Genomic DNA, 71735 nt, shown 5'->3' on the forward strand with positions numbered 1-71735 from the left:
AATCTAGGAAATAAAAGAAGATAAATATGCAAAAAGGCCTCGCCAAGAATCAGGTCTGTGCGGTTTTTCATATGCGAGATATTCGGGAAAACGTTTTACCCAAATTTATAAAGCTTTGTATGGAGACGCCATGTTTGTGTCCCTTTGAGGGGCACAAATATGGCCGCCGGAAACCAACAGAAACATCTGTCTTTGAGTTTTCCTACTAATGAGTGAAATCATCGCTTGAAAAACTCATAAAGGATTAAAGTGATATTTATTCTGAGACAAGGAATGTTTAGATAGCAAAGTCTCCCAAAATTGGTGATGTTTTTAACCCACATAAGAGCCTTCCGGACCGCTAGCCAAATGCCGCGTCACGCAAAAGCCTACAAATTCAAACGTCCCCTATCGCAAAACGAAGAACCCTTTGGAACCAAAACTTTGTTTAAATAAAGGTGTTTATGTGCTGTAATACCTCATGAAACTCAGAAACTCAGAAGAATCGATAGTTTCTTAGTTTGAATTTTGGTGACGTCATGTGAAAACCGAGAATTGACTCCAGTTTAAAGCTGGTGACCACAATATGCGCTGCGTGCAAAGTCTGACCATCAAAGGGGTAATTGAAACAATTATTATCACCTAATTCCTTATCATCGTAATAACCATTTCAACAACATCAACAACGTCATAATCATCATCATCATCATCATCATCGGCATCATCATCATCATCATCAACATCACCACTATAACCAGAACTTAGATTATAAACACAGCTTCGATGTTTTACAGTATTATTCATCCACCTCGATAGGAGACAATCTGGGGATTACCAGCCAAGCAGTACAGCATGAATTTTGCACGGCGAAAGAACATGCTTAGAGTGGTTCTAAAAAATGATGAATAAAACCCTCTGAAGATAACCATTTTAAACTATCTACGTTTTTTCGTGAAAATACTGGTAAAAGAATTGATTTGACTGCTAACCTTAACGACTCCTCCAAGGGGTCGAATTTCAGCCTCCCTCTTTCGACGCTCCGAATCGTCTGGTTGTGTTGCTGTTGAATTAAACTGGACTGGTTTCAGTTTCTTCGGTTCTCTTTTTGGCTCTTGTCTTTTATCCTGTTCACCCTCCCCGCTGTCTTTAATAGATCCTTGCTCGAATGCTTGCACTTTAGAAATTATGCTGGGTTTATAGTCTGGTTCGTTGTCACTGCTGTTTGGTTTACCTTCATAAGGGCTTGCGTCTTTCTGGTGTTCATAAAGGCGCTCCTAAAATGGGACATGAGGAAATGAGAAACATGGACTCGAATTGTTCTCAAGATGTTGTTTACCGCTTAATTGATATACCGTATAGGTTCAATTAAGTGCCCAATCTCGAATAAGCGCTCACCAAGACTGATAACCGCCTACCCTATAGGTAGGAAACGTTAATAAGCGCCCAGCCTCCAAGGGGATAAATTGACGAAATAAACTTACTACTAGCAGAAAATGGTTAGAATTTAATAAGCGCCCACCCCGAATAAACGCCCGCTCTCAAATTCCAGTAAATACGGTAGTTTTGACAAATGGCCAAACCAGAAGCAAGCAGAGTTATGGCAAACGAGCCATTTATTTATCACCTATTAGCAGCCGCTGGCTTTGCCATCATCAAAAACACATTATGGATTATCGAAGTTAAGTGTTGAGATCTGGAATTTCTCAGGGAGACAAAACCAAAGTTTATATGATAAAGGGCGATCACGAGAGACGTTTGTAATTCATTTGTTGAAATGTTCATTAATCAGTGTTAAACTTAGCCTCCCACGCAGACGTTCTTTGGGGTTCGTCACGTGGGCAGGAACGGGTGACGAACTCCAAAGATCGTCTGCGTGGGAGGCTATGTTAAACTACGTTTTATCATCATCTTCTTCATCATCATAATCATCAGCATTATCACTATGATAGTCACATTTGTTATGTTGTGATTAGCCGTTACAAAGCATTAAAAGAATTCAAGCTAAAGGGAAGCCACTGAAGAATAGTGAGTGTTTTAGAACTTTTAAGCTAACTTATGGAACTAATTTACGATCTGATAATTGGGACAATAACAACGATAATCAGATTATAGCCGAAAATCCATGACAGCTTGTTTTCCTTTCTCTTCTGTTGGGCTTTCAGAAAAATACCCTATCTGATTATATACCGTTTGCTTTGGTTCTTGGGTCATCAATGATACGTCCTCCCGCCCTTCAGGGCTCGAGGAGCGATGAGGTTCAGCGAAAGAGACGCTGGTTCTTTGTCTTTTTTTAGGAGTGAGTTTATCGTCGACTGAATCAGATGATTTGCATCTTTCCTATAAAATGACGGAGAAAAACACCGCACTTAGAGGCAAGAAGTTACAAGGGCATTGTATCCTCTGTCTCAGACTGAAGTACAATATTATGCAAATGTACGTTATTTGCAAGTGAGAGATCTTTAACAAAGAGAGGGGCTCCTTTCAGGAAGGAGTACTTCGTGTGCGTTCACACTTGGTTCCCGGGCACTGGTGCCCAAGCACAATACTTGCTGGGCACTAATGTGAACACACCTTTTTTGAAGTTCCCGCGCTAGCATTCGGGCACGGTTCCGGTGCCCGAGTACAAGGTCTCGACCTTGTACTCAGGCACTAAAGTGGGCACCAGGTCCCTGTGTGTACGTGTTTTCCGTTGGTTGCGAGGAATTTTACCCACAGTCAACTTCTTCGCTCCTTTTGCAAAAGTGGCGTCTGCTGATGGAGTAAAATGGACGAAAGACAACTTGGGTACCCAGAGGGTGGACAAAGCACCATTTTGTACCCTGCCGGGGAACTAGTGCCCTAGCACTAAATGTGAACGCACCCTTAGACAACCCACTTAATAGGGATAGTAAATCTGTCACTCTAAGTAAACGTTGGAATATAGAGACACCCGACAGAAGGAGATAAACAGGAATATTAATGTATTTCAATATTGATGTAAGTTCTTCAGGGAGAATGTACCCTTTCAGACGATTTTTTTTTATTGGAACAATACTACTTCGAAATTTCCGTTGCTATCACTTTGAATTGCATAAAAGGCGTGGCGAAGTTAGACTGAAACAGGCAGTCACTAAGTACCCGCAGTCACTAAGTATCTGCATGCAATCAGATAATCAAATGTATTTAAAAATAAATGTAGCGGAAGCGGAAATTAAATTTCAGGCTACAGTTCAAGACAACAGTTTCAAAATTATGCTGTTTCTCAAATGAGTCATCAAAGCTGAATTAGAACAAATTGCATAGATAGACGGCCTATAACTTTTCCATTACAATAACAAAACCTTGGTAAAAACGACCTTAATAGCCCCTGAAGCTCTTTGACAAAAGCACTGAAGTACGTGCATGGAATGGAAATGCTCATATAGATGACAAATGGGGCAAATGACTGTTAATAGTCCTACCAACCTCTGGTGAAATGGCTGAAGGTCCTGAGAGAATTTTGTTTCTTGATTTCTTACTTTTTGCGGATGATTCTTTCGTTTTGTTGTCTTGTTTCGCAGGTTCAAGGGACTGCAAAGACCCCGAGCGAAGGTTCGTTTTACGATAGTCTCTTTTTGTTCCATTTTCGGAATCTTGACTTAACAGCTGAAACTAAATACTTCAGACATTAATGATAGTATATGATTGTACTCTGTATAACCATTATCAAACATTATGTACAAATTTGATGGATTGTAAAAAATTGCTGCATTTTGCCAAATTGCACCAATTTTGCAATGCGATTTTTAAATAAAGATGAGGTTGGCATGCACTTCATGCTTTTTTCCTTTCTCGTGAAGGTTATAGTAATGCCCTCTACCGTCTGTTCTAAGCACGAAAACTTCGAGACCTTTTGGCAGGGTAAGCTTAGCTGGTAGAGCGCTGATCTGCAGAGTGGAAAGCGGGCTTGGCCCTTATCGAGGGAGAAGGCACTACTTTTGCCGTGCAAAAGGCTAAACTTTCGAGCTCTTGGTGTGGCTAATGACCACTTACAAAAGGCGGTCCTTACTCCTGTCTCTTGTATTGGCTTCAGTAGCCCATTACAGGCGTTAAATTGTCGCCAATTATTACTTTGCGGTAAATATATATTGGCTTTGACGAAGCTTCATAAGGCAAGGAAAAAGTATCTCAACGAATGATAATCCTAAGATTAGCTTCTCACTCACATTAACGTACCTTCTGCCACCACTAGGGATTCTTAAATTGAAAAATTACGACTGCCAGTTATTGTTCGGCCCAAGTAACAAGCTTTGTGCTGTTAAAACTGTCGAAGGGTAATTAAAAGATGGAACAAAGATAGTCCAAGATAAAGCTTTCGGTTGATCATTATGTAACCACGCCAGCTGGTGTGGTTCAGAAAGCAGGGAACTTTAGAGCACAGGGATTCCACACTTGACATGTTAAAATTTCCCCAAATGGAATCATTCATGTCTATCTTTTTATTTTCAAAGTACGTGGGTCTCATTTTTTTCTGTTAATTAGTCATTAACGACGGACTGTACTTCAACTGTCTTGACTGTCTTTAACCTGGAGAACAAACTCTCCATTTCGAATCACAAGCGATGCAAGGCGCGATTGAGCGTGAGGTTAAGCGGCAAATCTTTCCCCGTGCCGCTCGCCCATGACTTCCACGATATTCCCCAAATGGAAAGTTTACTCGTTGGCTAGGCTTTCTTATATAAGAACTCACCTGAGTCTTAGCACTCTGACGATGCTGTTGCAAAGCCGCGAGTTGGGGCCCTCTTAACATATCGAAAAGTTTCGGTGAGGTGCCGGCCGAATATGTGTAACTGTGGAACCTATCTCCCTTTCTGTCTTTTCCATCGGTTCGCTTCAAAAATTGCTCGATCTGGCAAAAGAAAAGAGAACGTAGTTCATTTATCATTGTCAAGAAACAGGATTATTTTTGTTTACAAGTATCGATGGGAATCATGTTATATAAAAACCTTGCGCAATGTCCCCACTTTATAAAACGACAAAGAATCTGGGCCAAGTTAGCTTTCGCGAGGAATCTGGAATAGTTTCTGGGAACGTGTTATTTAGCTATTGGCCATTTTTTCCCAGTATTCCCAGTAACAGGCCCAGAAGTCTTTGCGACAGTTAGCTAGCCCCAGTTTCCTTGTCGTTTTCAAGAGGCGACATGATTTTTACCTGCCCTTTCCTCTCATTTTGAAGAATCGTTGCCAGTTCTTCCGCTGATGATGCAGCTATGATGGAAAAAGCGGCTCTTGACGGCACCTGTTGCTGAAGATGCTCCTGCTGTTCTCGTGCATTTCGCTTTTCACGAGTCAGTTCTTTTTTCAACTTTCTGTTTCTGACCTGCAAAAGAATCGCAAGATATCTGGTTTTGTTGGACGTTAGCTTTAGAGTAGAACAATACAATGTGGCAATGCCTAAAAGGAAAAGGAAAATAGAGATAAAATAAAATAAATAAAAAATAAATAAAGATTTAGAGGTGGCAGATCCAGATAGTGATTCTTCTTCTACCATTCTTGGTCGAATTGGAGTTTTTAAATGTTGTTTTCTTTTTAGTAGAGGGAAAAACCGTACGGAGAAAAACTTCTTGGAGGAAACGAAAGAACGAAAACAAACTAAAGCCACATATGGCTTTGAACCAGGGCCACCGTGTGCTCTCACCACTGCGCCACAATTGCTCCCCAAATAGCCCTCATGGATGATTGCACTCTTTGTGTCAGACGATCGAGCAAATTTTACCGCCAAGCCTCGTTTACGAACAACATTCTTCAAATTTACACTCTGTGCATGGGTATTCTATCTAACTCTACTAGCCTACGAATTCAGTTATGTAAAACTTTGAAAATTTACAATTTCAAAAAGAGGCTTGATGGTGAAATTCGCTCTTGTGACGTTAAAATGCGTATGGGGTTATTAGAAAATATCCAATTTCACTGTTACTGCTTTTGTCTTCGAACTAAAATGGCCTTCAACTGGGCTGCAGGATAGCCTGCGAACAGCAGACGCATTTCCGTTCGTCGCTTCTCTCCCTCCGAAAATAGGGAGGGAGGGAGAGAAGCGACGACCAGAAATGCGTCTGCTGTTCGAAGGCTAGCTGCAGGAACCCTAAGCTAACATAAGGGCGTTCGCTCGAAAAGAAGACTTTATACAAAAAATAAAACTAGGGGCTTCTGACTTACACAAAGAGCAAGAATGACAATTAAAAGAATAACAACAAACACCAAGCCAGCGAGAGAAACTAACTGCCACAAGTCCCACTTCAGGAAGAACACCCCTGTCTCTTCTGTTGCATCTTCACTGGTCGTTGTGACTGATTGGTTAGAGTCAGTAAGCTGTGTTGGAGAAGGAGATGAGGAGGATGGCTGAGCGGTTACTGTTGGAGACGGAACAATACTGCTTTGATTTTGATTTGCTTGTAACAGGAGTGGAAAGACTGGAATAATAACATGGAGATGAAGTCAATAAACGTTCAGGGTTGATTCGTCGACATGAAAATTAAAGAACCATGACGACAACAACAATAAAATAAGAGGCACGGATTCCTTGAGCTGATCATGAGTTCCGGATTCCAAAGACAAGGATTCCGGATCCCACAAGCAAAAGTTTCCCGGATTCCAGATTCCTTCCAAAGTTTTCAGCGATCCCCCCTTTTGGGTTCTCAGTTACGACTGATCCCTCCTTTTGTTCTCCTAAAAATCAAGTGATCCCCCCTAAAATTCTCCCCCCAGGCGATAAATAATAACCAGTCCCTTACAATAGAATATATCCATGTCTAGCCTGAACCAAGCTCTCTATTTCGAGTAGACAGTGAAGATAACCATGAGAGTGCTCACACATGACTTTGCGCGATTGCCCCAAAACTAGCAAAAATTACTAAGGGCAAGTATCTCAGTATTCTGGGTGCCAGAGGCTTTTCATGCGCGGTTTCCGGTTTTTTTTCTCGGTGCTTCGCCGTTCGTGCCTTCGGCCAAAGGCCCAAGACGTGTCGGCCTGCGGCCGACAAAGCTCCTCGTCGCTCGAGAAAAAAACTTCTGGTACCCAGGTTAGTATCTCAGATCAAAAGTATCGAAAAGTCAGTCAAAGAGGTCACGTACGTGTGTCCCTAAGGGCACATGCAGGGCACATGCTGTCAGTATTTCTATAATTGTAAGCTTCACTGGTAAGGAGATTACAATGGCGATAGAAATCCTTTGGGTTGGGTTCCCCTTTTTGTGGCTAAAACTGAGTTAACACTTGGATAGAAAACAACTCTTATTTTAGAGAGAGAGCTAATCGAGCGTGTAACTGTTATTTTGCGGACAAAACCCCTTTGTTCCACAACAGGGAAGCCTAGTTTTAAAATTATTTTGGTTAGGGTCAACACGTTCCTTGGAAACATAGTTAGTGTACAAGGTGCAAGGAAAACCATAAGAGATCATCCTTTGAAGTTTGCCGGCTTTGGTAACCAGTCACCTCTATCATGTTGAAAACGAAAACTCATCTTAAAGATGTTAACTGAAAGTGATAACGTTTTGACCTAGGTTTCAAGGAAACAAGATAATCACGAGGGTTTCTCAAAACTGAAAAAACCTTAGTATAGAACATAATACATGGCATTCTTGTGTATATTCTATGGTTTAAATTTTAAAATCACACTTAGCTTGTTTCTTCATGAAACATTACTGACTTCTCCACGGGAAACCATCATGAGTCAAAATACTCAATTACCTCGACCTGTGCTTGTTTTCATAATTAGGCCTAGAATTCTAGCTTCGAAATTTGTCTCTACACGGTTTCGCACAAAAGTGGAAAGATGCTTGATGTCTCAGTGGACATTTTGTAACACTGAACGATTGTGAAGAAGTGAACATGTCAGCGATAACAGTGAGAACAGCTCGAGAGAACGGGTTCAAAAAAGCGCTAGTTTATTATTTTTGTGCATCTGTTTGCCTTTCAGTCGGATAACATTTTTTTTCGAATTTGAACTTGAAAGCAGTCCCTATAGATTTAGCTCTTGAGACAATAACTTAGTCAGATGTGAAAAATTCAGTATACTGAAGAAACTACTAACAAACGTTAAATCCTTAGTTCGCTGTCGGAACTATTTTCTTTGCCCCTTTTGTTTACTCAAACGTAATGTTTAACCGCCACCCAAGAATCCCCCAAGTTTCGACCTAGGCGAACAGTGATGACTTACAAAACCTTAAAAGATATTTGCATTAATTAAACAGATTTCCTCTTCAGAGAACGTACCATAAAAGCATTTGTAAACACTAAATCGATGATCATAAATCGCATGAAAACATACAGGAAAGGCAAACTTATTTCTTTGCCATTCTCTTCATTAGGCCGATTATAAAAGACTTCCGCGCAAAAGAAAAGCTCTGTTTGAAGATCTTCCATCCGTCCCAGTGTTACTGACTAAAAATTATGCCTTAACACAGTTTTAACTAATTAGACTAATTTCAAGGGTACCTTGTTGAAAGAGTTGATGGAATATTTCCTGAATGGGAATAATTAAAATTTGTTTTCTCAAAACTTGATCAAGAGTCTTTAATTAAGTCGCCTTAAAAACTTAAAACTGAAACTAAGTTTGAAAATGTTAAGGGTGAGCCATTCTTTTATCACAAAAGTTGATGCTTTCTATCGACGGAGGGTTACAAATTTTCCGCCGTTGACCACAAAGCAAATAGGTACAATTCTAGAATCGTGGAAACACTTGAAATTAAGGGCAAAGAGCAAAGGCGGATAGAGCTTAGTGACAAGGGAATTACGCAGAAGTTTGTCATTATAGCGTTTTACTGAAACCTCCCTTCTAAACACTACTTTTTTACAGCTTCTAGTAATAAGAATACACTGTAAGTGATGATTTCCTGTGTGTAATTGCAATGCCAAAGTACTATTAGCGCGCTTCAAGGAATATTCTGAATTTGCTATGAAGACAGTCGTGCTTGCAAAACATTTAAATTTTTACGCACCTCCAAATAGAAGAAATAAGCGCCAGTGTAAATGATGTTTTCGAAGCAGCCTTGCCATAAGGAATTTGTCTCATGTATGAAGCGTATAACTCTTCAGTCATAATAGTACGAGGAGCTATTGTACTACAAGCCTTTAAAATACACCGAATGAATGTTACCAACGAGTCTCCTAGGGGGTGTAGACTACGAATCAATGAATTGAAATTTAGAGAACGTGAGTATAAATAATGCAAGCAGTCAAATTGGGCAGGTGACGTAGGAACAACTAAACATGATTTTTTGTAAAGAGTCGGCGAAGTTTCAAAGTGGCTGTTTCAAAGAAAACATAAAATCGCTTTCATTTGCTCATGCATGGTCGATCATCGTAAAGTACTGATAAATAAGCCATATTCATATTCTCGATAGCGGACAAATATTAGCTTGAAAGTAGATACAAGTGCGGAAGAATATCTTTAAAACTAGTAATAATTGTAAATTAGGGGAGTGCGTTCGATGGGGGGGGGGGGGGGGGTGAGGTGAGGTGGTGGGTAGTGAGTGGTAGTGGGAAGGGATTGCAAAACCTGATGGCCTTGTAATATTTGGTAAATAGGCCATATTAGTATTCTCGATAGCGGGCAAGAATTAGTAGAGTAAAGTAGAGACAAGTGCGGAAGAATATATTTAAAAACAGTTGCATGAGAAACGATTACCCCGGATCAGCCTCGAATACAAGCTAGTTTGAGTCAGATTCTTTACCAGGGCTCTCCCCAACTCAGTCCCCGCGAGAGCTTAGTAGGAGGGGACCCTGGAAATGATCTATAATGGCGATGCAGCGAAAGTACAAACTTGTATTAAGCACACTCCCACGGGACCCGCGCTAAAAAAAGAAAAAAAAAAGAAATGGCGCGAACAATTTAGGATGTACTCATACATACTGCGCTTGTATTTGTGCTTCCTTGATACAGGGTAGTTAATTTAAGAGTTTTGATTGGCGTGGTGGCTATAGTATGAGCCAGTGTACCAAGCCCTCTCCCAAAAATGCTGCTGTGAAATAGGTCACTCCAGACTTGCCCCAATCCTCTGCTTTAAAACGAGGCTGAGTGCGAAGCCTTTGGTGCCAAAATGAATTTTTTTTTCCTCATTCAAATCAAACTCATTTTCACAAAGGAGGATTACTCTTAGTGTCGCTTAAAAGGCGAGGGTTTTTTGAAAGTCCTGAATAGACTATTGTCCTCTCATCGTTGAAAACTAATAAAAAAAATATCGACATTTGATTCTTGTTTGTAACATAATTTTACTAGTTCCTGGATGTATTGGATGGCTCGGACATACGGTATCATCTATTTTCCTGTCAGCTGGCCAACAGAGGGAACATAATCAAATATCAACTTGTTTTTGTTTGTTGTTTTTTTGTTGGCACCGCCCCTATTAAGACCTAGGTTTAACGCACCTACAGAAGCGGGAAGTACTTTAAAAGAAGAGAAGACTAACACTTTGGCTTATAGTCGGTTTTGAATAAAAAAAATCGCGATTGATCAAATGAGACTAAACAAACAACTCACTTTAGTTACCATTGTACGTAAAAAAAATTCCGATCCAAATTAATTTTGTAACTTTTTGAGAAACAAGAGAATGTAAAAACATAAACTTTTATATAATTCTCTAGTTTCGAATCCCCCATAATACACTCTGTTCGCTCCCCGAATTTTGCATCAACAATATTAATTGTTTTCAAATGCTTCTGGAAGGACTGCATCATTGGCATCATCATCGGGAGTTTTTGTAAACAATAACTTTTCCAAAACTTGGGGGCAAACAGAATGGTAAAGCTGAGTCAATTTCATTCTCTTAGGTTTATCACCGCCACCCGGCGCCCGGTTAGCTCAAACCCCGGCCGGACCAACACTCATGATCTTAAAATAACTGAGGAGAAAATGCAGTCTTTGTTAAGACATCTGCAAACGGTTAGACTTTCTTGTCTTTTCGAACAAGGACGATAAGCCGTAGCCCTTGCACATATAATGAGTTCTGTAGGACATTAAAGAACCCACACACCACCTGACACTGTTCATTAAGAGTAGGGGATGAGTTCCCCGTGTGGTGGTCTATCACTCAAGGGGGAGGGGGGGGGGGGAGGAGGGGACTGTTACGGGCCCGAAGTAATTGGCGTATGCCGTGATGGTTACCCTGTCAAGAATAGCCCAGGTTCGATATATTATAATTCTAACTTGACTCCGAGGTTTTCTGGTCATATTTCTATATTTGTTTTGGTTTTCTTTGTGCTGAAGTCTCATCTGGGAATTGCTAAACAGTGAAGTCGCGAAAAATTTGCAATTTAGACCCTAAAGCCTCGAAGTCATGTTAGAATTTTAATGGAAAGAAGGTGGGCTTTTCGGGCGAATCTTATTAAATAAAATCATGATATAAATGCTGGAAATTTATTAGAAATATATCACACTACTCCAGCAATTTGAATCTACCAAGAAACATCCACAGATCTAAGAGAGAAGAGTCATTACTGACAGTAACATAATTTTGCTCCACCAAAGAACTGTTATTTTCTTCAACTACTGGCTTTTTAAAATAGCTACATCGAAACTGTTTTTGTTGTGTTGTAGCTGTTTGTATTTGCGTTCAGAAAATTCTGGAGCAGTAGATATTTGACGTTCGCCCACTGTATGCACTTCTTAAACTTGAGGTGACGGCTGTAAAACAAAACAACATGAAGCACCCATTCGTATGCAAATGTTTTTTTAAGAATTAGCTTTCTGGTCGATAATAATAACAGTTTACTAAAGTAAAAGCAGGAAGAATTAGGAAGCGAAATGTTTGAAAAGTTCGAACAGGCAGAAGAATAAGTTTGCCCGCGATTTTAGACGCCGAATTAAGATTTAATTAAGCTCATTTTCTTAGTCTTGGTTGGTAAACTTTTTTTTATAAAACATCTGTTATTAACTTCAGTTCTACGAATTTAATTTTCCTTCTTAGAAGAGAATGCTCAAGGAACTGTCACTTCAAGTTTTCGAAGCACCCGAGGAATTGAAGTTGTGGACACATAACTCACTTATAACTTCTTACATGTTCGCAGATGTTGCTAAAAACATAAGTGCAAGTTGAATTTTACCCCTCTTAACTTTACGAAAGCTATCAATTCTTAAACACTAGGAGTTCAGTTAACAACATCACAGAGGAAAAATTTAGCCTAATTAGGTTTTGCTTTCAAAAGATGAACAAGACTTGACAGTCATTGAGGAGCAAAGGTGTCAAACACCCTTAGGCAACAAAACAAAAAATCTCAGTCGAGCTTTCACCTTTCTTAGATTAACATTTCACGTCTTTTCAGCTGACACAGGCCGTAACTGTTTTCTCAGTTAGCCTAAAGTGGTCATTTCGGCAGTAACAATTCTTTACTAGGGTCGAGAAATTTCCATTCACCAAACAAAAACAAACAGGGAAGTTTTAGCTCGCAATATTGGTATTGCAATTGATTGCACACGAACAAGGCTTAAAATGATACACCCTCTCGCGCGAGGTAGCCAATAAGGTGGGACGAGACATTCTTATTGCGACTTAGTCCTGGTCAAGTTAATTTCTATGCATTCCGTCTTTTTGGGACGTCCGCTGACTTCGCGAAAATATGGCCAGACTTCACTGGGTTGTACTCTTATACTTTGTGATATTAGAAGGTAAGAAATCTGAAATGTTATTTGTTCTCGGTTGAGTAAAATTAAACACAAATTTTTAGCTATAAACAGGAAAAGAATACATTCAATGGCCAGTTTCGAAAAGGGAATATGACTGTGCAATTAAGATAGATTATCATTTTCTGAGCTAGGACCATATTGCTCGATTAAGCATAACATCGAAAACGATTTCTCAGTTCGAAGAATATTAGGATTATATTTCTTCTTGAGTTTTGTACTTAACGATTTAAGGGTACAAGTCAAAAAAACTTCAAGGTTAACTTTTTTCAGCTCCCCTAACATATTAAGTGAAAATGTTGAAAAGTGTCATCAGCAAAGGTTCTCTCATTTAGACTAGAATTCATTGAATCATTGTCTTTCACAGCTTTTATACTGAAGCTTTTTATCAAGTTACATTATTTTTCAGCAAAAAATGAACAACCAAACACGTAAAAACAAAACAACTTCGGCCATCGTTAGTTTTCGGCAGTAACGCAGCGTTGATAATTTCAATGTGTTTTAGTCCCAGACAGCCATCAGCTTATGTTAAGGGATCAGTCACCGTCAAACAACCAGGGCGCGAGTATTGAAGTCTGCTTCAAAGCATTTTCTAATTCGACAGTGGAAACCTTTAAGAGTACGTTGAGGAACGCTAGCTCCGAGGGAAGAGTAAATCTTACTCTTTATAACATTTACGTCGTACAAACTCATGAGGGGGCAGAGCAGTTGCCACGTAAACGGAAAAAACTATCAAGTCATCGACTGGAAACATGGCAAGTCATTGCCATTGTTGCATTTGTGATATTGCTGATCATGGCTATCATTATTTACCGATTGCACGTGAGTAAAATAGTGTTTAATTTGTTATGCCTTCGCACTTGCTCGACACGTATCTAGTCCATGCACACACCTTTTTATTTCGCGCGGCCTATTGGTTGAGGGTCACGTGGTCTCGCTTTGATCTCGGATACCGAAATGCACGGCAGTGGAGGTCTGGGAAAAACGCTGTTAGGGACGGGACTAGTCAACCCCATCTCCACAGGCATTGAATATGTGATTTAAAGCTACCGTATTGTTACCTCTCATGTGGTGTCTACAAAACAGTCTAATTATGATAGAGGAGGCGTACATTTGCTATTTCTCATAATATGAGCGACTGATACATACTGCAATTTCCTTGTTTCTGAAAGACACAGAATTCCAAGTTGAAGTGCCAAGCTATTCTGATGGAAGCCATTCCCAGTAATGATCCCAATGTAAAGTCAAAGTCATTTTCCAAGGTGCAGGATACAAACCAGAGTTTTATTTGAGCAAGGTAAGAAAACATTGATCCTTTTCCAGAGTAGATGTTGAATCCTCAGAGTAACGAGGCTCTCCGGGGCGCTCTGGCGGCGGGGTGGGAAAAGGAAGGAGAGCTTGCAACTACGTCTCTGGAATTTAAATATCTACATTGAAAAACTCGATGCGAAATGCCGATTGGCAGAGATGACATTAGTAATGCTGTCATTACCCTTGGCACGTGCTTTTCAATGTTTGTTTCTATTTGCGCTCGTTTCCGCTTCGCCCTGATTGGCGGAAATCTGACAGCTCAGTCGACAGGGAGCCCAGGAGAATTGGAGGTGGAATTCAAATACCAGAGACGTAGTTGCCAGCTCTTTCCTTTTCCAGCCCCCCGCTAGAGCGCCCCGGAGAGCTTGTTCGCAGGCTAAGTAACGAATTGTAGCCTGCTCCTAGTCTCCCCTCGTTTTTTATTTCCACCGTCAATTTTTCGCCTGCGCTCTACTATCTGAACGGCTGGAGAAGGCTAAGCGTATTGCTACCTGAGGCTGTCAGATCGTGGGGACGGCGCAAAGAGTTGTGAGCAGGAAAATCAGCGCGGGGCTCGCACTCCACTATCTGAACGCCTGAAACGCCTGGAACAGGTAGCCTGCGCCGCAGACGAAGATTAACTTCTGGTTAAGTCCGTCTGCGAAACAGCGCCGACATGGTTCTGGGCTCCCACCTTAACAGGCTTAAAGCGAATCAGGCAGCTCCACGCGCGATTAGGAAGAAGACAAAAGGTGGCTCTGCTCGCAGGCGGAGCGGGCGCAAAGAAAATTGAGAAAGAATAATCTGAACAGGCCAACACCTATAACGGCCTGTTTACATGAAGGTGGGGGACTCCAGATAGGTGAGGTAACATATGGCGGGTCACCCCACCTATCATGTAAACGCAGGAGCCTATAATCAGGAGCGAGCAACTCTATACTAGGCCTATGTCACGGCGTTTTTACGGACCAGTTTATTTTTAGACACATTTTAGGGCACTTTTTCCCGCAAAAATATAATCTCCACCATGTCTATGGGCGCATTCGAAGTATAAGATATCAAAAACGAAAACTAAAGGTTATTAAAAGGCAAACTGTATCATTTATAGGTCTTTATAACATAGCTAGAATTTTCACGTAATCAAATTTAATAGCGCGAGCGTGCTTCATATTCTTGTTGAGCACGCTAGCAAACTAACACCTCGAGAAAATTTTTTTAACACGATAATGATAATGTTATAAAACAAGTAGTTCATGCTGCAGCTGTACGTATGTCGAGATATTGAGCACTTGGAAAGTTTAGAGAGCACTCAAGAGGCTAGAGTTGCACTCGGCTGCGGCAACTCTTACGCCTCTTTCGTGCTCTCCAAACTCTCCGCGTGCTCAATATCTCGACATACGCACGCTGACGCATGAACTAATTCTTAAGTAGGTTATGCTGACTGGTTTGTGGCATTTAAAAGATATTCGCAATTCGCGCCAAAACCGTTCTAAAAATAAACTGGTCCGTGGAAACGCCGTGACACTAGCGCATGGAAGTTGCTCTCTCCACGTTATGGGCTCCTGGTAAACCCGATCATACTAAAATAAGAGATTATATGGACAGGGGGGTTACCCCACCAAAGCGGGTTACCAAACCTACCTGGGGTCCCCCACCTCCATGTAAACAGGCCCTAAGAAAGACGTTGAAACTCACCTAGAAATGTTTCGCTCAACAGAAAGATGTTTTCTCTGAGGCCATGACTTTTCATTTTATACAAATATATCTTGCTCACTAATGCACGTTTACTCTGATGGCATGTTTGACAACTTATTTTCTTTCCTTTACAGCGAATTTCCATATCTGTCACTCTGCTTATCCTATCAATCTCCTCCGTCATCAGTGTCATTACAAGCAAAGTAAATTTTCCGCGGATATTTCCCAGCTGTTAAATATTAGAAGTCTAGTGTCAAACTTAGCGGCATCGTTCAAGATGATGTAGACATCAGGCGCCAGTTGTTCAAAAAGTGGACTACCGTAAATGATCTAATCATGCCCGGGGCGTTTACTTAATTTTAGAGGTCCAAGATAGGGCGTTTCAAAGAGAGACAGGCGATTATTTTCATTTCTGTAACAAATCTCTAAAAAACTAACATGCTTTCTGCGAAAATATCAAGAGAGTTTATAAATGGTGGAATATCCAGTCAATCAATTGATTCATCTAGGCCGTCTAGAGATCCATGTCGATCATTAAATTGTCAACTTCGATGTCAGAATCCTCGTTCAGGTTCATTATATTAGGTAGTCATCGTTAGTTTATCCTTATTTAAGGTGGCCCCAACATATTTACATGCGCGTTGGTTATGTTTTTGAATCGCGTTTTTCGGCAGGAAAGATTTAACTGATTTCTATGATTTTTGGCACCTTAACAAAGAATGGTCGATCTTTAAGAAAATGTTATTTATTTTCTTATAGGTATAAAAGCGTTTGAGATATTGGCATATGTTTAAAACTGCATTTTTACAAAAAATGTCAATAATTTCAAAACCCTAACTATAAGACAGATTTTTCTCTAATTTCGGCAAATAAGCCTCAGAGCTCTCTAGTTTTATATCTGCAAGTTTGAAGTCAATCGTGACCGTAGAACTCGCTGCACAAATAGCTGGTCAAATTTAACCTTAAAATGCAATGCTAACACATTATTTTGTGAAAGTTGACACACAAATAGAGGACAACTGCGGACGGACTATCTCCTATCTGCAAGGGTATTCTTACCCAAAGCTTCAGTTGCAAGAAACTGAGTAATCAGAAACATACGGCGAATACAGTTCACAATAAAAGAAGAACAACTTCATGCTGAATGCGGGGCAAGATTAAATAACTTATATTTATCAAAGCTACACGATATAACATCTACGGAAATCTCCTACCAGTTTTTAGCACTGAAGGTTCCCGTCTTGAGGAGAAATAAAGCCACCAACTCCAGTACTTCAACCCATCCATTTTCAACTGCAACGAAAACCCTTGTATTAGGTAATTTATTCAGGTTTGAAAGATTTGCCATCACATTCGCACGGGCATTTTGTCATTGGGGATAATGAAAAAATAAGACGATTGTCATATTTTCTTCGTCTTTGTCCCCAAGTGGCAAACTTCCCGTGCGAATGTGATGTGACTGATGTCAAGTCTAAAAACCTTGAATAAATTACCAAGTACAAGGGCTTTCAATGCAGCTGAAAAATGGATGGTTAGAAGTACTGGAGTTGATGGCTTTATTTCCCCTCAAAACGGAAACCACGACGCGAAAAACTCTTGAGAGTTTTTCGTAGATAATATAATTTGAATTGTTAAGATAGGTTTCGAAAAGAGAGGGACAAATAGGAAGTAAGTTTGATAAATAGAAATTCTTATATCTTGCCCCGCATTCAGCACAAAGTTATTCTTCTTGTATTGCGAACTGTATTCGCCGTATGTTTCTGATTACTCAGTTTCTTGCACTGAAGCTCTAGGCAATATAGGAGATAGTCCACCGGCAGTGTTCCTCTATCCGTGCGTCAACTTTCACAAATGTGTTAGCATTGCATTTTAAGGTTAAATTTGACCAGCTATTTGTGCAGCGAGTTCTACGGTCACGATTGACTTCAAACTTACAGATATAAAACTAGAGAGCTCTGAGGGTTATTTGCCGAAGTTAGAGAAAAATCTGTCTTACGGTTTCCGTGAATTATTGACATTTTTTGTAAAAATGCGGTTTTAAACGTGTGCCAATATCTCAATCGTTTTAATACCTACAAGAAAATAAACAGCATTTTCTTAAGGTTCGACCATTCTTTATTACGGATGCCAAAAATCATAGAAATCGGTTAAATCATTCCTACCGAAAAACGCGATTTAAAAACATAACCAACGCGCATATAAATAGGTTCGGGCCACCTTAACTTGACATTAAGGAGGCTCGACCCAGTATTTTTATAGGCACACCCTCCATCTTTGAATCTCTTATACTTAAGCAAATCGATCTGTATTGTAAAACGATTATGACACATGGATTACACTTAGACTTAACTTTATTATGGTATTATTTTTTGGGCGATGGGAAGTAATGTCACGTGGCAATCACATCACAATGGTTTCAGCTCTAAATCGAATTTCAGCCCTGTTCGGCATTTTCTTCTGAAATGCCTTGCGCTACAAATTCATGGATAAATGTCTTCTTCTGTGCGAAGTTTCACAAAAATCTATAAGACGGGCACCTTCTTCGATGGTAGGGTCACCCTTTTGCCAAGCCAAAATTTCTACACATAAACACTGTGGATCACATATGTGGGTCAACTCATGCAGTCAAGGGGAGACAGCCAGAGCATGCGCAAGCGCTGTTGGCTTGGGCAAAGGAAAGGGCGAAGGGGTCAACTTTATTCTCATCTTAACGCTCGCTGAATAGAAGTTGACTCAGCTAGGAGGGAAACCGTCTTTCTCAGAACAACTTTTCTCCACATAATGTTGCTTAATAGACTGGTACACTCACGTCACCCAGAAAAGATTGTGATGCGGTAACATAGAGAGCCATCTCGTTCAACTTGTCAAATGTTGGCGAAATTTTCTAGAATTGAATCCTATAGGACTGTATCTAAATTTAGAAAAATAAAAATAAAATTGCTGTCTTAATAAAACGAGAGAGGAAGTTTCATGTCGTAGTCGGGCAACTAGAGCAAAGAAATGAACAAAAAAAGCGTGACGCACGTGTAAAGTTGTTGCTAATCTCAGTCTATTGCTTTCTTGCCCGTTCTCGTTGTCGTCCCCGTCTTCGTTTTATAGTAACTCCCTAATTATGAGACCAAAATGTACTAATTAATCATTAAATACTTAAATTAGTTTAGAATGATGTGGAAAAGGTTGACAGAAAATAGGAACTAATTCACATTCGCATAGAGGCCACCCAATGCGTTATGTCTTTCACCTTATGGGTGAAAATTAAAAGATTTTGAATGAGGCATAGGGTGAGCACATGGAGACATTGCCAGTGCCCCTGAAGGGGTGGAGGGTGGGGAAACTTGTGTGCATCGTTGTTAAGTAGACTTGTAACCTGCAAAAGGCCTAGAGAATTTCCCTGAGGATTTTTATGGCTAACGAGTGTCTTAAAAGGGAGCAGGCGATCATCTAAATGATTTAGTCGTCGCGCGGTGGCTTTTACGCGAATGAGAACAGTTTTGAACTGCCTCTTCCCTAAGCTGTCTGATTGAGCGGAGGAGGCTTGGAACCGAGCGCAAATTTTCCCAACAAGCTTGACGGGTGACTCTTTCCAACTCGTTACAAGATTTTACTGGAAAGGGGGTTTCGGAGTAAAAGTGTCACTCACTTCAAATAAATAAAAGACATACGAAAATGTTTCCTCAAGTTGCAGGAGCCTTCCCCACTTTTTTTTTTTTTTTTTTTTGCGTGGAGCTGATTGAAAGTTAAAAATTTTAAAACGAGTAACTACAACTGTAAATAATTGTTAGATGACAAATAACTTAATAGAAGAAACAAATCTGATTTTACTTAAATTTACGACATATTTTAACTTAGAGATCTTAAAGGTCTCTGTATGGGGTTGTAAGTTGATTTGATTGTTGATCTGATTTTCTAAATCCCAAAATGTTTAAGCTGATTCTTAACTTAATTCACTTGATTATTAATTTAGAACAACCCCACTATTTCGTTTTCTTCCCGAGAATTAACTTTCAGGCGCAGAGCAGTCTAAAATCAAAAGTGTAAGATACTTGCATTTAAAAAAATTCTTAATTTATTATCACCCTTTTCTAATTTCTTTCTGTAGGATATAAACGCCGTGTCTTCTTGTCACATATGAAACTCGAAAATACCAGATTCGTTTCATAAAATTAAAGAAGAACAGGCATTATAAAAAGAATTGAAATAGAGATAAATGTGGTCTTTTATCCACGGGCATAGGGGATACCATAAGCCAAAAAAGAAGACTATTGGTTTGGAATGACATGAAACGAGCCACGGTTCGCTTAAACTCCTAAACTCCTAGCTACGTTTTCCCCTGTTCTTTCCGCATCGAGTTATGCTTAAGGTTGTGATAAGACCAGAATTTTGATAGCGACTGATTATTCGGAATTATGTACATACTGACATCTTGGCTCCTTTAGCCACCTCGAGGGACCCATGCACTCGGCGCCTAAAGGATTAGAATAACATAAACAATTATAGCAAGACATAGGATATTTCAAAAGAAAACTGAAAGCTACATGTTTTGTTCTTTCTCATCTGCAGAGGCTCTCGCTGGGTATTCCAACGAAAACAGCAATAATAATAAAAAAAAGCAAGCGCGCGTTGGACGGTGGGAAGAGTAAAAAGGCGGGAGCCTCACTTCCTCTCTTGCCCTTCCCGTTGTCCCCCACGCGCTTTCTTTCTACCCTCGCCCGAGCCTCCCTCCGTCACAAAGACGCCGCTGGGGGGGAGAGAGTGTTTTGTTCTAACAGGGTTAAGATCTTCTCTTGGCAGGGTCTCATTCACTATATAATCGGCCGCCAAGCGAATTTCGCTTTTGCACGAGTTAATTATGCTCACTCAAGTGACGTTTAAAGGCTTCTTTGGTCTTCACATCACCATTTTCCTCTAAAGCCTTCATCAGCATCTGAACAGTAGCTTCGTGTCCCGGCTTTAAGTGAAGCCAGCTTCTCAGGACTTGATAGGCCCGCTCGTCCTCCGAATCGTTCTCTGTGCAAATGTTGTCAATGATTTTATCGTTGACGCCAAGATACCTGCCTAGGAACTTCCAATCTTTAGCTGTCTTGGCAAGGAAAATCTGACAGCATCGGCTAACTGTTCAAATCAAATAAAAAATATTTGTTATTAATTTAAAAGTTTAGGACGTTTTCCACAATTTCATGCTCAGAAGAGTATTATCCTCATATTGTCACTTCAAATATCTTAAAACTCCTTGCCTTACATTCTAGCAAACTATAAATAATTACTTCCTAAAAATGAAAAAAGTGTTGTCCCTCCCAAACAAAATTAAGGGATAAAACTGCTCTACTATTTCTTTTAAGACATCGTATGAAGTTAGTTTCACAATTGGTAAAATTTTAAACTCAAAATTGTCTTTACATCTCCAATTAGAAACGGGACCGCCTTTAGTTTTCTACAAGGTCATTCGAGCCACGCGAGGGGCGAACCGTTTGAACGACAAAGCACGTTCACTCCTCTGAGTTATGAAGGAGCATTGGTCCGGTCCAGGAAAACCTTGGAACAAAAACGCGATCTATGCTCTGCAAACCAGCGGTGAACCTTGCCTTGTCTTTGTACGTTCTTTTTCCAGTCCCTCTCGATTAGTTCACCTCGGTGACGTATTCGAGGCGAACAGGCGGGAAAAGCCTTACTCTTTAGCTCGAATCACGTGACCCGACAAACATTGGCCGTACGGAATGATGAGGCCTAAGGACTAGGCAAAGCCGAGCCAACTTGCCTAACTCCGCTAACCCTGCTGCGGTAATTTACAATACAAGCATGCACGATAAAGACGAATTGTTTAAATAGGAAAATATACTTACTGGAGTAACAAGGAGAACCTTCAGAATCCTGGGGCTGAGACGGTAAGAATCAAACAAAGTTAAAGATACGATGAGCACGATAAGCCAGGTAGAAACAAAATGAAGCAATATTTAAGTTTACATCCACCGCAGCACGCTCTTGACTAAGCCTGAGCCGCAGGTAGACCAAGGTAGACGCCGAATCTCAACACACAATGGCTGAGATCCCAGGTCTTAAGTTCACGAAACCGTGAACATACTACTGGCATTCCATCGTGTTAATCTCTTCTTTTTTTAAAAAAGAAATTACCAAACGATATCAAGTAGTTTCACTGTACTTAACATGGCCTGCGCGCAAGCTATACGTAATTATTAATAGATAAATAATTTTTGCCTTTCACACATGACACGTCATACGTCATACGTCATACGTCACACGTCAAACCAGATCACCTCGTTTAAGACTCAAGACGCTAACTAGTGAGATTGTATACCCCGTTTATGACTAAAGATCCCGAAAACCTTACTCTGTTCACCAAATAAAGAAGTGCCCGTCCCCCCCGCATACAACCCTTTCTCGTGCACATTTGACTGAGTATTCATTAGGCTATTAGTACCGTTACAAGCCATTCCTTGATTGCTTCGAATTCATGAATTGGAGTACTGTTGCACCATAGAGGCCTGGACGACTCGGCAGGGTCAATGCAGATAACGTGAGGACGGATCTCGCGACCTCCAAGGACAAGGCTGTCATCTGCCCAGTCATCGCACGTGGAGTTGCCATCCAATTCACCATCGCTTACTTCAGAAGATGAGTTTGACTGGAGATCCTTTCTATGGTAGGACAAACCTGGGCATTGTTTGATGGGGCAGATCGGCCCAAAACCAAACTTAAGAGAACTAAACTGGTGTTGACAAATTTCTGACATTATTGTCATCAGAGTGGTGAACAATTCATGCAACTTCTTTCCATTCTTGTACCTAACGAGTGAAAAACAAACCGTCGTTAATTCTTTTCTTTCCATTTAATCCTATTAACAAAGGGTCAACGTCAGCGATAGCAAGGCAACAACGATTTTCGTTTAACCAAAGGCGTTTAACAAAGAAAGAAATAAAGTTAGCCTGGGTAGCTGGCGGGAGAAACGAGCAGGTGCTGTAGCTTTTGGCGCCGGAGCCGCGTGAAGATTGGGAGCTAGTCAAATCAGTTTTTCGCGTGTCATCTCCGTCGCCAAGAAAGTACCCCAGACACAACAATCCCCGGCCGGCTACGCAGGCCAAAATAAAGTGTAATTAACGTTGCAGCTTCGTAAGGTAAGTTGACTTACCTTACACTAATGTTAATCTGGTTGAACTTTGGGCATGTCTCCGCAAGGAAGAAGAAGCTGTCACCAAAAGAGAAGATGGCCATCTCTTTGGCTTTGATGGGCCTCATGCCATAGCTTCGTTTACTTTCCACGGCTATGCGATCGATGAAATACTGAAAGAGGGAAGGAGGAAGAGGCCTGTAGAAATCAAACACAAGAACTTTATCCGAGTCGCAAATGCCACGCCAGTTTTCTTCACAAAGTTTTTTCCATTTTCTTTTCAAACATTCCCCTTTTCCTATCCCTGTCTCAATGTCGTGACCTTCACCGTGGCTTTTGGGTTCAGTAACTTGTGGTAATTTTGAAATGGGACACAGCAAATCAAACTCTTCTAAACTGCGAACAATTTCTGAGACAGGGCTGGCGAGGTCTCTGCAGATTCGTTCCCGTTCGATGTCGGTTATACATTTATCTTGCAGCTTCTTTGACAGAAGCTGATATCGCTGAGCAAACACCAAGAGATTTGGCTCTTTATTTAGGCTGGTTATCAAATCCACGAGGTACTGGGGTTTGACTACTACCAAGTCGTTAATCTCGGAGCTCTGGTTCTCTGCTGTGATTAGCTTTCCTGGAGGTAGATCATTGAAAAAAAAAAAATGATGATCCTGATAATGACATTATTCTTAAATCTCGGTGACTAGCTCTGTGTTACAGGCCAATTCAGGGAAGGAGTCCGGGGTCACTCCCTTATTTGGCGTAGACTGATATGTGCCGCTGAACAGGGTATGGTTTTCAGGGACTCGAGTCTTAAACAAGGTATACAATTTCACTATTTGGCTTTTTTACAGGGTGTGTCTTTGGACCGGAAGCTATTAAAAAACTGTGAAGGCTGCAGGTCTGCATTTGTGACACTAACGATTTTTTCCAAAAAAGTTTAGTTTCATGATATTAGTATGAAAAGTCTGTATACAAAAAGAAACGAGTCTGCAGGGTCATACAATAAAGTTTCTTGTCTTAAACAGGGTAGCGAAATTAGCAACTATTGTCTTAGAGACTTCGGCGGCAAATATACCTCTGGGGTGCTTTCCATTTACCTTATTTGTACTAAATTTCGCGGGTCTTTAATTTTGCGTTTTTCGCGATTGTAAAAAAAATCGCAAATTAAATACTCATATAGAAAATTCAAATTACAGGAAAAAATAATTCACTTGTAATAACAGCAACATATTCATGATATGTATAGAAAATATAACTTGTTAACTGCTTTTACTGGTTAGCTCCGTTTTGTACCTTCAGTAAGTGAAATAACGTTAACTTGTAAAGCCTCTACACAGTTTTCCAGTTTACCTAGAAATTTGGAAACTTTCAGACTCTTTTAGAAATCTAACGAAGTTGAGAACGCTAAAATCGCGAAGTTAAATGCCCTCTTTTCATATTTGCGTATTAAAATCGCAAAAATAAAACCCCGCGAAATACTCTCTCGCCAAAATGGCGAGATTAAGTAGTAATAAGGAAGGCAAAATTTCCGGTTCGACCGGTGTAACCGCAAATGGAACGCGCGGTTAGACCGGAAAATTCAGGACTTCAGTGGGGTTTGAACCCGTGACCTCGCGATACCGTTGCGATGCTTTACCAACTGAGCTATGAAGCCACTGACGTTGGGAGCAGCTCAGTTGTGGGTTCATATGTTCCCGTGAAAGAAATGAGTGTTAATGATATATGAAATAAATTTGTTGCGTTTTTGGTTCTCGCAAGCAATGAGATTGCAAACAAGGATCTATGGCTGGAAAACCTTTCCATTTGATCCGGAATGTTCCTGGAATTTTTAACCAGAGATTTTGCCTAGATGGAAAGCCCCCCTAGATACCCAAACTTCCCTTGAGTGCCCCCACCCCTCCGGGGGGGGGGGGAGGGGTAAGGAGTGATTTAATCAGTTACTGGCGGTAACTCCTCTGGTTGTCTTAAGTACAAAAACTGATCATTAGGGCTCAGCTTATAGTTCTGGGCTAATTGCCGCGGGTAGGTTTGGCTGTGATGAAAGCCTAGAACCTTTAACTTACGTTCAATACTTTGATCTACTTTGTATAACTCACAATACAAAACACAAGTTACCAAAACAATGCTTCACAGAATGGAAATACAACGAGTTACCTGGGAGGATGATCAAGCCTCTATTGTGATAAAAGTCTAGCATTCCTTCAAACGTTTCATCCACGTCTATCATCTGTTTCACTTTGTTTTTTTGAACACAAGGTGGGAAATCCTTACTCTCCCTGCACTTGAGAACTACTTCTTCAAATTGAAGCCAAGAGTCTAGTGATTCCTCGACTTTTGGCAAACATTCTAAAGAGTGTTCCTCCGGAATTTTTCCCTTTGACTGCAAATTTCTAGCTTCTTCGGGCTCTGTGCAGAAACAAGTAACACCGGTTGTAAAAAAAGAAAACAAAACAAAACAAAACAAAAAACACGGAGTGCCTCGCATTGTTTAGGTAATGAATACTCGACTAATAAATATCCTGATATACTAAGCGCTGTGTTACTGTCTAAAGGTATATAGCGGTATATATTTGCCATACGAACCAGAAGTGTAAATTAAAGGACAGTTTGTGAAGAATAGTCTGAATTATGACCACCCTATCCTTTCTTTCGATTTCTTTATAGGCAAGCTAAATTTAGACAAATATGGCCAGTTCCGATTGCAAAATATAATTCAATGTCTATGCATCAATGCATTGTACAATGCTACCTTTTCCAATAACTGTACATGCTTCTAATATTTTCTATCAAATTATTATTCATTCAAAATATTTCGTCGTTTCTGAGTGGCTTAAAGCCTCCGGCTAATTCTTCATAACCAACCGGCGTTGACAAAATTTGGAAGATCCGAGCAAAATACCATCGAATCGATGGTATATTGACGGCTTAGAAACGAGGTTACATTTGCGTGAAAACGAGGTTGAACCTCTTGATCAACCTCTTTTCCAGGCAAGACCACCTAGAGTGAACTAAAAAAAGGGCAATCACCGCTATCCGAAGGCAAAACTAAGGCTGATTTCTGACCAAAACTGCGGGAAAGAAATGCAAGAATACTCAAAACATTTGCTCGATGGGTGTTATCTATTTCGTTTGAGGAGTGGAAGGAAAAAAGCCAGGGGCCTAGCAAGGGTTTTTTCAGAGGTACGCACAATTCTCCAAATAGCTTCTCCCCCGCAAAAAAACTTCCTTGATTAAAGATTTGGTTACGTTGTAAGCAGCCCCCCCCCCCTGGTTGTAAGCCTAAGCGTTTTTTTCTACATATAAAACGTGGGTCATTGGCTGTTGTCTAATACCCCTTGAGATCTGTGGTGTTAAAAATAACTCGAGACGAATTACCTATGGAATAGGGTGTGTATGGGGGATGCCTTCTCTGTCCCCTTTATCCTCTCTTGCTCAAAGCCCATTCGGGCTCGAGGAATAATTGTTAATTATTTTGGTTAATATCTCATTTACAGGAAAAGATAATTAATTACCTGGAATCTCAGCGTAACAGACAAGAGGTGCTTTATCGATCTCTTCAAAATCACATGATTCCAGATCTGGAATTACACCATACTCATTGCGGAGTCTGATCCACACGAGTTCCATGGCCTTGAGAACAGGTTTCTGTGATGCCTCCTCACTTGTAGCCAGATAATCTGTTAAATTAAACACTTGAGTTTCAGATAGGTGAAACCATAATATTAAAAATACAACATGTACAATACCTGGAAATGAATGAATTAATTAATTAGGAGTTTTTAAAACGCGCATTAGCAAATTAAGGAAGTAATTAAATGGTGCGTATTTATTGTTATTTTTAAAAATAAAATAAGAAAAATTATTGCACAAGATTGAAGTGTAACAGAGAGGAAAAAGACACCAAAATTCATTTAAATCATCCTGAGAATACCGAGAAACTGGCCAATGTTTTGAAGAAATTCTACGCAGAGGTAGGGAAAGTATGAATTTTTAAACATCTTGATTAAAGTGTTTAAAGAAAATTTTTGCAAAACACATGCACTAATCTCTAGAACATAACATCGGGAGTTTTTGAAATTCATGGTAGACAAACTTAGTAAAAGTTAGCCTGCGTGGCAGGCGTTTGAAAGGGAAGGAAAAGGGAATTTAGGCGCGAGTGAAACGCGAGGGGCGCGCGAGGAGGGAGGGAAAGAAACGTCTGCCAGGTCTGATTGGTCAGTCTTCAGAACATGTCAATCACAGCCTTGATACCCAAATCCGATCGATTGAATCAACATCACCCCACTGAGTAACTTACGGATCTTTCAGTAATCATTTAAAAACATTATAAGTGAATTTTTAGCATCTTTGCACTAACAGAAAAAGTTTGACTCGGCTTCCTCCGAAACGGAAATGGTGGGAATTATGGTTTACTTTAGCTATTTGAAAAAACTTCCTTCTCGCCCTATGTAAGGTAATCCAAGACAGCCTTGGATTCTGAATTGCACTCTGTGGATTTCGGATTTATTGTCCGTAGAACTTGGAGTCCGTACTGTAGAGCAGGAATTTAATGATGGCACAGCTCACTAACTGCATGGTATATTTTTGTCATTTAAATGCAAATGATTATATTTTTTTCCATAATGCAAGGTGTCATTTGTGTCATGTGGCTTGTTTTGAGACTGGCTTGCAATGTAAACAGAGCTTTTTAAGATTTCCTAGCATAATCATTGAACCATAACATGCATTTTTTGTTGCATCATTATTCTAATTGTAAGCGGGATTCTGGATCCCTAGAGCTGAATTTAGGATTCCAACGCCACCGGATTCCAAAGACAAATTTTTACTTTAACTAGTTAACTCCCTACCCTTTCATATATACTCGAAGCCTGAAAAAGATACCCGTATAGGCCATCATAGGGAAAATACTTCCGCCCCCTGGCAATACCTTGCATCGGGTGATCACAGTTTAATGGATAAAGAGAAAGCTTTAACTCTTGCTCACTGCGCTGCACACACCGCTAGCTAACATTATTAAACCAACACATGATCAATCAATATAGCCACAACTTTCAATAACACAACACCGCTTTTCATATTCACTTACCAGCAAGATGGAGAAGAATTATCGACAAACAGGCGTAATCCCGTGCTAATGATATCGGTGTATCCCTATTGTGGTCACGAAGATATAAGTTACCTCCTTTACTGAGAAGCAGCTTGAGACAATCTGCGTGTCCCTTCCAGCAAGCTAGGTGAACCGGTGTTCTCCCGTCTTCGGGATCAATAATATTTGGTTTTCCATCTGAATGGCTGAGCATAAGCTTAAGACAATCGTAGTGTCCGCCGAAAGCCGCGCAATGGATCGGCGTGTATCCGTATTGTAATTTTGATCGGGAAAGGTGAGATTTCCCTGGTTGGTCTGAAAACTCAGTTCGCATAAATTCAGCCACGAGTTGAAAATTGCCTGTACAAGCAGCACTATGAAGATCTTTCGGATTATTTTGGGCGGAATTAAGGTACCAGTTAGGTTTGAATTCGGTAGATGATCTTTCGCAGCGCTCGCATGTATCACGTTTTTGTTGTGAACACTGTATCAGACTTGCTTTGTCGAAGAACGTTCGATGACATATTGAGCAATTGTTGAATGTTCTTGAAGAACAGAGCGAATTTTTACAGGCAAAAGGCATATTTTTCTTTCAGATATAGAAAACTCATGCATAGCGAAGGCGAAAAACCAGCCCGGAAAAAATTGTCAGCATTTTTGTACATGACAAAATGTGACACCGTGACGTCTTTAGAGAGGTCAAGAGTTAGATTCTTGTAATATAAACACCACACGGATCCCTACAGCAGAACAGAGTGACAAAAAATGTCGCTAATTGAGTTTATACATCACGTCTCTTTATACCACGGCTCACCTTATTGACAAAGTAATGACATAGAACATTAGTGACATTTATCTTGTTTATAAAACAGTTTGCGCATTTTCATCTTAAGTCTGTCAGCAAGATTTTTGTTATTAGAGAGATTAAGATTCACGTTTACGCCAGACGGCAGACGTGAATTTCTACCACGTGACCCAGTTTCCCCCTTATTTTCCGTTTACTCTTTACTGCTTCTACACAAAAATAAGTAGTTTTATGTCAGTTTTAACCATAGGAATCGTTTGGGACTGTTTTTATCTGCTTATTTTCTATTCTGAGAAATTCTCAACTTGGATCTGACGTTTGCCGTTTGTAATAAACGTGAATCTTAATCTCTCTATTAATGACCCACCCTCCCCTCAACAACTAAAAACGTTGCTCCATGGTAGAGGGGACGGGAAAGGTGATCCGCCCGTCATTTTTCAGACGCCGGACGCCACTCAGTTTAGATTGGGTGCCAGCACAGGCAGCCCAATTGTAAAACGTGGAAAAGGTTGATAACAAATAGTTCCCAATTTGTTACAACATTAACTGGAAAGGAGAATGGAGTGGAAACGTCAACCATCTCAAGCGAATCAAAGATAAATTTTATTTATTTAGTCCACCTATAGATAAACCTTGTATTTGTCAATATGTCCTTAGCTCCTCCCCCCCCACCCCCACACCTCCATTAGTTCATAAGCTATTTGAGGGTGGGAAAGTGATGTTAGTGGTTAGAACTTAATTTTCAATAAAATTTGTTCCTGTTGTTGTTGAACATTGCTGTAAGTTGGTGATTTTTCGGTGGACCTGTTTGAATTGAAAGTTATGATTACTTGGACACCAGTGTAGGCTCCACTGATTTAAGATTTTAAATCGAGTGTCCAAACAGAAAAAAAAAAATTCTTAGTTTCCTTTTTTTTTGGACGCATGATAAAATAGCATAAACATGTTAAAACTAATAACAAAACAATGTTCCAACGTTTCGGCGACATCATGAGGAATGGAAATAACTGCAAGTTCAAAAAGAGTTAAAGTACTCTAGAATTGCATAAATGAAAAATTGAGTTGGAGAAAAAATTGAACCATTCGCATGCACTTATTTCCATTCTTTGACAATGGCCTGATGACGTCACCGTTACTTTTTACATGTTTATGTTTCTCCAAATCATTATTAATTCACACTAAAAATAGTAATACGGTAAAATGAATTTTCAATTTAAATTTAATTTAAATTTACAGAGTAAATCAGAAAGATGTTTTAGCCCTAGTGGAAAAAGGGGTCATTTCGGTGAGTAAAATACAGTCCTCTTTTTGCCTTACCCAGGGCCAATACAGTCCAATTAACTAGTTCTCATTCGTACCCAAAGGCTGAAATGATACCCAGGGTGGGCTGGAATAGAGTTTTGCTGGGGCTGTTTTGGCTTAAATTGTGCTTAAATGGCCAAGAGAGGCTGAATCAGAGTTTGGTCTGCATGGCTAAATTGGCACTTTAGGGCCGAAATGGATCTTGTTACTTATCACGGTATATACTTTAGTTAGAGGGCTGCGGAAGTTACAATTAGTAAATTCCTATCCCTTTTCACATGTCATATGACGTTATAAATCGGACATAACTGTCTGGGAGCAGCGATCCACATTTCTGAGCTTGCAGTTACTTAGTTTACGATAACATCTAACAAATTCTTGAAAAACCAACTCAAGTTAATTCAGTTGATTTTTATTCTACAAACTCACACAATATCACACAAGACAAACAACGCTGTGGTCTCGTTTTGGCAAAAGAAAGTCTTCAAGGTCAAAAGAATTAATTGACCTTGAAAAAGATCAAGACTGACTGGGTTGCAAACATCCATTTGACAAAACCGCAGTGAGCATAGCTAATCGAGGCGGGTTGTCAAAAATAAGAACAAAAATTAACGTTCACTCCTGGTAATATAAAAGAATTCAAAGGAAAATTGTTACATGAAATGTGCAATATAAACAGTTAGTTGAAAATAAATGCAACGCTTTATGGCTCTTTCAGTCAATTGGATTTATTGCTATACTGAGGTTTACTTTATATTATTAATTTTAGGTTGTAGTTTAATATTAGCTATAGATTCTAGTCATCCATTCGTATTCTGAAACTGTTCCGAGAAAGGAAATCCTCGAGGAAGTGAGGATGTTAAGAACTTAGAAATATTTTGAATGAATGATACAATTATTGAATTTGACTCTAGCCTCTAGCATGATATGAAGAATTATGCAGATCTCGGAGGCCGTTATCCACCGAGGCTGAAATGACATCCTCCGCGATCTGCATATGGTATATATCCACAGCCCCCATTACATTCCATAATTTTTGAAAACTGAAATAACATTAAATTATGGTTTAAGTCTTGGGGTGGAAGGCAAAGGATCTCTCCACAGTGACCAACTGTCTGTTTTGATAACATCAAGAAAGAGGGTGCAGATAGTTTTTTAGAAATTGCTTTTTAAAAATAATGATAGCTTTTTAAAAATAGGTATTTTTTAAAAAATAGCCGGGGGTTAAATTCGCCGTTCAATCGGCCTCTCAGGAAGTATCTCTTTTAGTTATCTTGAGTTGTTTCTTCGCCATGAAGTTCACCCAAGTGACGATCAAAGGCTTCCATGGCTCCAACGTTGCCATTTTCCTCTATGGCCTTCATCAGCAAATGAACGGTAGCTTTGGATCCTTTTGAGACAGACCACTTTCGCAGGACTTGAAAGGCACACTCTTCCTGTTTCTCGTTCTCCGTCTGAATGTTCTCAATGACTGTCTCTTCGACACCAAGAGATCTGCCAAGCCACCTCCATTTGTTACCTATTACCTTGGCAACTAAAGCCTGACAGCATTGATCAACTTGTTCTGTTTCAATCAAAAATAAAATATTCGTTTTTACTTCAATCGTTTACCAAGGTGGAACATGCCAGCTGCAAAACTTTCTGAACAGCTCCCTTCCTCCTCCCTCCAATCCTCGTTTATCTCCACTTATGATTTAATGTCCTCCCTTTTCGGTGACTAGACTGTAAAGAAATACTTCCTAACAATGTTAAAGTGCTGTTTTCGCAAACGAAGTTAAGTTATATTTTTATATTGTTAAAACGTTGCATGCTGGAAGTGAAGCTGTTTGAAAATTCAATTTGGCTATTTTCCGCTATTGATCAGAAGTTTTTATAGAAACATCAGTGTAGTTAGCACCAAGTATTGTAGCCTGCGTAGCAAGCGTTCTGTACGGTTTAGGAGAAAAGAACGAGGAACGAGAGTCAAAGACCGCGAGAAAAGTGGCGCAAGTAAAAGAGCGGGGAGGGGTGGGGAAGAAAGGAAGGAAACGCTTGCAGACAAACCCCAGGATTTTGAAAACCACCCACTTGGTCTGTCACGCCTGAGTTCGCGAACCGACATTTGATGCTGTCATCAACTGTCATAATTGAGGAAATGAACTTTAGAGGACGCGTTTGTGAAACCAAAATAATTTTTTTTATATTTTATTTTGGAGCGCGTGGACAGCGCTAATGGTGAAATCTCAATGAATCCGAACGATCAATGCACGCTTTGTACATTTGTCTTCTTAATCCGTCTAAAAGAAGGACCGCGAGGGTGAATGAAGTTTTAAAGTTTTAGCTCTAAACCTCCAGAAAGTTGGATTTGAAGTGGTAAAATGTGACAAGCATTCAAGTCTAGATCAGCTAGACAGAACGGCTTACCGTTCTCGCCACGGCACAGACAACTAGAGTGCTCTTGTAAAACCATCCTAGAACTGATGAAGTTCGCGTGGAGAACCAAGCAGAAATTTTTGACTGAGTCACAATGCAGGTCTTCCTACTTGATGTAGCTTCAGTTTAAGGTGCAATCCATTCTTCAAAATTTTTATCTGTAAATCACTATCCGAGAGAATTCAACATCCCGCAAAAAAAAAAAAAAAAAAACACTAACGAGCTGGGCCCAGCATAACAAAACATTGCAGGAAACCATCGCATTCCCTGACAAAAGAAAATCGCTTTTAGTTATTCAGATCCAGGAGACAAATAAAACTACCTGAAACCGTTATAGAGTCGCAAGAAGAGCTTTGTGTTTCAAAAGAAGTTAAATAAAATGCTCTTGCATTGGAGGGAAAATCTTGCCGACCAGAATAAACAATAACCACAGCAAATTAATATGCGTGTCACGTACCAAACATGACCTCTCAGTATGAAACAAACCTTTGATCGACACATGTCAACATTGTTCGACTAGCCGAGCCAATCAGGCGCTGCGTTCGCTGGCGAACGCAGGTTTTCAAAATCGAGGGGTTTGTCTGCAAGCGTTTCCTTCCTTCCCCTCCCCCTCCCCCCTCTTTCACTTTTTGGCTCTCTTTTCATTTCTCGCGCGGTCAAAACCGACAGTCCCAATTCCTCGGTATTTCTTTGCTCCGAAACCAAACGGAAACGCTTGCTACGCAGGCTACAAGTATTGAGGACAGTGTTTTGTTCGCCACCGGGTAAAGATAGACCCACCATTTCTGCGTAATCATCCAAACCACGCGAAAGTTAAGCCGTTTGCAGGGCAAAGGCAACACATTTCTTCTAAGTTACGTCAAGGCCTTGAATACTGATCCAGTCCCTGGAAACGAAACCGTGTCATCCCGCTTTACAAACCAGCGCTGCACCTATCGAAGCTTGCCGCAGTAAGATAACAATTAAAGTAATCAGGACGAATGGTCTATCTGACAATTTACTTACTTGAATAACAGGGAGAATCTTCGGGGACTTTACATACACTATCTTGGGGCTGGAAGGATAAAAAGCAGACGAGTTTTAAGGTTATGTAGATGAGCTGCTTGCAAACAATTTGCCAATTTAAGCGGTTATCAAATCGTTGGTACCGTAAAATATAATTCACTAAAGGTTCGTGACTACTGAGGTAGTCTAGGTAGACGCCTCACCTCAAGGACACGATAACCTCCCAGGTTTTTAAACTTAAAAGTTTCTGAAACTTTCTTATAGTTAAGATACTACAGCCTAGTAGTGGTTGTTTCCTCCTTTTCTGAAGAATTCATCAAACGCCTGGGCTAACATTAAATTTTAAGAGCAACTGTCAGGAAAAATCGACCAAAATCTTAATTTCGGGGCAAGAGTTGAAAAATCAATTTCTTTTATTTTTTGTTCATAGATAGCTTTTAGGTAGATAAGAAACTTGATGTAGATTGTTCCCGCCAAAAGCCTTTTATTTGTGAGAAAAATTAGAAGATCGGTTTTCGATGTCGGAGTTTCAGACTGCCCTACTTTTTAACCTGAAATTCGCTAACATCAACTTTCCTCGCGTTCGCAAACGAAGCCGCATAGAGAAATTTGGACACTTTACATGATCAGTAAAATTATTTTTCTTCCACTAAAAGATTCTTTCAGGGCAATAGCAAAGCTCGTCGTAGCGAAATAATTCAAAAATGAGGGATAGGTTTTCAGGATTACAAACTGACTTAAGTTCGTTACTTATTTTCGACGGCAATTTTTAACATAACTCCAAATTCTCTTCATGCTATTTAAATCACATATTTAGAGATTCATTTAAAACATAACTGGGAATTGGCTTGGGTTATTGAAGGAAATCTCTGTAAGGCACCATCGAAGTTCAGGAATTTTTATGGTAGGCCGGTGGTACTTGTGTAAATACTTCCAATTTCGAAACGCACAAAAGTAGATATTTACACCCTAAAGGCTCCTTTTTTGTACTTCTTGTAGGTTTCCTCATTGCAAAGTGGCTTTTTTCAATCAAAGAGTGGGGTAAAAAATTGAAACTGGGTCAATTTTAGCCATTTTGAAACAGTGAACTCTACCAGCCGGCGACTCTGCGTGACAACCTGTTCCGTGACTGCAAGTGACATAACGTACGTTTGAAGAGACGGAACTGTCAAAATGACGGTCACGGAATCACGGTAATAACGCAACGCAAATCTTGAAAAATTAACTTTTTCGATGCAGAGGGTATTTTGAAGGAGAAAAAAGTCAAACGTGCTAGAATTCTGGTCCTCACTTTTTATCGAAAAATATGGACTTTAACAATGGTAATTCGCTAAGGATGACGAAACAGGAAGATATTTTGTCTTGTTACTTTACGATGGAGGAAATTTGGAGCCTTTAAATAAGTTATTTTGGTCACACTTGACTATATTTACCGGACTTCGATGATTTCGTTTGGAAGCTGCCTTCACGAACCCAAGCCAATTCTCAGGAATGTTTCAGATGAATGTCTAAATGTGTGAATAAACGAGAACTGGGAAAATTTGGAGCTATACCACATGAAGAATAATGCCGCAGAAAACAACTACATTAAAGTTTTTGTCACCGCAAAAAACCTGTTCTTCATTTTTGAATTATGTCAGTTAAACGAGTCTCGATATTGCTTTGAAAGTATCTTCTAGTGAAAGAAGAAGAATTGTTCTATTGATAGAAAGTGTTCAAATTTCTCCTTGCGGCTTTATTTGCGAACGCGAGGAGAGTTGATGTTAGCAAATTTCGGGTTGAAAATAAGGCCATTTTTGAGACTCCGACCACGAAAAATAAAAAACTTTTTTTGAGAACAACCTTAAATCAGATTGCTTATCTATCTAAAAGCTGTTTATGAACAAAAAATGAAGGACATCGATTTTTCAACTCTTGCCACTCGATGGTCGATATTTCCTGACCGTCGCTCTTAATTGGTCTGTAATACCAATACGTGCATACCACTCTCAAAGCGTAATGCGAGAATAGAGTCTGTAACTATGCTATACTTGAGAGACAATAAATATATTTGTAGTTCAAACTCAAGGTGCATCTTTGACTATTATAAAGAAACTACCATTTCCATTTTCCTACGTAATAAGCGTGTTATTAGTACCTTAACAAGCCATTCCTTGATTTCTTCAAACTCATGGACTGGTGTACTGTTGCACCACAAAGGGCGAGACGACACTGCAGGATCAATGTAGATTACGTGAGGACGAGCTTCTAGATTGTCATCTGCCTCATCGCACGTGGAGTTTCCATCCAATTCACCATCGCTTTCGTCAGAAGATGAGTCTGTTTTGCGAACCTTGCCATCACAAGTGGTACCCGGGCAACGTTTGTTGGGGCAGAGAGGTCCAAAACCAAACTTGAGGAATCTGAACTGGTGTTGACAAATTTCTGACATTATTGTCATTAGGGAGCTGAACAATTCATGCAACTTTTTTCCATTCTTGTACCTAACAAATGGAAAAGAAAACTGTCGTTATTTCTTTTCGTTTCATTCATTCTACTTGCGGAGCGGAAACGTGGTGATGGCCAGGGCAGGCAGCGATAAAGAGTTCAGGAGTTTGACAATGATTATAAAATAGACAAGAATCAAGACAACAAAAAGTGACCTTATTAAAGAGATCTAAACACATTTCGATTTTTGTTTTAACCAAAGGCATTATACAAGGAATGAGATAAAGTGATCAACGGTGTACACAGAGCCTCAAGTGTAAAGAAAATCAACATGCCTTGCACTGATTTTAATCTGGTTGAACTTTGGGCAGGCTTCCGCAAGAAAGAAGAAGCTGTCACCAAAAGAGAAGATGGCCATCTCTTTAGCTATGAGGGGCTTCATGCCACTGCTGCTCTTACTCTTTGCAGCTGTGCGAACGATGAAGTACTGGAATAGGGCAGGGGGGAGGAAGCCAAGAAAATCAAACATTAATACTTTATCCGTATTGCAAATGGCCTGCCAAGATCTGCGACAAAGCCTCTCCCACTTTCTTTTTAGAGATTTGCTTTCGAGGTGAAAGGGGACGATGAACTCGCTTGTCCCTGTCTCCATCTCTTGGCCTTCATCTTGCTCACTGTGTTCTTCGGGATCTTCTACTCGTGCTGAAGCTGAAATGGGGCACAGCATACCACAGGCCTCTAAGATGGCTACCAGGTCGGAGGCTGGGCTGTCAAAATGTTTCCAGACATGACACAATAGATCCATGTCCGCTACGCCCTGGTCTTGCAGCTTTTTCCAGTGAGGGAGATGTTCCCGGTCCACATCCAAATGATTTGCTATGTCATGAATACAGGTCATCACATCAACCAGGTACTGAGGGTTTATCACTACAAGATTGGTTATCTCGGTGTTCTGCGTCTCAGGTCCGACTAACTCTCCTGAAAAAAAGAATGTGCGCTTTGAAAAATAGCATTAAACTAGCACTGAATTTAGGGGATGGTCTCGTTTGTAATACTTCGATTGGTTCACTAATCACTACCTTAAAAACCAGCGATCAGCGTTGGAATGGTTTGGTTACACAAACCTCAAAACTGTCAATAATTCAAGTTCATTATCATGATTATTTGTTTTCGTTTATTTTTTAAGTCACTCCTTACCTGGTAGGATAATAACGCCACTGTCGTGATAAAAGCGCAGCATGCTTTCAAACGTTTCATCCGAGACATCAAAGTCTACCAGTATTTTCTTGAGGAATGCCTTAGTTACACAGGCTGGGCAATCTGACTTCTCCCTGCACTTGAGAATTTCCTCTTCAAAGTGAAGCCACAAGACAGGCAATTCCCGGTCCATCAGCTTAAGGCGGGAGGTTTCTTCTTCGATTGTATTCTTTAATAGCAAAGCTCCCTCGTCTGTGCTACCAAGAGTGTTCTCTACTGAGAATAAAAAATTCTTCTCTTGGTTTTTGACCAATTGTTGGGCAAAGGTCGCCGCAAATTCATCATACAGAAGTTTCTCTGCTTTAGATACATCTTGGTCGCTGACATCAATGCGATGTGTTCCCACCAGGAACACAGGTGTGGTCTGTGGAGTGTGGACCCGGACAGAGTTGAGCCAGAAATGAAGTTCTTTTAAAGCATGGTCTTTACTCTCGGGGTCACACAGTTGAGTGAGATTCGTCACAACAAGGTAGAAGGAGCGTCTGCTCAAAAACACGTGATGCATAGCTTGGTACAAGGGATGGCCTGCAAAATCCCAAATGCTGAATTTGATATATTTTCTTTCTTTCACTGTTAATGAAGCTTCACTCAGTCTCTTTTTAATTAGGTCTATAGGCATTTCCCTCGGTGGTGTCTCTTCACTTCGGGATCTGGATCTGAAGGGGATCATGCTTGTTTGATCACTAGAGCTGGCATCACCTTCTGGTTGTTGAGGAGTATGTTCAATGCTTTGAAGTCGCCTTGTAGAAGGTGGATGACGTAACGAGGGTCCTGGATCTGAAAAACTCGATTGAAACACACTTGAACTTCCCTTTGCCCCACTGGAATTTTTGATTCCTTCACATACTCTATCTGTTAAAATGTCATCTACAAAGGACTTGTTTAGGTCAGTTACATGCCAAGACTCATCAAGTTCCGTCATCTCAACCATTGACGTATCTATTCCATGGGTCTCGACTCTTTCTTCCACAAAATCCTTTCCACTGAGATTTCGAACCAGGCTTGTCTTTCCCACTCCAATATCTCCAATAACTGTAAGCTGCAGTCGAGTCACCATCGCTTTGCCTTCACGAAGGGCTTTATTAAATATTCTTACTGCCTCTTCTCCCCTGGCAAGGACCTCATATGGTTCACCATACGGTTCTGTTGTAATACAAAATCAAAATACGTAAGAGAAGAATATTTTACACGTTATGTTGAACGCATAGGCGGATAAAATTGTTTAGCTTTGACTGGATGTCTCACTTAAACCAACAAGTGATACAATAGGCTGTTTATATTAAAATATAATGATGATATCACCTAAATGTTATTAACTATAACATAGTAAGGGTAATATTTTAAGGTTACTTCTTCTGGGATGTTGAACTACCTGGGGGTTGCTGCCTTACACACCCTATAAGGGTATGAGCCCCTGGCTGGGTGGGGTCCCATTGTCTGTGATGGGTTTTAATTCTAACCTGTTTAGTCTTAGATTAGGATTGATTTCTTCCACTCTCTTGGGTCCAGTCTTGTTCCTCCCTGAAAAAGGGACTTTTCAGGGGGGGGGGGGGGGGAGCATGGGCTTATTTATCGTGCAGCGGCTGGCACTGAAGCGTAGACTAAGTTGGGGTCATTGAATATATAGAGCTTCTTTCCTGTGCCCAACACACGTTTTACACATTTTCTGCTTATCCATATCAAATCTTAACTTAACAGATTTAAGGGTTGTTCTGTTTTAAAGCATTGTGGGGGTTGCAAGACCCCACTAACCCCTCCACCCTCCTTTGGTGAATTACTCAGGTTTTTGGCATTTGTCAAAAAAGCTGTTCCTAGTGGCATTAGCCTACAGGTGAAGACATTATTTTAATTCTTCCTTGTTGGTAGCAGCAGCCAAATACATTAAACACCAGCTAATAAGAACCTAAGGTTTAAGAACCTGCTAGGGAAATTTGGCACTTTTTACCAAAAAATTAAAAAAAACCGGTTTAGCCAAGCAAAATCAAGCAGTTTCTTATATGTGGGTCACAGGTTAAATAATATAAACATTTTAACTAAGTAGTCTGACTTCGAGATTGCCACTGATATTACGTGAAGATACTGCACCAAACTGTAATTACAAATAGAAGTATTACCATAATTCCTACAACAAAAAAGGGCTCATAAAAACTACAGATTGTAATTGTCTTCATGGACCATTGCATAAAGAGGTTGTAATGTACAGTTGTGAATAAATACTGTACAAATTAAGAACCTAACTTTAACTAGCCTAGAATGCCAATAACTACTACTCTAAAATAAGAGAACTATTTTGCAGACCTCAAAAAATGCAGCCTTGTATTAGTGGGTGTTTACTGTATCTAACAGAATTGTCATTGAGCATTCTTTGACTCATACCGAACTTATTAACTTGCTGGTCGCATTAAAGAAAGTGCACTTTTGAAAGTCATGTTGTACTCTTTGTCATGTTCATGGTCACAAGACTGTGACATAAGATGTCATGAATCATTGAATAAATAATATTTACAGGCTGAAAATGATCCAAAGGTGACACAACTCCAAAATATTGAATCTAGATTTCAGAAAAGGAGTACAGCTTCAGTTAGACACCACATAATTATAAATGTACATTTTTGTACACAATATTTGTCATTTGTTTTTAACAGGAATTAAAAACTCACTTTACCTTGAATGTCACTCTTTAACTGAATTTGCTGCACCTGACTTACAACATGGCTGGCTTCACATTCTTCACTGACCTTCTCTGCATAACGTATGTTAAACTGTTGCTCAAAACTATTTTCACCATAAAGTCTGTTCCATACATGTTCTACTGTTTTGACGTACTGGCCTGCTGAGTAGAAACCAGCTCTTGTCTGGCGGAGAGTTTGCTGACCTGTAAATAGTGGCAATTTCCACATTAAATCGGTAAGACGGATATTAGCCCAAGCTTAAGTGAATGTAGAAATAAAAATCTACAAACCTAAGTTCAACTAAATGATTCCCCGACAGAGGTAAAAATAAACAAACAAACAACAACAACAACAACACAAAATGCCATAACTTGCTCGCACCTACTTTACTTACCGGCCAGATGGAACAAAATTATCGATAAACAGTGGTCATCGGATGCTAAGGACAACGGCGTATCTTCTCTGAAATCAGGTCGATGCAGGTCGCCTCCATTCATGAGTAGCAACTTGAGGCAATTGGCATGTCCCTTCCAAGCAGCAAGATGGACAGGGGTTCTACCATCCTTAGGATCAGGAACATTTGGCTTCCCATCTGACCAACTGAGCATGATCTTCAGGCATTCGTAGTGACCACCGAAAGCGGCACAGTGCATCGGCGTGAATTCCATCTGGGATTTTGACACTGATTTCGAAGAACGAAGATGGGAATCGCCTGGTTCATCAGCATTCTCACATCTCATAAGGGTATCGACGAGCTCGAATCTACCTGTACAGGCGGCGTTGTGCAAATCCTTCAGATGATGTCGGTTAGTCTTGAGGTGTTGGATTAAAGCTCTCGTGTATGAGAAGGATCTTCCACAGTGCATGCAGCTTTCGGGTACATCACGAACGGAGTGTTTTGAGTTATGTTGCAAATGTTGTATCAAACTCTCTTTGTCAGAGAATGTTCGATGACACCTTGAGCAGTAGTGATTCGCCCTTACACACGGTAAATCTTTGTTGTGGAAAGGCATTTGGTAGTCGACGTAGTGTTTTGAGCTGAGGTACCACCGGAAGGAACATGTGCTTTCCGAGAATTCCGAGAATACGGAAGAGGACATCGTCCCCATTCCCCCCGGCCAGTCACCTCTCTCGTCCCCAGGGTCTTCTCGTCAGAAATGCATTTCGCCTCATTCCGGTACTGGATTCCAGTTTTTGTCTGTAAAGCGTGGATTCTGGATTCTTATCGTTATTCTGGATTCCAAGGCCCAGGCTTGTGGATTCCACAAGCAAAATTTTCCCGGCTTCCACAACTAGCCTCAGCCACCCAAGTTTCTCGGCAACTTTTTAGCAACTCCTGCTTGTTGGAGCAACGTTCAGGCAACTTTTGCCGTTTAGAGCAACTTTTGATTTTTGGGGCAACGTGATTAAATTTTTAGCAACCTATGGGAAGTAATAAAGTCCTCTAATACTGTTTAAGCCTTGTAAAACATCCTAAACAGTATGTTGCCCGATATCCAGACGGTACCAGTATCCAGACACTTAAGAGCGCTGGTCAGGAAAAATCGACCAAAATCTAAATTTCCTGGCAAGAGTTGAAAAAATCAATTTCGTTCATTTTTTGTTCATAGATAGCTTTTAGGTAGATAAGATACCTAAAGTAGATTGTTCCTGCCGAAAGCTTTTTACTTGTGAGAAAAATTAGAAGATCGGTTTTCGATGTCGGAGTCTCAGACTGCCCTAATTTTTAACCTGAAATTCGCTTACATTAACAATCCTCGCGTTCGCAAACGAAGCCGCATGGAGAAATTTGGACTCTTTCCATGAACAGAAAAATTCTTTTTCTTCCACTAAAAGATACTTTCAGGGCAATAGCGAAGCTTGTCGTACTGAAATAATTCAAAAATGAGGGATAGGTTTTCAGGATAACAAAAACTTAAGTTCCTTACTCATTTCGACGGCAATATTTAACATGTGGTATAACTCCAAATTCTCTTAATGTTATTTAAATCGCACATTTAGACATTCATTTAAAACATACCTGGGAATTGGCTTGGGTTATTGAATTTAATCTCCGTAAGACACCACCAAAGTTCAGGAATTTTCATGGGAGGCCGGCGGTAATTGTGTAAACACTTCCAATTTCGAAACGCACAAAAGTAGATATTTGCAACCTAAAGGCTCGTTTTTTTGTACTTCTTGTAGGTTTTCCCATTGCAAAATTTCTTTTTCCAATCGAAGAGTGGGGTAAAAAGGTGAAACTGGGTCAATTTTAGCCATTTTGAAACGCTGAACCCTACCAGACGGCGACTCTGCGTGACAATCAGTTCCGTGACTGCACGTGACATAACGTACACGTTTGAAGAGGCGAAGCCGTTAAAATGACAGTCACGGAATCACGGTAGTAACGCAACGCAATTCTTGAAAGAGTAACATTTTCGATCCCGACAGTATTTTGAAGAAGAAACAGTCAAACGCGCTTTTTCTGGTACTCACTTTTTATCGAAAAATATGAACTTTAACAATGGTAATTCGCTAAGGATGACGGAACAGGAAGATATTTCTTACTTTACGATCGGGGAAACCTGGAGCCGTTAAATAAGTTATTTTGGTCACGCTTCACTATTTTTACCGGACTTTGATGCTTTCGTTTGGAGGCTGCCTAAAGGAACCCAAGCCAATTCTCAGGTATACTTTAGATGAATGTCTAAATGTGTGAATGAACGAGGACCGGGAAAATTTGGAGCTATACCACATGAAGAAAAATGCCGCAGAAAACAACTACTAAAATAGAGTTTTTGTCACCGTAAAAACCTTTTCTTCGTTTCTGAATTATGTTAGTTCAACGAGTCTTGATATTGCTTTGAAAGTATCTTCTAGTGAAAGAAGAAGAGTTGTTCTATTGATGGAAAGTGTCCAAATTTCTCCTTGCGGCTTTATTTGCGAACGCGAGGAGAGTTGATGTTATATACCTGCCAACTCTCACGCCTTAGGCGTGAGTCTCACGCCTGCGGGTTGAAAACTTCGATCTCACGCCGGCTCACGCTTGCGGGCCAATTTCTCACGCCTGATTGAAAAATGTGAGTTGTTGCCGTCTTGCTTGACACAATTTCCAAAAATATGTTAACTCAGACCCATGTAAGGAACGAAAACCATGTGTAAAATGAATAAATGACAATACCTTCCTCGCGATCTCTGATTTTGTGCATAAGCGATTTCTCGATAACTTCGCCTTCGGCAGACTTCGGACGGCTTCGGAAGACTTCGGAAGACTTCGAACTTCTTCGGGAATCTTCGAAAATATTTGTGTCGTCTTCAAAAATCCCAGCACTCCCTGGATAAAAAATCTCACGCTTATATCTCAGAAAAAATTGGCAGGTATAATGTTAGCAAATTTCGGGTTGAAAATACGGCCATTTTGAGACTCCGACCACGAAAACTGATATTCTTACTTTTCTCGAAAATAACAGGCTTTTTACGAGAACAACTTACATCAGATTACTTATCTACCTCAGGGGCGGATCCAGGATTTTTTTTAGGAGGGGGTGCACTCGTCTCTTGCTCTACTTCAACACCAATAAACCACATGTTTTTTTTTTTGGAGAATACCAGTTGTATTAGAAAATGGCAGGTCATCTCAGGGGGGGGGGGGAGGGGGTGCGCACCCCCTGCACCCTCCCCCTAGATCCGCCCCTGTACCTAAACGCTATTTATGGACAAAAAATGAAGGCAATCGATGTTTCAACTCTTGCCACTCGATGGTCGATACTTGTTCCTGACCGTCGCTCTTAAAACAAAAACTCAATTTTTGAGGCCCCCTTTTCAGTTATCGGTAAACGAAGTATTTCGAATTATAGCTGAACATTTCAGCTTTAAGATGAAGGTTTTGGCGAGTTGAAAGCTTGCGAAGCAGTCACAGAAGACGCCGTTCTGTTCAGGTGTATAAACATTTCATGGCTAACATTTACGTTGTTTACTGCGCAGTAAAATTAGTGCTGCTCAGAAAAGGGTAGGTAATATGTGATATTTTCAAAGAAACGGTTGTATATTTAAAGTGAAGATACTTAAAGAAGTCAGGTTCTCAGAAAGTTAAGTTTATTAATTTTTCTTGAAATTCAATTTGTTTGGAATAACGGAGCCCAGAAACATTCACTAAGTATTGATGTCAGGTGCCCAGTATCCGGACAGTTTTTTCTTAGTTGTACAGAATCAATGAATTAGCTGTGTACATTATCCGGATAAGATTTATTTCATATCTATTACTATAATTAAAGCTTAGGATATATGATATAGTCGTAAAATGTAATTCTACTAAACTCCGTACGGAAATTTATTATATAGACACGAGTGTTTTACTGGAAAATATACCACTCGTTAAATTCATAAAAAGTACATCCGGGACCCGAGTGGTTTATTTTCCATGTTTATCGATGACGTAATTTCGGTAATTTCCCTCTATTATTTTATCGGTGTCAAAGAACATTACACGGCGGCTTGAAGATATTAATTTTATTTTCTCGTGGCAAAAGCAATATTTTACTCACTCGCTGCGCTCGTTCGTAAAATATTGTTTTGCCACTCGAAAATAAAATTCATATCTTCGCGCCACCGTGTAATATCCTCTATTTTCTTCACTCATTCGGAAGCGACTTGATTTCGTGTGCGCCGCTTGTTCGTCTGACCACAGAGCACCCACACAATCTGTTTGTGTAGCCGATTGTTAATATATAGTAAACGTGCTGGATTTACCGTTTGCTTTACTTATAGCGATATATCGCTAACTATGTATATAAATCAATGATAAATAAACGTTGAATTACCTTGCCTGTGGTGTATAGTCGTCCTTCTGCCTCAAAAGCGGTTTTTTGAGCGATTTTGAATGAATTTGAGTTCGCCGTTGACTGTTCTATATAATAGACGGACAAGGGAGGAATCCTTGTTTTGAAAGGGTTCCAGCGCCGGAGCGATTTTTCCCCCCAAAATCGCATCGCTCCGCTTTCAAACTTCGCAGCGTAAAGGTCAAAAGATTCACGATTCTTCTCGTACTTTCCAATCGAAAATCCATCCAAACGGCCCCGGAGCTAGCCCTCGAAGAAAATCAAAATCCCACAGTATTCGAGCGACTGGAATGCGTAGCAAGATCCATACGTGCCAGCCACAAACCGTCCCGCTGATTACCTTTTTTTTTATTGGATGTCGTTAAACAAATGGTTAAATAATAACTGATGAAGACTTGGTAAGCGTTTGTTGTTTAACGACATCCAATAAAAAAGAGGCAATCAGCGGGACGGTTTCACTTTTAAGGAAGGTGCTAAACTCACTTATGGTTGCGTTTTTTATTTCCCGGCTAGTGTGACTCCGTACGCACGTTAGGCGAAGCGCCTTTTAGGTGTTAACCAAGACCTAGGCTCCATTTCCGGCGCCCTTTCGGGGAACTAATTTTTTCCATAGGGGAAGTGTGGCTTTTTGATGGGGATTAATATTTGCAATTTTCTGGAGGTTGTGCCCTCGAAACACTAGCGAAACAACACGCAGAGATGTCACTGTTTGTAAAACACGTTGCCGATAAGCAACATTTCCTTCTTTTTCTCTGACGCTTGGGTAGACATTATGCCTAGTCCCTGTACGGCGTCTTCCCGCGCAATCTCGGTCAAAGCATCGGTGGAGAACTCGCTCGGACCACGTGACCCGAAACGCATTGGCCGCGCGGAATAATGCGGCCTACGGACAAGGCAACGTCAGACAGTCGTTCCTTACAGTCCTTCACTATCATTAAAAACACTGGACACGGGAATTTTGTTATTGGCCGTTTTTACACCAGCCTGTGTACAGTCGCGCCCTCCCAACAGACACCCTTTCTCCTATTTTTTCTGGGGGGAGGGGGTGGCTGTACACAGGCTACCTGGAGCGGATAATCCCGTCTTCAAATTAAAACGGATTGTTCATTCAAAATTTAAAACTATTCCATTTTCAAATTAAGACGTATTACCTATCTGACGCGAAACATCAAACGGATAACCCGTCTCACACGAATAATTCTTCTCTAGTGTGAAAACGGCCATTTCTGTTATAATGAATGTCGCGCCCCGGCCTTGGGTTGGGCGTTTGCGTGTCTGCTTTTGTTTTTTCACAAAGATTATTTTTAAATTGACTATTGACATTTCTATGTGTAAAATAATATTTGAAGTGGAATACTTTATAAAAAGTATGATCTATTAAATGTTAAAATTTTTCAAAAGAACTTATTTCATGTAGTGATGATCCGAAGACCTTTATTTTGTTTTAAAGATACCAAAAAAAATACGGGTTAATTAATATTTAACTTTTTGAAACAAAAGAAGTTAATTTTTAACTTTTTCGTTAACCGTAACTGAAAAAATTAACCGATAGGCGTAAAAGAGCCAAAATTTTAGCCGATAACCGTAAAAGCCACCACCCCATTGAGACCCACACAATCGGCTACAGAAACAGATTGTGTGGGCTCCCTGTGGTGTGACTGCATTTTCTATGTATAACCGAACGATAACCGAAAGCGTCGTAGTTGAACCTGGAATTCTCATCTTGACTTTCCCCAGGTCTGAACAATTTCACAGAGGGATTGAGAGATGTGAAAGAAGGAGGAATTAGTGTTAGAAAAGCAGGCTTATTGTAGGGTCTGTAGGGACTGAGCATGAAGAAATCAACACTGCAGGTCAGACTAAATAGGAGAGTGACCTTTGACCGTCGCATTGAGGTCCCTTTCCCAAGCTTTTTTTAAATAAAAAATGAAGAAAAAAAGTCGTTTGCAGATTGGCTAATTGAGCTAGCAAACCGTGGCTTCGGCATGTCCACGGATGCCTTCCTTAAATCAGTGAAAGAGTTCCTAGACAAGGAGGTAAGAATTATGCCATATAACAATCGCTCGCGTTCCCTACCATACCCCAGTCATTAATTTGTTATGTTTTATTTCACGATGCTAGGTTATATTTTAGAATCGATTGCCAGACTGCTTTGCAAGTGCAAGAAAAGCTTATAAGTCGCTTGCCTGTCGAAATTTATGTATAATTACGTTGTTATTGTTGTGTCCGGATACTGGGCAACAGTAGCTCTGCAAAAATATTAATTTCGCGATGGAAATAACGGCAAAAAAGTTAAACTGTCTTTCGTCATATTAAGGACTAAATAGACTTTCTCTGGGCCATATTTCAGAGCTCTTGCGACTAAAATAATTGCAATGTTAAACTGAAGTGTCCGGACTGGGCAACATACTGAACCCTTGGAAGTGAAAGATTTTGCTGTGAGTCTCTTGTTCACTGTATTCAGTTACTCCCCAGTTTCGAAAGTGTGAATTCGCATGGCCCATTCCGGGCCCCGTACTTTCGCTCGTTTTCCAAAGACAAGAAAACCGTAGAGAATATTACTTGGCTTTAGACAAGGTCCGACAAAACGGTTTAAAATTTCTTTAAATTGAATTTAGACGCTGAAAACTAGTATTTCCCACATCTTTTTACAATCTCAAGTGCTTTCGTCAAGCAGTTTCTTTTCACCATACAATTTTTACTGTCCACCTTAACTTCAAAATTTCAATTCATATTTACTCTAGTTTGAAATTTTCAATGGCATTCAGCAAAAGTAAACATTGGTTCAAATTCATTTTCAATTTCGTTTACTTAACACTGACTTAATGGCTGACTCTATCATCTCAGTCAGTATGTGAGTATTCACTTTTGACCCACTTTTCTATTTCGGCGGGTGTGAAGGACATATGGCCACAGCTGTTTGAATTATCAAAAGGCAACACCCTCTGCCAAGCAATAAATCACTTGTATTCCTTGTATAAGCATGAACCAAACCTGACTGTAAGACACCTCTCTGCACTTGTTAGTGTCAAACGTCAAGAGTTGGTTTGGAGCAGCAAATAATTTATAATCAGAGAGGTAGAATTTATTATGGCCAATGTACGGCAGAATTAAAACCTCGAAAGAAAAAGCATTCTTTCCAAGTTCCCGCATCTTCCCATACTTTTCGGCGTTTGGATTTAAATATTATTCTAATATGTCTTTTTTCATTTTCTCTTAATAAAACGTCGATTTTTTGTTCCGTGATACGCCCGATCACAGGAGGTCTGCTATAATTGCCCATATAATCTCATATCTTAAGTTGATATCTTTCTTTCTCTTTTGCTCGAAATCATTATAAAACAGTTGACAGCACAAAGTATCTTTTACAAACTATTCTAACTTTTTAAATCCTTTTGTTTCACCTATTAAATGAACTGTCACTCAAAATACATACCAGTCATGAGTCTTTTTGTGTTATATAAATAGCATCGTATGTACGATGAAGCTGGGCAGCCTTGGTGGTGTAATAACTGACGTATAATCAATGAATCATTCATCCGTTCAGTCGGGACACAAAAGGTGTTTTAAGCTTGTCATAATACTTATTTGCATCTGCCCTAGCCGACAGCGGAGAAAAAAATTTCCCTTTCGTCAATTATCATTTTCCTTTCCGCTGGAAGCAAGTGAACATATCAAGCGCATTATAAGCCGAACTACCAAACCTGTAAACAGTTACACTCTCATTATGTTCCTTAAACTGGAAAAGCTTGTGATAGTATTTTCAATCCAAGTACAACTGTGGTTGTGTTGATCGTATTTTCTTAGCTTCCTGCTTCCGCCTAGACGAAGAAAAGAACCAAACGAGCCGTGAAGCCCCAAACATCAAGCAACTGTAACCTTTAGCGACAGCTGAAATGAATTCTGTGAAGTTCTGTGCGATTTTGTCGTTCCTCATGGAGACCCAATATTTGTTAATCAGTTTTGGAATCTGCAAGGCGCAAGCTACAAGCACCATGGAAGGTAATCAAGTGAAATATCCGTGTTTGTGAGCACATTTCTTGACATACTTCGACGAAAAATTTGTAGTTTTGATTACTCGACATTGCGAGCAGTTTTACTTCCTTGTTCCTTAGAAGAAATTTGGCTTTAACATGGACAACCAAAATATCACCCCTTATATTCACTTTTACATCGTAACTAGGAGGTAAAACATTCTATAGAGTTATTAACACAAGTTTTTTTTTTACTTTCATCTATAAACTCGGTACTTATGATAATGAAAACAGAGTACCTATCAGTTAATATAACTCGGTCACTTAGCAAACAAAACACCTAGTGCATTTTCTTCCGTTATAGTTCTGCATGACCTTGGTAACAGATAAGAGTCAAAATGTTTGTGAGAAATGGAGGTTGGCTGATGACAATGTGAAATGACTGATAATGCGTTCCTTGAACCGTATCTTCTTCCTTTAACACTGATAGAGCCCTTGAGTCGTGCCTTGTTGTTCTGACCTCTAAAGTTTAAAACTCTACAGTCCCTAGAGAAAGTACCTATACTGTCTCGATGGCTACATGGGCTACAGTGACTGTTGCTTAGTTGTTGCGACGGAAGAAGCATGGTTTTAGAACTGTTTCGGGCTATAATGGGGATAGAATTTGATCAAAACAAAAGAAGAAAAAAATAAATGAATAAAACATGGATAAGATTAGAAACAGACAGCTTTATGCGCGGGGTGGATTTTAAAATAGGTTGCGGTTTCGATACACGGGTACGACATCGGCACCAAATAAATCGGAAATGTCTTCCCTCTTCGGGCCAGCCGACAAGTTTATGAAAATCAGGAGAAGGTGGATTGGGCACTTTAAAAAGTAAGGCACTGAGTATTATTTGAAAGAGAGTGCGCAAACAGTTTAAAATGTCAATAAACAGCTAATGAAACTGCGTAGCAAAAAATTAGCATTACAAGGGCAAAATCGCCGTAACTCTTACTGGACGAAAATAGTCCTGCGCTTTTACAATGACGATTTCATGGCCTTCTTTATTATTCTCACAATTTTTTTTTTTCTGGAGACAAATGTTTGCTGTCTTCCATGGCAATAGTTTTAGATTTATTTATTTCACGCTCCATCAACCTTCATCAAAAATATATTTATTAAGTACAGTGTTTATTTAGTTTGAAAGCCAACCGCCAGAAAATACCGTGTATCAACAGATTGCCTTTAGCTTCGCGATACATCATCGATTCTAGTTTTGTATAACTTTCATAAGTTCTACATGCAAAGCGGTACAGTTAATCAGACGCTTAGATCGCAATACACTGAGCTGTCACTACTCAGATGTGTAATAAGGGCCTATGTCACGAGGATACTGCTGTTTTAGGTCAATTCTGTGTTGAAGTCTTAATTGGCACATTTTCCCATACAAACAATGCTACTATAGAGTCATGAAGAAGATATTAAACACATTTTACCAGGCAGCACTAACCTAAATAAATTTTTTGGAGGTTGATATTTGCAGGCAGAGTATTAAAACTGGAAAAATTTGGCTCGACTCAACTTTTTAAAGTTTCAATACATGTCTATCCTTGCCATCCATTGTAGCAGACGACAGGAAATGATTTTAATGCCTGAATATAATCTTAAACAACAAAACTGAGCCAACATTTTTAGAATTCAATTGATACGAAGACATGTTTACGCTTTTTTGAAAAATATAGCAAATAGGGTAAAAAAGCCTCTTGGAAATTCTTGAGATCTTTCCTATTTGGACGGCTCAGTCCTCGTTGGATTCAAAGGCTTTAAATATGAACATTGCGGGAATCGGAAAATTTACCAAGCTTTTACAAAATAAAGCTCACTTCGAATAACTGTCGCTTGCCGTCCACACCAGCTGGTGTGGTATCCAGCTAACAGCCATTATTCGGATGACTTTTTTGTAAAATGGGTGATTTTACCAGTAATTTGTTGGTAATGGGTTCATGATAACCGTCACGAATATAGAGACATTAAGTGACCACTAAGCCCACTATGAGAATGTTAATGTAATTGCTGTAGTTACTGTAGTTGGTGTAGTTAGTGTAGTTGGTATAGTAGCTGTAGTTGCTGTAGTTGGTGTAGTGGCTGTAGTTGGTGTAGTTAATGTAGTTAACGTAGTTGGTGTCGTTGCTGTAGTTGATGTAGTTACTGTAGTTGCTGTAGTTGGTGTAGTAGCTGTAGTTGGTGTAGTAAGTGTAGTTGCTGTAGTAGCTGTATTTGGTGTAGTAGCTGTAGTTGGTGTAGTTAGTGTAGTTGGTGTAGTAGCTGTAAGTGCTGTAGTTGGTGTAGTAGCTGTAGTTTGTGTAGTTGCTGTATAGTTGCTGTAGTTGGTGCAGTTAATGTAGTTGGTGTAGTTGCTGTAGTTGATGTAGTTACTGTAGTTGCTGTAGTTGGTGTAGTAGCTGTAGTTGGTGTAGTTGGTGTAGTTAGTGTAGTTAGTGTAGTTGGTGTAGTTAGTGTAGTTGATGTAGTTGGTGTAGTTAGTGTAGTTGCTGTAGTTGGTGTAGTTAATGTAGTTAGTGTAGTTTGTGTAGTTACTGTAGTTACTGTAGTTGCTGTAGATGGTTTGTAGCTGTAGTTGGTGTAGTAGCTGTAGTTGGTGTAGTTAGTGGAGTTGGTGTAGTAGCTGAAGTTGCTGTAGTTGGTGTAGCTGGTGTAGTAGCTGTAGTGGATGTAGTAGCTGTAGTAGGTGTAGTTAGTGTAGTAGCTGTAGTTGGTGTAGTAAGTGTAGACACAAGAAATCCACTTTATGACCCTAAAATAAAAAAAATAAAATACTCAGTGATTTAGAAGGAATCTATTAAAATAGTCAAAGAAAGCGAGCTATCTTTTTTTACACTACGTTTCCCTCCTCAACAATTTTATTATTTTCCATCCTCAATGTTTTATTCCCTACTCCACAATTTTATTATTTTCCTCCTCAATTCTTTTATCCCTCCTCCACAATTTTATTTTCTCTCCTCAATGTTTTTATTCCCTCCTCCACAATTTTCATTATTTTCTCTTCTCCTCCTCATTTCTATTGTTTTTCCCTCTTCCTCTACCACATTTCTATTGTTTTCCAACCACCACCACCACCACCCTATTTCTATTGTTTTTCCTCCACTACCACCACATTTCTATTGTTTTCCCTCCACCACCAGCCGTTTCTCGCGTTGCTAGGTGATCGCTTCTCTTATTCGTATTCAAGTTACTTAACGGGCAAGCCAGTATTGTGCCTAGTGTAGCAGAGAGATGCATATTAGTAAACCTATCCAGAATTAGTTTGCAGGAAGGCACTTAAGGTGATTCCCTAGTTTTGCACTGCGCATCTCTTACTGCGCATAACAAGATGGCCGCCGTAAAAAAGAGCATGTGAAGTAATATTATTAAAATGAAGTTGACTGAAGAGAACGCTATTGGAATTTTTGCTTGCTGTTGTTTTTTGCCGAGGTGAGACTCAATGTGTTGGGAATGTGCATAACGTAAGCAGTACTCGTGTTGCTGAGTTCGATCTCCTCTCGGAGAACCTCGATAGTGGATGTTTAACTTGTGCTTACTCACTTTGATTTTCATTTAAACACTTTCTTTATCACATTGTGTCCTAAAAGTGATATCTCGATGTAAATTCTGTAAAAACGGATTTTTTAATACTTTCTTCCCCCTTTCACATACATTCTATTTTGAAACTCGCCCCAGTCCTCTCTCAAAAATCGGAGAAAATGCGTTTGGTGCGCACTTTCTGCAGCTCTACCGCAAAACGAGTACGGTGACCCCCATTTTTTATTTCATGATTTTAATAAGGACAGTGCTTCCTTTCGATAAGAAAAAAATTGGCACAAATCTATGTTCAGTTTTTTGGCAATTTTACTAAATTGTACGGATTGAGCCATCACGGGTCGAAAAGCGCGCGTCCAATTTAATTCTACTTTGGCGCGTAAAGTAAAAACAAGGGCATTAAAAGACATTTTTCTGGTACGTAAGTGGATAAACAATACATTAAAGCCAAATTCTGTGTGATGTCACATGCATCATCGAAAAAATCTCTACTTTTTGTCTAGTTTTGCGCTGCCCGCGGTTTTTGTAAAAGGGTCCTAAATAGCCGTATTTGTCAGCATTGTGACGTCAAAACGAGCACGGTGACCCCCACTTTTTATTACTTTTTTATCATCTTCTTGACTTGATACATCAGTGTACCAAGTTTTAGCTAAAATCTATGTTAGGTTCTTTTACTATGGAATCACCTTAATTAGTATGGAGCAAGAGCCTCATTAGTATGGAGGAAGACGCTGACTAGGGACTTAATAAGTATGGAGGAAGACAGCTACAGTGAAACCTGTATTAAGCGGACACCCTCGGGGAATGCTGTAGTGTCCGCTTAATACAGGGTGTCCGCCTAATACAGGTTTCGATATATAACGTCATATGAGGTGTCAAATGCCATTCAAATGAACAGTGGAAGCGTTTATAATACTCCCAGAGACTATGACGATAGACGTTTGCATTAATTTCTTTATCAAAGTGAACCAATTGATCATAGTACCATAAACACGGATTGCAACTCAAATTTGAAGAAATCAGATGAGTGAAACAAGCTCTATACAAACAAAACGAAATAGAAAACAATCCGGTACTGTGAAACTAATCAAATAAGTTCGTCAAGTCACGTTTTTTAATGTAAAAATCGAAAAATTTGTGGGTGGCAATTCGAGGCAATCTTTCGCATTTCCGGTGTCTGGCGAACCTCGTCCCCAGGGCTTTTCCCTTAAAAAATGCCCTGGGGAACAGGTTGGTGTCTGGCATTTTGGGTGGTGGAATTTAATTACAAGTGTCCGTTTAATAGAGGTTGGCAACAATAGAAATGGTCCTTTTTAAGTACTTTTCAGGTGTCCACGTCCGCTTAATAGAGGTGTCCGCTTAATAAAGGTTTTATTTAAAGTAAATAAGGGAAATAAATTTGGGGACTTCGGCTACTGTCCGCTTAATACGGTGTCCGCTTAATACAGGTTTCACTGTATTAGTATGAAGGAATACCCTCATTAGAATGATGAATTTATCTTTCCCATTTTGTTTTGCCCTCTTCAGGTACAAAATCAATGCAATCACCAACAGGATCGGCAAGTATATCTGACACGTCCATCGAGATTAGTAGTTCACGCCAATCAATGGCATTATCACCATCGTCAACACCACATTTGTCATCATCGACATCATTGTCATTTTTAATCACATCAACAACAACCTCACTATCGGCATCGTCAGCTACGCATTCACAATCGTTTCATTTATCAACTGTAATACCTGAACTGGCATCATCGGCATCTTTGTCACTATCATCACGATCAATATCATCAGCTTCAATGTTGTCTTCATCCTCATTTTCGGCACCAACAACATCGCCCACTACACAGTCAACGAGTTTATTACCACAGATACCTCCATCATCATCATTATCATCGCTCTCATCTGCATCATTGCCATCATCAGAGTCAGCCCTATTAACAATGGCATTATCGTCACCATCGCCATCATCAACACTACAAATAAAACGATCACCATCAGGGTTATCACGGGCAAAAACACCGCCAACGCCCTCAACACCATCATTGTCTCCGTCGTCATCACAGTCTCCTGCTCTATCGCAATCATCGTCACAATCGGCATCGTCATCACCACCTCCATCACAGTCGTTATCGTCAGCGCCATCTCTATCACAGTCGCCTTCACAATCGGTATCGTCATCACCAGCTCCATCACAATCGCCAACACAATCGGTATCATTATCCTCTTCTCCACCTCAATCACAGTCATCATCGCTATCGTCATCGCTATCCTCATCATCGTCCCCATTTCTATCACAGTCATCATCGTCATCGCCAACTCCATCAAAATGGCCGATACAATCGGTATCATCATCATCATCTTCATCACCAGCTTCATCACAATCTCCTTCACAAACGGTATCATCATCATCATCGTCCCCACCACCATTACAGTCATCATCGGATACACCAGCTCCATCACAATCGGCATCATCATCATCATCATCATCACCATCGTCCCTTTCTCCGTTACAGTTATCATCACTACCAGCTCCATCAAAATCGGCAACGCACTCTGTATCATCATCATCTGCGTCATCATCATCGTCCCAACCTCTATCACAGTCATCACCAGCTCCATCGCCATCAGCATCATTATTCCTACCGCCAACGTCATCACAATCATCGTCATTTTCGCCATCACAGTTGATATTGTCATCGTCAACAGCATCGCTATCACCATCGTCATCATTACCATCACCATGGCAATCGTCATCACCATCAACATTGTCATCGGCAGCTCCTTCACAATCACCAGTGACATTCCGATTGATTCAAGGTTCCGTAACCATTGAGTACCAATGGACCTCTACCTATTCCGATATCAACTCATTGCAGTACAAAGAGCTTCATAGTGAACTCACTGAACATTTAACCAAAGTGCTTAAGAAAGAATATGACGAACTTTTTATAAAGGTGGAAATAAGTAACCTCCGGGAAGGAAGCCTCATTTTCGATTACAGAATTTACTTCAAAATCACATGGAGCGTAAGCAGAACCGACGGCTTGAAAGATGTCATTAGGAGAGCGGAAGGCGGTGATAAGAAGTTCAGCCACACAACTAGTGTAAGCATCACGAGTGTATTTCCTACTGAGTGTCCTGAGGAACAAAAAGATAGTTCGGGATTAGCACGATGGATCATTGTTCTCATCGTGTGTGTTCCCGTAATAGTCATTCTACTGATTCTTGTGGGAATTCAAAAGGTAAGTTCCTCTTTGTTCAGAGATTGTGCCTTCGAAAGGTTATTCTTTACTCCAATCTTGTAATTCGATGATAATGCCTTAGCACATAAGGCTACCATGTACTGTCGCAATTTGTAATAATCATCGCACTTTGTAATACCTGTCGCGATTTGTAATAAATCCATTGCACTTTGTAATACCTGTCGCAAGTTGTAATCAACCGTGTCGCACTTTGTAATAAAAAAGCTGTCGCAATTTGAAACAACTGTCCATCGCACTTTGTAATAAACTAAGCTGACGCAATTTGTAATAATTGCATCGCACTTTGCAATAACCTTTTGAGAGTAATTAAACTTACTTCGTCAACATTAATATAACGCCAAAATATGCATAGTACTTCATAAACAAAGATGGAGATGACGTCTGCTAGCACGTAACATCTCCGCTCATTCAAACATTAAACTTTATTCACCGTCCTAAACATTTTTTTAGATTAATGTTGATTAGTTATCTGACTTACGAAATGCTGTATTCTTGAACCTTGCTATTGTACTAGGTGGCTTGCATTCAATGGTTACCCGGCGGGTGTACTTCCTTATATGGCCAATACGGGTATGTGCCTCTGGACAGAACATTGCCAGAGTAGAGGATCTAGACAGAGCTAGACACACTAGACACAAACAAGCCATTATTAAAAAGCATTTAATTTCCGCTAATCGTAACATCCATCCTACATCATTCAAATAAGGACACCAGGAGAGTTCAAGCTTTCCTTGTTAGATCTTATAACAGGTTGACACAACACGTAGTACACCGTTCTTGTCTAACGAGCAATCTTAAAGAAGTAATAGTGGCTTCCAACTTAATCAAACGAGGCCTGGAAAGATTCAAAATGTTTACTGCAAATAAAAAAAAACGTCACCAGTGGCAAACCTTCGAACCACAACAGAAACCTAACCACAAAAACCAGTTAGTTGCTGGCCAATACCTTCGTATGTACCTGTTTTTATAACACTCAATTGGGGTCTTACACTGAGCCGGCTGGGCATTTGGTCCATTATTCTCACTTGATTTGGTCCCATATAGGAACAAAAGGAGTACTCATTCCATCTTAAAACAATTGTTTTCTGTAAGGAGTCCTCTAAAGCAAATACCATGGGGATGGTAAAAAATTCTCCTTGCCTGCGTATATACAACTCGTAAGACCTTGCAATTCTTCCGAGCGTGTTCTGGATTAGTGTTTTTCTACAAAATGGAAAGGATGGAATAAACTATCCATTACTACTTGAGTTACCTTATCTAAGGATCAAACCAAAGACACAAGGCCAACAACGTAAAAAAAGGTACCCTATTAAAGGCTCGAGATCCTCAAAAACCATACCCTATCAGGCGGTACTTACCTATCTAGCCCATCCATATATGGGATTATCCCCCCCCCCCCCCCCGAAGACTTCACGTGTCACGTGGCAAGCAAACATGGATTTGGACGACGAATGCCAGGTTATTCATGAATTTTCTGTTGTTAAATGTTGCCTTTCTTAAATATTTTTGAATTTAAACGTGATTCATATCTTTTTGGTGATATGTCACATGCAGTTTCACGTCTTTCATAAAAGCGTTTCTAGTCAGTCACGTGATTAATCAAGGCAGAAAAATTTATAGCGGAAGACATGCATGTTGGACCAAAGAAAATGTTACGGACATGTTACATGCTAGCAGACGTCATCATCTTTGTTTATGAAGTACCATGAATATTTTGGCATTATATTAATGTTGACGAAGTAAGTTGAATCACTCTCAAAAAATTATTATAAAGTGCGACAGCTTAGTTTATTACAAAGTGCGATGGACTGTTATTACAAATTGCCACAGCTTTTTTATTACAAAGTGCGACACGGTTTATTACAAATTGCGACAGGTATTACAAAGTGCGATGGATTTATTACAAATTGCGACAGGTATTACAAAGTGCGATGATTATTACAAATTGCGACAGTACATACCCGGCAAAAATTGAGGTATCCTATTGTTCTTATCGTAACATCGGGGGCAGGGTGGTGTTGGAATCTCAGGTGTAATTTAAGTTTCACATCATTTCACAACTGATAAAATAGAAAATTGTATTCATATCTCCCTTATCATATAAGCTTAAACTTTAACTCCAATTCGTCATGATCACCATTATCACTCATTAGCCGTGCTTATGTATGGACAAGTGTTACAACCTGATTTTCCCGGCGAGAGGACGTCGAGGGAAGCCATCAGGCTGATAAAAGAGGTTACGTGAACAGACCCTAATGTTCAAATTTAGGAACTCGGAACATTTTCCCACGATGTGTGTCTTCCTATCTGGTGCACGCTCCGTCCAGTGTCCTTACCACAAATGATCTCACCGTAACATGCAATCTTGTACTCTCTTGTTTTGGCAGGTACAAAACAACAGACTCAAAAACAGCGAGTTTCAAGGGAGGAGCATTTATAACCTCCGTGACGAGAAAAGACTATTTGTGCAGACGAATGTCTATAACCCTGCTAGCTCCTCATTTGAAATGTACCAGTTGTCTGACTCCGAAGAAATATACACACCCAAGACGGCCTCGGCACGCCGTCATGGTAAAGAACTCAAGGTGAGAGTTACTAGTGCAATAGCTTGTCAATGCGTTTTGTTTTCATGGTATATGTTACCATTCCTCAGTTAAATGCCGGGACTATTTTGGCCCTTCTAGCTATCGACTGGTAAAATGGGAAATAAATCTTTACCAGAAAATAGAAGAGTGAGGATTGAGGGAGGGTGGGTATGAAGGAGGCGGGGATCAGGGAGTGTAAACCAACAGCCTTCCTTACCTTGCATTCCCGGCTTCCAACACCTATTTCTTGGTTTCCTTTCTTTAGCCCCTTTTTGCCTCCCATACCCCTTCCAACCCCATCCTTCCCCCACAAAAGTGACTCTTTTGCTTTGATTTTCGAGCTCAGAGGAATATAGTCAATTATTTATTGGCAAAAAGTTTACCCTCCAGGTTTCAAACACCAACGTCTTAATCTAGTTTAGCACCTTTCCTTTATTTGTTGCCACCTACAAAGGCACTTGCAAATTGGCCATTACTAAATAAATATATAACACTCGTATACAAGACTGGACTTGGATTACAGGGCTGAAGGGTAAAGGAAGTGGCAGTAATTACTGACCCTTTAGGTGTTACTACGATTATACTTTAAAGGTTGCAAAAAAATACAAAGAAATACTCCTGACACGTCCCACTTGTCCCTCGCAGCCTCTCCCTAGTGGCGCGGTGGGTGTGACGGGAAAGAGGAAGTTCTTCCCTTTTCCATTCCCATCACTCTCTGCTCCCGGTGTGAGCGTTACGGAAAGCCGACTGGTGACGAGTCAGGAAATACTTCACAGGAAAATCCTACAACCATCGATGATTTCAGTCGATAAACGTACAATTTATAGATCATCATGAAATCATGAAGAATTGAAACATCATAGCTGATTGTTTACCCTCAATTTTTTTGTCTTCATTCAGACATTTAGTCCAGAACAGGAGAACTTAGCAACAGGCTTCTCGAATAGGAATTTCCTTGCTGATGGAGAAATTGAGATCCAAGAAAACGACAGTAAGCCAAGGGACGACGGCGACGGAGAGGAAGAAGTGGATCTTAATCAGGGAAATCAGTGATGAGCACGTAGCTCAGTTATACGGAGCATATAATTGTGACCTTCAAAATAATATACATGTAAATGCTTGAATTATCAGCTGTATATCGGTATGAATAACTTACTAGTAATAGTTGACACTACAGCTGCCCCCGTTCTTTATATTGTCGGTCAATAGCATTCTTGATCGTTGTGTAGCTCTTTGAAATATACCGATTCATAAGGAAGATTTTCACACATATTCCATACAATAGGTGAGATAAATACAGGAAACGCAAGGTTCTATGTACAGTTTCAGGTCGATTTAAACAGCTTTGATCAAACCATTCTCAGTTTCAAGAATAGTTTATTCTAAACCATAAGAAAAGATTTAATTAGACGTTCAATTTTTCGCTATTTCTCTTTCACTTTTTACATTCAGTTCATTTTATTTGCCAGAAAGGAAGCCTTAGAAATGAAAAGGACGTTTGATCAATTCACACTCGCCCATTCTAGCCTCTTTTTAAACTTTATAACGGAAGGACATCTGTGAGCACGGAATAAGTCAGCTCAGAATTTGATTGTCGGCGAATTTCTGTAATCGTCCATCGTTCTGCTAGCAAGAAGCTGGACGTTGTTCACTCGTCTTGCTTGTTTGGGGCTGAGTCTTATTCCGGTCAAAGAGAGAGAAAGAGTGTCTGGCAAGGTTTCCAGTGAAAGATTTGTGAACTCGTGTCTGGCAAACTCTTCAAGTGTTTATATATACACAGTTATACGCACCTTATAACTTCTTCTGCGCTTAACGAGTGTCGTTAAAATTTTGGTCCATAACTTTCACTGAAACAACTGCTCCACAGAATGTCACTGATAACACGTAACGCAAAAGAGTGTCGAATTATGACTGCACACTGAATAAATGTCCCAAATCTACCTAAGCGGTCCCTTGGGGATATTCTGTCTTTACGTCATCCCAACCATTTCGTACTTGCGGGCGCAAACAATGGAAACGTCATCATTACCTACCGATTCCTCGCGGCCCCTGTTCAAGCAAATCGAATTTTTTTCTATATTGACTGTATGACTGTATATTTCAACTGTAAGTACTTTCCTTAATATACGCACGAGTTACTAGAGTGCCCCCTTGCGGGGGCAATAAACACAACGAAGGCGTTAAGAAAAATCATGTAAGACCACATAAGCTGTCACATTAATGTAAAGTATAATTGGGATTTTGCATTCATTTTGTAAAATAATATGCATGTTATTGCTTGCATGATATCCGTTGAGAACCATAATGCCGGATTACACCAAGGATAGATCATCAAAAACGTGAAACCAAGTGAACAACAACAACCACAACTACACTGAAACATTTGCATAGTCGAAACTGACGCAGTTCATTAGCAGAATGATCCGGGAACTCAATATATAAAAACAACGCCACAAAGGAAAGAAAATCTGCGCGTGTGCGTTCAGTGTGAGTCTTAATGCTACATACATATACATTCATCATACAGACCTGCGTAAAATAGATAACACGCTAATGTACATTATAGTATTAAAGCACCTACAAAATAAAAATTAACAGAGCGATATAAACATTTCAATTCTCTTTTAATTCTACGTTGAAAATCAGTCTCTCAGTGGCCCGGGCATCGTTATTTAAACTTACTCGATAAATGAGTTGCTGTTATTATCAGTCCCAGTGCAGTCAACTTCAGCAAGCGTTTATATGAGGATAAAGTTTTCACGCATGCTCTGCATGATTTTCTCGCCTTGACAGAGTCGACCCAGCTGGGCGAGCCAACGTGTCAATACAGCTATTTCGAGAAAGGTGAACAGAAAAATGTGCTCGCGACAATCCCGAACGGTAATTTGGGATATGATCAATACGCTGTTCTTGACCCTGTAGCTGTCGAATCTTCCATTGTTGCTTTCCTCCTTTAGCATTAGAAAACATACGTCTATAGCCTCTCGTGTCATTCTTCCAAATTTTTTTGAACAACAGTGAACTCAAAACCACCCACAATACCTTTCGGGATCGTCGCGTATACTTTTTCCGACAACCTTTCTCGAAATTGCTGTATGGAGAAAAGTTGACCCGGCTAGGAGGGTGAGCCTACCACCCTAAAAGAGTGATCCGGCAAGGCGGGTCATCCTTTTAGCCAAGCCAAGTTTCTATTTCTCATGTTAACGGTACACCACGTTTTGTAATAAAAAGTAAAAAAAGTTGGCTCGTCCAAGGTAGCTCAGATAAGCGGGTGATCCTTTTTTACCGAGACATGTTTTCCCCTTAATAACGAGGCCTTAACATGTTGGATACAACCATCGTATTTCTAGGAAGTTTTGACGCCACGATCCAGACGATCTCAGAAAACGGGGAACTCAACTGGAATTAGCAGGAAAATGTTACGGTTGGCGTTTGCTGCTTTTTCCATTAGAGCTCCGTTTTTAGGCCTTCTTTCTCAGTAAAATATATTCATTTGAGCTACATACCTTTTCTTTTAAAATTTAATCCATTTTTCATTCAGCACCCTTAAACTCCCATGGTTTACCCTATAGTCGCAGGAAGCATATAGTGTATAAGCCTCCGCCTTCTATTTAGGCTTACTTGTCATTACCACTTTAAAAATTTAATTTTGTAAATAATTTAGTTAGAATAGTGTATATTATCTTTAATGTATTATAAATTTCTTGTATATTGTTGTATTTATATGTGGTTAATGGCAAAAATGAATGAATGAATAAACCTTTAAGTTTACGGAGTGCACGAAAGCTGACGGTCGATTTCTAAACAATCTTTCACCTACCTATTCAAGCTGTTCAGTTTGTCACCTCTGGGCTCAGTGTTGTCAGTCGACGAGCGTAAACTTCTGAAACTTGGTAGATCTGTCTTAGAATTTCAACTTGTTCAAATCCAGGTGGATGTATTCTTCTACAATATTTATCATTGATGCAGGAGAATAGCTCAAGCTCTTGATCTCTTGATCGTGATACTCTGATCAATACAAAGTATTTTAAACCCTTGAAAGCTGTCCTTTGATGAACCGCCGCAATTCATCGATTTAAGGGAGTTTCGTTATTCAAATTGTAAGGTACGTACTCAACCCGGTACTCAACATACCGTCCTTTGATAAACCGCCCCAATTCATCGAAGGAGTGATAATCTTTCGTAGGAAGTGGGTAATACGTCAGCAAAACTGGGGAAAAAGCAGGGTATGTATTCAACCCAGCCAAGAGCCATTATGGCTCTCGACCCAGTACGTACTCACATAAATTATCAAAGGGGTTCGTGTTATAACGATGGAAATTTTTAATCATCTTAGAACAAGTGCTTTTGTAGACTGGACCCAGTCGTTGAAAAGTTTAGTGGGGAGAGCTATCCATTATTTCTCGCCAGTGAATCCCGTGTTAATCCAACCAACTGCATTCTCAAGTAGATTAATTAAGGCCTGGGTCATTACAGAGTTTTCAGAATTTTTAAAGGGGGGTGGTATTACATAAAGTATTTTCAAGATATCCCCTGACTAACAATTTAAGGCCAATCATAACCAAAAAATCTGCCAATTTCATTTTAAAAATTGTTTATATTTGCATCACGTAACCAGCCACGCCCTGTTTTTTCGAGAAATTCTTTGAGTCAAAATTCCCACCAGAAAGAGAGTAAACTGTTTTTCTTTAGTAGGTCCAAAAAGTGGCTACTATGGTCTTCATGTAAAAACAATCGGATTGAGGCGAGGTCAATAAACGTCTTTCTCCTGTCGATAATTTTAGTTGGAGGAGGACTGGCGCTAGTCAGTGGACACCAATTTCACCTGCCAATTATAATGCTTTGAACCATTCCGAGCTGATTTCGTAGACATTTTGTAGGGACATTGTTTTGATACAGAGAAAGCGGAGCTACTTGTTTGGCAAGTGGTGGGAATCGTCGGTTCCAATTTTCGAACAATGGAGGGCGTGGTGGATCACGTGACCAAATAATTTAAATTTAAGTTTAGTTTAGCTTACCATATATCGTCCATTGTGAATGTCTTTAACCATAGTTTTTGGAAACTGTGCATAAAAACGATCAATGACTTAGACCCAGGCCTTAATGTACCTGAGTTATCCACTTGATAGAGAGTATTCAGTGGATAACTAATAATAGCTCTATCTACCTTATGAACAACCGGGGCCGATGAAGAGTTTAGATTTCTCCTTACTGCTGATAGAAGGCGAGAATGTAGGGACATATTTGAAATCTAATATCACAATGACGATGATGTCTGGAATTTTTTTTTGCTACAAGCTTGTCGGTCAGGGATGAAATGCACATTTCTGAAACGTTAGCTAAGTCGATAAACGGAAAAGGTTTCCTAAGTGCGTGTTTCGCAGCTTGTCTTACTTCTATTATCTTCAGCAGAAAAGCAGTTTTAATAAATTAAAGTAATAATTATTCCAAAATTCAAGGCTTAGCGAGGAAGGAACTTTGAGAAATTAAAATCCGTTCTGCACTAGGAAGCCCCAGCCCCCCACCCCTCTTCCCCCGTCAACAAACGAATTTCGGTGTTTTTGTGTCTATAAGAATATATTTGTTGAGAAGCAAGTTTAAGGAAGACGGGAAATACCTTTTACTTGTAGTTAAGCATGAGTGCCATTATAACAGTACTATTTAAAGCCACTATTGCCTTGGTCGTGAATAAAGGTAGAGATTAAAGCTGCAGAAAGGCTTAAGGAAGGTGATGTTACAGATCAGAAATTCAGGGGTTTTATTATCCGTGAAATCGAAGATGTCAAGTGTAAGTTGGATGCTCTAGCAAGGAAAAATTTGTTGGCAAGTATGACTTTTTTCAAAGAAGGAATCGAGCTGCTGTACGTTTTTGAGACTGAAGGTTAAGTCTATTAGAACCACCGGAAGCTAAACAGCCATAGTTCAAGCAGCAAGTGAATCAGCTAGTACTGATCGTGAGGCATCTCACATTGCTAAAGAAAAGAGAAAATTGGAGCTTGGTGACCTGGACGAAGCGGCTAAAAGAGCGCTTAGAATGGCAAAGAAAAGATTCGAAGATGCTGGAAGGGAAGCTACGAAGGCCTTCGCTAATGAAGGCCTAGAATTATTTGACCGCTTTCTTGCCATGTATTACCGAGTCATGGCAACAATACTGGAGGTTGTGGACCATCCCGAAGACGCATTAGGACGTGTAAGGTATGTTTTGAAGAGCTTCACGGTCTCTCTGCTGTCCAGAAGAGTTTTAATGTAAGACTCAAAAAAAGGTATCCTGGCTAGGTTAAGCAAGCAAGATGGCGAGAAAATCATTTCCAACGTCTCTCACGTAAATCGCGTGATCTACGATGTTATGTAAATAATCCGTGGAGAGATTATGATGTTGGCTTGTGTCGTTACAGGTAAAGAGAAAGTGGATCCACTTCGTGACGAAAGAGTTGCTCAGCTCTAAGAAAAACAAGGCATGGGGCATTGCTGTATTCGATGGTCATTTAACGAAGAGGTATCACAGGATCAGAGAGGGAATACCGTCCGCTTGGTATCGCTACAAGTAGTGATGGACAGTTCCTTATAGCAGACTATTATACCTTGAAAGTGTTCGATAGCAATGGGAATTTTCATATGAGTGTTAAGACCCCAATCTAAAACTACCTCGTACATTACATCTATGATGTCGCCATTTCAGACGTCGACGATTACGATCTATGTACTGGTAACACCGTTGATGTCACCGAGAATCTCGTAGCCAGAGAAGTTTGAAGTGCAAGTCTTTAACGAGACTCTTGACTTTCAGCTTAGCTTTCCTGTTGAGAAAGGGAGCGATTTCAACAGACTGACCGTCAGCGGTAGCAAGGTGTTCATATGTTGAAGGAACATAAAGTGGTTGATCCATACCATGTAAAGATGGGCGAGTTATGGTGTTGGACTCAGACCAATCCTGTCACTTGTTCAATGTAGATGGACTACATCTTGCCAACTTTAGTGTCAACATCCAAGGAGATCGCTATTACCGCATTGGTGAACCACTTGGTGAACACGTTGCAGTCGCTGGTGAAGAAAGAGAGACACACCTCCTGGAAGTAGGAATATACACTGTCAATGGAGACTTTGAACGAAAGATTCAGCTGAACGAAACTTTAAACCATAATTTTTTTTGGAACACAAAGCCCTGCATTAACAGTGTCCCAGCAAGGTCATATTACAGTAGCTTTTGAGGTAAAATGCGGTGGAAGGGTAACTGTGCTTTAAAACTATCCCACTTCTCGAGGAGACAACTAACTGTAAAGAGGATCTGGATGGGGGAGACAAATGTCAGTTGTCAGTTAACAGTACCGGATCCAGACCTTGAGATAAAGGGGAGAGGGCGGGCCCCCCGGGCCACTCCCCTGGATCCGCCACCGGTTAAAATAGGCTTTTTGTCAGTTGTCAGTTAAATGATTATAAATAATTAACTATGAAACTTATTTGTATATTTTTGATCCGACTTTTATCTAAAAGAGCACATATAATGTAAATGAAACACTAAATTCAAAAACTTATGTAATAGTACGTTAATTTTTATCAGTTTTGCAATTGACAGGATTTCAAGTAGCCCTCCATTTCTCAAGTCTTGTGTTACTCTCCTCCTCACAAACTTTTTTACTGACCAGAGGCCAACATTTCCAACCAATAAGCTAATCGAAATTTGTATTTTCAGAAGATTTGGACGTAGATCGTAAGAAAGACCAAGAAACACCGCATCTGAATCATCTTGGTAAAAATTTACAACTGCTTTTATAACACCCTCATCAGCAGCCATCGTGCATCCGTGCTGCTGCTAAGGTTACCCATATAAACGCACATTTGATCACATTTTTTGACTTAAAGAGTGGAAAGATGTTTTTTTTAAAGGCCTTAGAAACAGGTTTTGTAGAAAACAAGAACGCGCTTACAGGTGCCTTCCGTCTCGCTTGCTTGGCGATTAGATCGAGAAATGAGGAGGGGATTAATTCTACACGAAACAGGATTTACTCGCTAATTCTTTTTTACATCCTACTTTATCGACGTCGATACTTTTTATTTGTTTCTGAACTGTTTTAGTACGCGTGTTCGTGTCGACCAGAAATACCTCTTCGGTCGCAGGCCGTACGCGTGTATAAATACATGAAAATTCAAGGACCTGGATACCAGAGAAATTACATCATTGCCAGAGATCAAACAAGTGATTTACATGGCACGTCAATTCAGTCATCGCCGAAAATAAGTCGCATGCTCATCACAAGACCCATTTGTATACAAAGAAAGTTTACAACACCCAACCATCGCAGTTTTGCTAGTTAAGATTCTTATTTTTTTCAACCACTCAGTAGTGTTCACTTGTTCCAAAGTAATTCGTGGACCGACACGTTTCGGAAAAGCTCTAAATTTAATTTTTCGTAAGCTTTCTTCGAAAAACATGCGTGGCTTTGATCAGGCAACGATTCTTAGTCCCAGTTTCCACGGTCTCAGCAAGGAACGCCTGACACAATGACCTTCCATTTGTGTATAAAATACGACGAAAAACCCTGGGGAGTACTTCCCGAAAAGTTGGGTGGGGGTGTGCGGCACCCTTCTTGAAACCCTCACCCTATTTCAGAACAAAATCTGTGATTTTCCCTACCCTATTTCAGACCTGAAGCCCTGGAGCCCGGTGCGTGACCGGAGCGCGTGACAAGCTGTTAAGGCACGTACAATGTTGGCGTAAACATTAAAAGGGAAATGGTCTTATCGCCAAATGATGAAGTAGCTTCCTCTAAAAAACATACCCAATTCACATACCCTATTTCAGACCAAAACGGCTAAAAAACCATACCCTTTGGCGCTGTACATACCTATATAGCCCATATAAGGGAATACCCACCCCCCCCGGGCGAAAATCGCGTTGCAGATTATGAGTCTCACTGCTTACGCATGCGCGAGTAAAAAAGGACAATCAGATCCTTAAAAACCCAAGGTAAATGTCAGTTGTCGGTTAAATTTTAGGCAATCCCGTGTTCCCAAAGACCACTTAACAAGAAGTTTGGGCAACAAGTTTATTGAGTCCGATTCGACAACAAGTACACTGAGCAGCGAATGACGTCGTAACTGAATCAATAGACCCCCTCGGGAGGGAGGACTGGGTAGCTAGTGTGCTTGCCCTTCGCATTGAGCTTATGACGGACTGATTCATGCAGCGAGCCTTCAGATAAACTTTTCATAACGTCACTTATGATCGACGCGTTATTAATTAACCAAAATCAATTAATGTAATTATTGAACTAATTTTTTTTGTCAGTTAATATCTTGGCTATTCGTCAGTTGTCAGTTAACCCCATCCAGACCATCTGTAAACAAATTCACGCTGACATCATGCTGAAGGGTATTTTTTTAGTTCTACAGTTTGCACTGGGGTGCCGTTAAAGCAACTCCGCCAAGTTTTGTGGAACAAGACGCAACTACCTGGGAGAAAACAATTTTAAGGCTGCTTCTGAGAATTTTTGCGCGTGAAACGTGTTTCTTTTCCAAAGCTAAGTGCGGAGGGTGGAGTTCAATGCGGGGTGTGGGAAACGAGTGTAGAACAGCGAGTGGGGGATGATGGGTAGGCCTCCGAACTTACAAATTTCTGAATATGCGATTGCGAGCGGCTGGTGACGAGGTAGACGCAAAAATGATTAAAAACTTTGTTAATAGACACAAAGTCGACACGGAGGTATAGAGGTTCCCCAATGGGTTTTTCGGGATCCGTGCGGTTTCGCTGCGTTGCGTTACGTTAATTATTCTAAAATTTCTGAGAGTGAATCTATTTCTGTGGGGGCATGAACTTGCAAATTCGTTTCTTTTGTTCAGAGTACATAAGTAATTTTTTTACAAATGATAAAAATGTTTTCTTGGAGGCACAGATTACAATTTCTGCTAGCCTTATCATATGGTTTACAATTACTGAGTACTTTTCTCCTGCACGTGAAAGGATCTGTTGGCATCTTTGAGAGTCCACACCTGTTTGGACAGTTCGGTCTCGTTTCTTCCCTTCGAGTGTCGGAAGGATGTCAAGTGATTTCTGCACCGTTCTTTGAAGTTAGTGGCTACTGGGAATTTGAAAGTGAGAGGGGACAAAAGTTAGCAGTGCTGGTGGCCTACTCAACTGTTATATGAACCTAAGGCCCATTTTTGTAAAAGAGGCGGTTTCGTGCCCTAGGGCCATGGTGATGTTCCATCCTTTAAGCACTGTATATGAGTCTTCTTTAGCTCTTAGCTAAGAAAGTACTTCGCTTTTGCTACTAATTCCTGCAATAATTCGACCTCGCAACATACTTTATTTTGGATAAAACAATTCATACGCTGGCAAATAACAACAGTAGGTAATTGTTAGTCATCTGAGCAATTCCCCGAGGGCGACTGATGACAGCCCCTTCTCCTCCATTGATATCACGTTACCATGTGGGTATTCTTGGTTTGCAAGCCGTGACAAGGCGGCCATGTTGGGGGTCAATACAACAGAATTGTTTTCTCGAAGGATTTAAATGAAAATAGAGGTCATGAGAGGTTAATTCCCTGATAACAGAAATGCTTTTGTTCTTGACGACCAAGATGACCACTGTGACGTCACCAGCAAAACAGAACTATAAGGGTTCACTTTTCATTATATCTAAAAACAAAAGCCTTCGTATGCTCGCAAGCTTTTATTAAAATGACCTGTGTTAGGCAACAGAACACTGTTAATGTGTATTTATTGGCCATCAAATTTAACTTACATCATGTACTGGTCCTCATTATCCCACAATAAACATTGTTCGATTTTGAAAAAGCATTCTGAAAAGTAATATTTTTGCGCCCTTATTAGTTTTACCAAACTGAACTTATGACGCTGTGTTAAACTTGATTATACTACGAACATAGTGGCTTTTATGGTTATCAAAAGCTGTTATTTATGTAGTGTATTTTCAAGATAGCTTCGCCATGTACCTCTCCAGTAAATTCCGCAGAACAGCAAAGCTCTCTGATAGCTTCTGATTGTCTTCTGGCTTTAAAAAACATTAGTCAAAAGAGTTTGTCGGTGTGATGTTGCGAGCAAGTAAGCTGTTTTCTTTAAGAATATGTCCCTGCTTCGTATTCTTCATTCAGCCAGAGAACTAATTAGCTAACTGACTAGTTTTAGTGATATTTTCATTTTGTTTTATGATTATTAGACTTTTTGACATGAACAAATGATTTTGTTTGTGTCTTTACAATCTGCAACGAAACAGAAAACAATCTTAAAGGTGCAATTCGGACTATGACATTTGTCTGGTTTTCTAATACATATTTTCTTATCAAGTTCGTTAGTAAATGTTCTTAGTCTTTGTTCAGGTACAGAAGTGTAGTTGTTGTAATGTTTCTTTCACAGCTTGTCTCACTTCTGTGATTTTCCAGCAGTACAGAAACGGGTTTAACGACGAGTTTAAAAACACTAAAGTAACCGTAAATTGCCTAGCAAGGTAAGTAGACAACGGCAACCGCCCTTGAGGTGATAAAGCTACAGCTATACTGTACGGCAGGTAACAAATAACCAATATTACCTGCACCCACAGTGCACTGTACACTGCCTTTCTGTATCGAGCTATATTCAGTGTATTTGCTTGGCTCGATTGCCCTTGAACAACATGGTTCTGAACATGAATTTGGTTATGACGCAGAGACATGAAGATTTTTGTGTAGTCACAGATTGTAGTGACTAAACAAAAAGCTATAACAATATATCCGTACAATGAATTTATAAGAGGATTCAGAAAGGATGTAGATCCACCGACAACGGATACAATCCAACCACCAATAGCAATTAAACGTGTTCTTTTCAAAGTTACAACTTGTCTGTATCTGAGACCCAGTAGCAAAGCAAGAAGTCTGTCCACGCTTATTGCAGTCAGTGTTATCAACGACATTGAACACAAAGTAACACCTGCGAAATATACTGTGAAATGTGCGTAATGGCAAATATCCCATCTTTTGTTCACCGCAGATGTCCAATGAGCAACATACAGAGGCTCGACAATGATACCAACGCAAAGATCAGTTATAGCTAGGTTACGAAACAGCAGTCTGGATGGCGGATGAATTGATGTGTCCTTGCGAAGGGCAACTAGGATTAGAGTATTCCCCAAAAATGCTGTAATTGACAAAAAAGTGTCAATGACAGAGAGAAAAACGAGCTCGCCATGTACCTCTCCAGTAAGTTCCACAGAGCAGTGAAGTTCTGCAATTGTTTGCGGGTTTTCACCTTCAGTAAAATTTTTCATTTTCATGACTTTTCTGCGATGCGGCTACAGTCAACTGAACTCTTTTTTAATATATCTGTCTTCCTTATATGACGGCTACATGCACCTTGTCAGCAAACAATTTAATATTTGCTCTGTATTTTCAGTTTATTAAACGATGGAATTAGACAATCTTGGTGTTGCCTTTGTGTTGCCGTGCGAGTAGCCAGTAAATAGCACAATTGCCTGGCTCTTAGAAAACGAGTTAAACTGTTAGTAATAAAAAGTCTATTAACCAAGTCTTGATCGATATTTCTGTTAAGCATATATTCAAATTGAGTAAAAATGGTTTTCGTCAATTGCTAGAAGTTAAACTGAAGCGCTCATAATCTCATCGCAGGCAGTAAGGTCTTAGTAACAATTTACAAATGTTCAAATAATGGGCTCGAAAGTCTGGGCCATTTACGAGGTGGGAATTAAAGAAAATAAAACTTTCGTTCGAGCTTAGCATGTAACCTGTTTTTATCATATAAAAATCATGAAAAAAAGAATTGAATTCGACGATTAGCTGCGAGCAGTCAGCAGTTTTAGTAAACATAGTGAGAGCAAGAACGAGAAAATTTTGCTCAACGGAGGTGTTAAGTTTGTGAGCCAAACATATGATATGCGGTGCCGTAAACTGCCGCTTAAAATCCCTGGGATTATACATCTTTGTAAGGGCTTTTAGAAGGGGTCTTGATAAATTAATCGGAGGGGCTTATATCCGAGGGGGATTATAACGGAATTGGAAAAAGCTGTTCGAAACAAGCTAACGCAGTGCTGATTTAAATATGTTTTACAGTTACAGCTTCAAAATATCATAATAAATCAAATTAATTTCAGTGCAAGTTAGAGGGGACAATATATTGGCGAGCCTGTTACTAGTGGGGCTTATATTAAAGTGTTTCTGTATTTTGTAGCTTCAAATTGCTTGTGCCGGTTTTCTATAATCAGCTTTGACTGACGTTCACATGGATGCCAGCACTAAATTGGCCCCATTTTCTTTAGAAGAGGAAGTCTTAACCGAGTATATCCCCAAACATGTCAAACTTTGTGGGCTATAACTTTAACATCTTGGGCGGTTTATTTGCAATTGCTTAAATTGCTATTTCACTACGTCAAGATTATATCTTCATTGAATTGCTTTTTAAATTTATTTCCCCCGTTCACATCATCTCCCTGCGCGTCCAATTCGGATCTGTTATATGAAAGATAAAATATTTAAAATTAAAACGCTATAGTGACGTTCATTTCGATTGAGTATAGTGAACCCAAAATATTAACACGGAACTTGCACCATCATATTTAGCTGTCCTTTTTTGTCTGAGAGAAAAATTAACTCGCCATGTACCTCTCTTCGACTCTCAAGTGAATTTTTCAGAACAATACAGTTCCCTCATTGTTTGTTAGTTTGTCATTACCATGACTTTTCTCCGAAGCAACTACGTTCAAGCGAACCTCTTTTTAATATATCTGTTTTCTTTAAGTGATAGCTTCATCATGTCGAAAACCAATAAGATATGCGGTGGGCTGTATTTTCATTTTATTAAACGACGGAGTTATTGGCAA

The 71735-nt window shown here is 40.0% G+C and overlaps 4 protein-coding genes across 5 annotated transcripts; 1 reads left to right on the forward strand and 3 right to left on the reverse strand.

Moving 5' to 3' along the window:
- Positions 1–2085: 2085 nt before the first annotated feature.
- LOC140941999 (uncharacterized) lies at positions 2086–28477 on the reverse strand. The gene is made up of 11 exons (XM_073390993.1): positions 27802–28477; positions 26228–26392; positions 24870–25121; positions 22740–23346; positions 22032–22395; positions 21436–21469; positions 20453–20707; positions 6153–6406; positions 5149–5316; positions 4688–4846; positions 2086–2316 (listed from the first exon to the last, which is right to left on the reverse strand). Exons 1-11 carry the CDS (start codon positions 28382–28384, stop codon positions 2086–2088), a joined length of 3072 nt encoding a protein of 1023 aa, XP_073247094.1. The 5' UTR covers positions 28385–28477.
- An 831-nt stretch (positions 28478–29308) lies between these two features.
- LOC140942245 (uncharacterized) lies at positions 29309–40694 on the reverse strand. Its single transcript, XM_073391207.1, has 7 exons — positions 40076–40694; positions 39675–39884; positions 36950–38152; positions 36088–36730; positions 35463–35808; positions 33326–33374; positions 29309–31472 (listed from the first exon to the last, which is right to left on the reverse strand). The coding sequence occupies exons 1-7, from the start codon at positions 40692–40694 to the stop codon at positions 31174–31176; spliced, it is 3369 nt and encodes a 1122-aa protein (XP_073247308.1). The 3' UTR covers positions 29309–31173.
- Positions 40695–53990: 13296 nt separating this feature from the next.
- Positions 53991–59079, forward strand: LOC140941726 (uncharacterized). Of its 2 annotated transcripts, XM_073390740.1 has the most exons (4): positions 53991–54315; positions 54355–55300; positions 57709–57906; positions 58807–59079. In XM_073390740.1, exons 1-4 carry the CDS (start codon positions 53999–54001, stop codon positions 58957–58959), a joined length of 1614 nt encoding a protein of 537 aa, XP_073246841.1. In that variant the 5' UTR covers positions 53991–53998; the 3' UTR covers positions 58960–59079. The 2 variants fall into 2 exon arrangements, with proteins under 2 accessions (XP_073246841.1, XP_073246840.1); XM_073390739.1 differs by having other exon boundaries at positions 53991–55300; positions 58807–59076.
- Positions 59080–69239: 10160 nt separating this feature from the next.
- LOC140942000 (trace amine-associated receptor 9-like) lies at positions 69240–70169 on the reverse strand. The gene has a single exon (XM_073390994.1). The coding sequence runs from the start codon at positions 70167–70169 to the stop codon at positions 69240–69242; it is 930 nt and encodes a 309-aa protein (XP_073247095.1).
- Between the last annotated feature and the right edge of the window lie 1566 nt (positions 70170–71735).

The sequence above is a fragment of the Porites lutea genome, chromosome 6 (genome assembly GCF_958299795.1).
Source record: "Porites lutea chromosome 6, jaPorLute2.1, whole genome shotgun sequence".
Lineage (NCBI taxonomy): Eukaryota > Metazoa > Cnidaria > Anthozoa > Scleractinia > Poritidae > Porites > Porites lutea.

Excerpts from the sequence above, each read along its gene's own strand:
- LOC140941999 (XM_073390993.1), bottom strand. The coding sequence starts at position 28,384 with ATGCCTTTTGCCTGTAAAAATTCGCTCTGTTCTTCAAGAACATTCAAC. Across the intron at positions 6,407-20,452 it reads AGCCTTTAAACGTCACTTGA|TCTTTCCACTCCTGTTACAA; the intron begins GTGAGCATAATT and ends TTATTATTCCAG. Across the intron at positions 4,847-5,148 it reads AAAATGAGAGGAAAGGGCAG|ATCGAGCAATTTTTGAAGCG; the intron begins GTAAAAATCATG and ends TTCTTTTGCCAG.
- LOC140942245 (XM_073391207.1), bottom strand. The coding sequence starts at position 40,694 with ATGCCTTTCCACAACAAAGATTTACCGTGTGTAAGGGCGAATCACTAC. Across the intron at positions 36,731-36,949 it reads TGGCGTTATTATCCTACCAG|GAGAGTTAGTCGGACCTGAG; the intron begins GTAAGGAGTGAC and ends TCTTTTTTTCAG. Across the intron at positions 35,809-36,087 it reads CAGATTAAAATCAGTGCAAG|GTACAAGAATGGAAAAAAGT; the intron begins GCATGTTGATTT and ends TCCATTTGTTAG.
- LOC140941726 (XM_073390739.1), top strand. The coding sequence starts at position 53,999 with ATGGCATTATCGTCACCATCGCCATCATCAACACTACAAATAAAACGA. Across the intron at positions 55,301-57,708 it reads TTCTTGTGGGAATTCAAAAG|GTACAAAACAACAGACTCAA; the intron begins GTAAGTTCCTCT and ends TTGTTTTGGCAG. Across the intron at positions 57,907-58,806 it reads GTCATGGTAAAGAACTCAAG|ACATTTAGTCCAGAACAGGA; the intron begins GTGAGAGTTACT and ends GTCTTCATTCAG.
- LOC140942000 (XM_073390994.1), bottom strand. The coding sequence starts at position 70,169 with ATGAAAAATTTTACTGAAGGTGAAAACCCGCAAACAATTGCAGAACTT.